The sequence below is a fragment of the Triticum urartu genome, chromosome 3A (assembly GCF_056163025.1).
Source record: "Triticum urartu cultivar PI428250 chromosome 3A, HENAU_Tu73, whole genome shotgun sequence".
NCBI lineage: Eukaryota > Viridiplantae > Streptophyta > Magnoliopsida > Poales > Poaceae > Triticum > Triticum urartu.
The window spans coordinates 43,644,328-43,716,416 of NC_141875.1; the positions used below are offsets into that span (position 1 = coordinate 43,644,328).

General features: G+C 48.2%; 2 protein-coding genes across 3 annotated transcripts; both read right to left on the reverse strand.

Moving 5' to 3' along the window:
* Positions 1-6,881: 6,881 nt before the first annotated feature.
* On the reverse strand, positions 6,882-31,033 carry LOC147978357 (uncharacterized). Its single transcript, XM_087516583.1, has 6 exons — positions 30,689-31,033; positions 30,306-30,604; positions 29,963-30,227; positions 29,558-29,843; positions 29,285-29,440; positions 6,882-7,174 (listed from the first exon to the last, which is right to left on the reverse strand). Exons 1-6 carry the CDS (start codon positions 31,031-31,033, stop codon positions 6,882-6,884), a joined length of 1,644 nt encoding a protein of 547 aa, XP_087372709.1.
* Positions 31,034-38,723: 7,690 nt separating this feature from the next.
* LOC125542645 (uncharacterized) lies at positions 38,724-42,023 on the reverse strand. 2 transcript variants are annotated; one of them, XM_048705762.2, is made up of 3 exons: positions 41,290-42,023; positions 39,842-40,262; positions 38,724-39,742 (listed from the first exon to the last, which is right to left on the reverse strand). In XM_048705762.2, the coding sequence occupies exons 1-3, from the start codon at positions 41,536-41,538 to the stop codon at positions 39,039-39,041; spliced, it is 1,374 nt and encodes a 457-aa protein (XP_048561719.1). In that variant the 5' UTR covers positions 41,539-42,023; the 3' UTR covers positions 38,724-39,038. The 2 variants fall into 2 exon arrangements, with proteins under 2 accessions (XP_048561719.1, XP_048561718.1); XM_048705761.2 differs by having other exon boundaries at positions 38,724-40,262.
* Positions 42,024-72,089: the final 30,066 nt, after the last annotated feature.

Here is a 72,089-nt window from a genome sequence, read left to right on the forward strand (position 1 = left end):
TTTTTGTGAAAAATCCACCATTATATGCTTGTTCTTTCATATTATTAAAAAGCACAATTTCTATGTAAATTTTGTGCAAATTTTGCCATTATTATTTTTATTTTTTTACATTTTATTTCTTTCTTTCTTTCTTTCTAAAGGGCAATACCAATGCCTCTAATTCACTCTTTCTTGAAAACTTCATTACTATGATTTTGTTTTGTTTTAATTTATTTATTTTGTTTGTAAAGAATAATAATAACAAAACCATTAATTCATTTTTTTAATTACAAAAGCTTTATTATTTTGATTTTGATTTAATTTTTTATTAATTTTTCTGTTTTTTCTTTTGATGGTAATACCAATATCACTAATTCATTCATTCTTAGGAAACTTTTTTTTTCTAAAATTCTACAATTTTGTACTTGTTTTTTACATTATAACAACACACATTTTTGCGTAAATTGTGTGAAAATTGAGTTGCTTGCATGAGATGTAAGAATCCCTTGCATAAGGTTTTTCTGTCATCTTTACCTAGGTAAAGGAGGAAAAGTGTTACATATTTTTTTTGTTAATCTACTATATGTTAAAGTCAACTCCCTCCGTTTCAAAATAGATGACTCAACTTTGTACTAACTTTAGTACAATGTTTACTTAATTTCTTTGACGCACTTCACAAATATGTAAGGTTTGCCTGTCATCTTTACCTAGGTAAAGGAGGAAAAGTGTTACATGTTTTTTTTTGCGAACGTACTATATGTTAAAGTCTAGTAGTATCTAATATTGATCTATTCTGCCTCTAGAATTATGGATTCCATAAAATTATTTAATCCAACAGTGCAATTATGAAGTACAATCATTGTATTTAGTAGTATTTGTATTTATTTGAATTTATTCAACTTCTTCGATGTATGTTAATAAGACAATGTTGAAGGCCGGCATTGGAGATTTTGAGTTTGTGTAAATCTAAAAAATAGTTCACTTTTGTAAGTTATGTTATGTACTTCTAATAACATGTCTATGTCCGATTCTTTGTCCATACATGCTTATTTGCAAGTCTTCTTTCTATTTGTATAAAATAGAGGACATTTTTGCACATTACTTGATGGTTAAAACTTTAGCACATAATATAATTTGTTGCCCATGATAAACTTTGATGTCGAGACATTTCCATTATGGTGGTGTTCAGTTACAAGTATAGCTTTAGCATCCTAGGTCACATCTTTTTTTCGTATGACTAGAGTTTAGGTAAATTCTTTTATATAATTTACCATTATAAAACTAACCCGTATCACATTGCTAAAATTATGTTTCTCCATATATGTTTGATTCCACATGGACAAGCTTATGTCAATAAACATTCGAGCTATTGGTAAACAGAACACATTGGACCTTGCATTTGTCGTTGTGATGGATTGTAATACTCCTGTTTGTCTAATCCCTTCTTCTTATGTTTTTGTGTTTTTGACTCACGTGTTCATACTTTTATGTCTAATTTTCTACAACTAACTATGAAATATCCACACCACATCAAAGTTTATCAACCGCAAACAGAGCCTAATAGAAAACAACAGAGCTTCAAATTTATGTAGTAGTAACAATGAATACATTTTTCTTCATACATATTTTCCAATAAAAAATGTACGAGCTCGATCAAAGTATTTGATGAAATTTTACTATGAATAACTATGCATAATCCTTCCCGTGTAGGTGCACTGGTTGATGTGTAATTTTCTACAACTATATTGAGTGTTGCGGACTTAAGAATAAAAAAAGAAGGACAGACGTTTAAAGACATTGTTGCATATCACTGTCTGTGGACTGGTTCGGATCAGTTCACAAATAAATAGTGTGTCTGTTTTTAGGGTTGGGGGGAATTCGGATACACTAATGTAACGATCTTGGTTGCATTTGGCAAGTACTAAAAAATAAATTGTTGCAATGATAGGTAATTCCTCGTACCACTACATTTTTTTAGCGGTAAAAGCAGCAATGAGCAATTGGTCAATAGAAAATCGTGTTGATGCGCACTTGGTCAGCAGCATCTACTCCATGGATGGATGGATGGACTGCACGGCAATGTCTCTGTTTGTTTTGTTTTGTTTTGCACACACCACCGGGCACCGGGAAAGGCCAGGCTAGGATCGACGAGCACCGGCGAGGAGCAAGCAGCGGCAGACTGCGCCTGCCTCGCTGTTGATCCGCAAAGGAGCGGAATCATTGGCGAGGCGGATGGCATCGCTGCCTCGATGCCTTTGAGGTCCGCCAGCGTTATCTCTTGTGTGTGCTGGTAGCCTGGACCGGTTTGTATGTAGCCTGCTGCGTGGACGGCATGGCGACGCAGCGCACAGGACAGACACAGAGTAGCCACTCCAGCTAGCACATGACAGGCCATGAATGTCTCTGCCCGCCTGCCCCACGGCTCGTCGTCGTAGGCTGGCAGTGGCGGTGGCAGCTCCGGCTCGGCGTCCACTCTACGGAGCCAGGCTACACGCTACACACTACAGTCTACTGTATCTCAATCCTACCCGAGATCGATAATTTAGCAAGATAAAACTCGCCGAGTCCGGCCAGGATCATCGGCGCAGCAGCACAAGTCAGCAAGACCTGCAAGACAGCGGTGCACGGGCACGGCCGGACAGTCCGGCCGTGCGTGGCCGCTCGCCGTCGCTTCTTCCCTTCCTTTCTGCTGGCTCGGCTGGGCAAAGTCGGCCGCATGCATGCCACGCATGCCATGCGGCCGGAGTGACACGGTTTGCGTGCGGTGCTGGCGCTGCTCTGCGAGTGACACCGGTCGTGTCGGCTCAGGGAAGGGGAAGGGGAGGGGGAAAGGGAAAGGGCGCGTCCCGTCTGGCTCTGAGGTCTGCGCTGCCGTGCCGTGCCGTGCTGCCGGCCGGCGAAAACCACGGTTGTCCTGCACTCTCTCTCTCTCGCGCCGTGGCGTCAGAGCTGTTTGTTCCCCGGATCGACGGGACGCTTGCCGTGGTACCGGCTAGGGATATTGACAGTACTGGGCGTACGCTTTGCTTGGCCTCATCTTTCCCGTCGGCTTGAACCGCGATGCAACGGCCGACGGACGGACGGAAGAGGGGCCAGCGCCAGGCTTTTGGACAGGACCATGGTCCGGCCTTGTTTTGGACGGACAAACGGCCTAGCAAATCAAATTCCAGACCAATTAGTGAGAACCTTTTCTTACATTTGCATTAGTGACACTTTAAGTTTAAGCAGCTTGCTGCATTTCGTTGTTGAAATGTAACCCATCCTTCCTGCTCATTACCTCCCTATGTCATACTAACCCTTCAAACTCAAATCTTTGCTAGTGTAAAACTAGAATTTCTTCTATTACGAATGGAGTGTTCGCTTGCAGTGTTGCAGAAACATATTTGCAAGGATGAGTATCGCCGACAACAATCTTTCTGAATACTGGTGGTCTCGACAGCACATTCAGATTGTTATGAGAGTCAGGCAATCCATAGTATGAATGCCAAATTCATGGATCCTCCAGTGCAACTCCCTCTAGAATTGTTGTTGCATCTTTGTAGAGCCCTTTGTACTGATTTTTCCATCCCGCGTGATAATCATTTCGTGTTCGGTGCATCCAATCAATTGATCCAAGCATATCAGGTCATCCTCGTTTTTCACTCAAACCCAGAAGCCTCTGGATGTGTGTGTCTGCGCCCCATATATTGCAACCACAGCTCTATGTATATATCTTTGAACGGCCTTCAGGATTGAATCTCCCCCGATGCGGACATAGTCATCGTTTGAGTCGTCCAAACATTCATAGGCAAGCACTCGAACAACCAGGACACACTTCATCACAAGGCCATTTCGAAAGCACCATCATATTCTTCCTTCTCGTCCGACAAAGAGTTGTCGAAGATCATCTCCCTCAGCCTATTCATCTACAGTATGCAATATCATAGGTTGAATATGACTGCAAAAATAAGAAATATAATTAAATTAGCTAAAAAACACCTAAGCAATTCATCAAAACACTCTGCGGGCAGAGGAACTAAGAGCCCCGACTGGTGGCATTGAGCCAAAGCCAAATCTAGGGGTGGACAGCGGGTGGGGGGTAGACGACCGACAGTAGACAAGGGGGCGGTAGACAACCGATAGCACACGGCGGGCCTCAAACCAAACTCCCCAATTGACGACAAAGCTTGCTAGTCACCGAATAAGATCGCCGGTCTTGCTGCGATAACGACGCCACTCAAAGAACAAAGCTCCTCAGTGAGTGCTCTACGCCATCTCAGCCGTCCGCTAGCATTGTTTTTTAACAAACGAAGCTCCTCCGGTGGTTTTTTCGGCCACGGGATCGAGGCGGTGACGGGCCGAGATATGGGACGATTCTGGCGACAAGATCGAAGTGGGGCAGGAGAGCAACAGAGGTTGCGGTGGACGCCGGAGGCAACACCGACGTCGATGCGGTGCGAGCAGGGAGAGGGGCGTCGCTGGGGAGCAAAAATTATGACAAGCGGTGCCAGCTGAGCGGACCCTTGTAATTTTGAAGCGTTATAAGCTGAATAAGGGTTCGAATAGTTTCACTTTTACTCCTGAAAATAAAAAATATAAGGAGTTAAAGTTGAAATTTTAACAGATCGGCTCAAGATGCCCTAAGAGAACAGGGATCAGAACGAAATGTTATTTACCCGCTCAAGGCACAAATCGGGAGGGGAGGAGACTTCCATTTTCTTTCTGTCGGTTTGTATAAACCTGGGACCAATTCCAACGGTGTTTATTGTAAAATTCGAGTTTTAAAATATTTGGCTCCATTCGTTTGAATGAGACGGATGAAGAATGTGACTGAACGAAGATTGTCTATTCCTGGATTAACAGTGCCACCGGCCATTCGATGGGCTGCTCCAGCGCGGTCCGGTCGACGGTGCATACGGTACAACAAGCCGACGGGAAAGCACGCAAGCGAGCGCATCAATATCTCTCGTCGGTGGCGAAGGCAACCAGAGCTCCGTCGGCAGTGCGGGAGGGGAGAGAGCCGACACGACCGGCGTCCGCAAAAAAAAAAACTTGGCCAAGCCAAAAAGAAGCGACAGCAGGCGGGCATGCACAACGCCGTGCACCGCCGCCGTCGCTGACTTGTGCCGGTGATCCTGGCCGGACTCGGCAGTTTTTTATCTGCCGAAATCAAGCAGGCTAGCTGACTTGTGCTGATGATAGACTACGGGTCAGTTCTTTTAGACAATTCTCTCAGAATTAATCAGTGATCAATTCTGAGAGAATTGCTCAAAAAACTGGCCCGCTGCATGTAGCCTGGCTCCGTAGAGTGGACGCCGACGAGCCGGGGTGGTACATTCATGGCTGCATGGCGCGTGCTGCCCACTGCCGTTGCTAAACCTAGCTAGCTGGTGTGTCTGTCTTGGTCCTACGCCTGCGCGCGCTTCACTGCGTCGCCATGCAGCCTACAAACCGGTTCTAGATTTTTTTTCAAAACTATGTTATTTTTTGTAGCAATTTCGGAAACTATAGGACGTAATGCAAAAAAACCAAAACTAGTAGCCCGTCGGCCATTCTTTGGCCGAAGTACTACTTTTCGGCCACAGTTAGGCCGAAGTAGTACTTTTCGGCCACTTTTTGGTCAACTCTAGGCCGAAATAGACTTTTTGATCAAGTCTAGGCCGAAAAGTCACGTTTTGGTCAACCCTAGGCCGAAGTTGCATGGCTCATGCTGAAATGTATTTTGTCGCCACCCGTTTCCCGCCCACCCCTTCCCGCCACCCGTTTCCCGCCATATGTTTCCGCCACCCGTTTCTCGCCAACCCCTCCCCGCCAATCCCTTCCCGCCAATCCGTTCCCGCCTTATTTTCCCGCCAATCCCTTCCCGTCTTATTTGCCCGCCAATCCCTTCCTGCCAACCCTTTCCCGCCATACCGCAGTTATTCTTTCCTGCCATTTTCTCCTCTGTATCTATAAAAACCCCTTCAGGCGGAGGTGGATAAGCATTCCAGTGTAGTGTAGTCGAGATGTCCCATTATCCATTCGATCGTAGTTTTCACCCTGAGATGAGCAGCACTCTGCTGAGTCTAGCTACCGATTTCAGGATGGACAATAGGATAGTTCCATGGGACGAACTCACCGGTACTGACACCATAATGAATGAGTTGGCTCACCAACTACGTAGGTCTGGGTGGCCTGAAAGGACCTATGAGGAGGTACGTCAAGAACTTCTTAGGTTGCATGAAAGGTGGAAGAAGGTGGTGGAGCCGAAGAGTGAAACTTTCAGAAGGACTGCAGAAAAGCATCCATTTTTATGGACTGAGGAGAGCGAGGACGACGATGATATCTTCATGCCGCCGCTTCCGGGTTCTGCATCGTCGAAGGGCAAGAGTTCTGCATCGTCCAAAGGAAAGAGGTCTGCATCCGCGAAGGGCAAGAGTTCTGTATCGACCAAGAGCAAGAGTTCTGCATCGACGAAGGGCAAGAGGAGCGCATCGTCGAAGGGCAAGAGGGCTGCATCAACGGAGGATGACGATGATGACTTCATGTAGTATGTAAGATGTATTCCAGTTGTACCGTTTCATTCAGATGTATTTGCATTATTAGTTTGTATTGTATTATTGTAGAGCATTATGTTCTATCTGAATTTCATTTTGTAGTATGTAAGATGTATTGCACAAGTTCAGCCGCACCGTTTAATTCAGATGTACTTGTATCTTAATTATCGGTTGTAGTCTATTTGGAAATGTAACTGAAATAAGAATGCGAATTAATAGTAATATGTCTCTCGCATACATAAAACAATATATGTCTCCTGATCACATAGAAGCAAGTGCGATAGTAACACATACATGAAGCATGTCTCATACATAAATACTGACACACAGCTGCGAATAGTCTGAAACTAACATAGATAATGAGTCATACATAGATAGATAAGCATATCACTGCGGGGGACGACGACGAGTCTGGGTCTTCCTCGGGCGAGGACCCGAAGGCGATAAGTGCTGAGGCGGTGGACGAGGCTCGCGATAACCACGACCATAGTTAACCTCGTCTGTCACGGTCTGTGTCTCCTGCGTCGGTGGTGGTGGTGGAGTGTGAAACACTGTCTGCGAGAAGCCATAAATATTTGTAGCTTGGTCATCATCCTCGCGGTCGCCCTCAAAGTACGAAGCATCACCACTAAGGATCGGTGACTGCTCTGAATGCATGAACGGTTGCGACTGGTTGCCGCCTGCGGTAAAGTAAAATTGATACAAATGCATGAACGAAGCACCACCAGTAAGCATCAGTGACTGCTGTAACGACCGGATAATCACGCTACAGTGATCTTACGTTAATGGTGACACGTCACCTCTGTCACTGTAATTAATCTCGGGTTAATTCAAAACCGTTTCAAATTTAAATCCTAAATAAGTCAAACGACAAAAGTTTTCAAATATTAAAATAAAATGTTCGGGCTATGTCTAATATTACACAGGTAATTATGGGGCAGCAAATTCATTTTTTTATAAAATGTCTAAATAGTTTAAAAGGTTTAAAAGCAGAAATACAAATAGATAAAAACAAAACAAAAAAGGGCAAAGCAACCCCCCTCTCACTGGGCCAAGTGGCCCAGCTGGCCTCAGCCGCCCGAACGGGCCAGCCCACCCCACGGCCCAGCCGCCCCCCCGACACACACTCCCTTAACCCCCACACCCCAGAAACCCTAACTCACCCCCACCCCACTCGCACCACTCCTCCCTGGATCTGGATCGGGAACTCCCGATCCCCTCGCCCCCGCACGCCGACGCCGGCGCCCGGAGCCCCCCCCCCCCCGCCGGACTGCTTCACCCTCCCCCCGCCGGACTGCCCTCCCTACGCACGCTCGTCCCCGTCGCCTCCCCAACCTTCCCCGAGCCCGATGCTTTGACCCTACCAAGCCCGGTGAGGCCACAGCCTCCGCCCTCCTCCTTCCCCTGTCACTGCGCCCCTCATCTCTCTCCGTTCGCCGGCTGCGCAGCTCGGCTGCGCCCGCGTGCCGGAGCTCACGCTCCGGGCCGCTCGCCGCCCCGTGCCGTGGCCTCGTGCTCGCCGCGCACCGCAGCGCTGCTGCCGCTGCCCACCGCGACCTTGCCTCGCGCCGCCCCCGCTTCTGCTCTGCTGCCGCTGCCCACCGCTCGCCGGGCCGAGCCCCCTCCACCCCACGCACGCCCCGCGAGCCTCCTCCCTGCGCGCCCCGTGCCGCTATTCCCGCCGGCCATGGCCCGCGCGCCCACGCCCCCCCCCCACTGCTGCAGCTACCGTGGCCTCGCCCCTCACGCCAGCCCGTCCACGCGGCTCCACTCCGGCGGCGCCTCCTGCCGCCACCGCGGCCACGCCGACGCCGTCCCTTGCCCGCAGCCGCTGCTCCACTCGAAGCAGCGCCTCTACCGAGCCCACCCACCATTCCAGCCATCGCCGGAGATGGCCGCGCCGGCTTGCCCCCGCTCGGGTACCCAGTCGGGTCCCGGCGCCCACCCGCGCTCGTGTGCCCGCAAGGCCCTGGGCCACTTACATGCGGGCCCCAGCGCCCAGAACGTTTAAAAAAAAGATGGAAAAAAGATTAAAAAAATTAATTAATTAAAATTAAATGAAATTAAAAATATTAATTAATTAATTAACTTAATTAATCCTAATTAGATTAACCTAATTAACTAGTTTCACCTAATTAACCTTGATTAATTAACATAACTAATCTGATTAACTAAACTAATTAACCTGGTTAATTAGATAACAGACAATGACATGTGGGTCCCACTGGACCCACCTGTCTGTTTGACTGGTCAACGGACCAGTTAACCTGCTGACATCACTCTGATGTCATGCTTGCGTCATCATTCACTATTCTGGATAATGTTGGGTTTAAATAAATAATTAAAATCAGAAAATGATTTAAATCTTTAGAAAATCATATCTTTTAATCCGTAATTCGGATGAAAATACTTTATACATGAAAGTTGCTCAGAACGACGAGACGAATTTGAATACGCAACCCGTTTATCCGCCACGCATCCCTAGCATAGCGGACACATAACTTTACCCCCTCCGGCTCCTCTGCCCGAAAACGCGAAACACCGGGGATATTTTCCCGGATGTCATCCCCCTTCACCGGTGTCACCTACTACCGCGTTAGGGCACCTCTAACGCCGTTACTTGTCATGTCATGCATCACTATGCATATGCTTGCATTATATTTATTGTTTCTTCCCCCTCTTCTCTCGCTAGACACCGAGACCGACGCCGTTGCTACCCAGTACGACTACGGTGTTGACGACCCCTCTCTCTTGCCAGAGCAACCAGGCAAGCCCCCCCCCTTGATCACTAGATATCGCCTACTCTCCTCTATACTGCTTGCATTAGAGTAGTGTAGCATGTTACTGCTTTCCGTTATTCCTATCCTGATGCATAGCCTGTCCTTGTTACTACTGTTGTTACCATTACCTGCTATCCTACTGCTTAGTATAGAATGCTAGTGTTCCATCAGTGGCCCTACACTCTTGTCCGTCTACCATGCTATACTACTGGGCCGTGATCACTCGGGAGGTGATCACGGGTATATACTATATACTTTCTACAGGATACATGTGGTGACTAAAGACGGGTCGGCTTGTGGAGCACCCGCGAGTGATTCACGGATTGGGGGCTGAAAGGACCTTTGTGTTGGGGAACGTTGCAGAAAACAAAAAATTTCCTACTCGTTTCACCAAGATCCATCTAGGAGTTCATCTAGCAACGAGTCATCGGATGCATCTACATACCTTTGTAGATCGCGTGCGGAAGCGTTCAAAGAACGGTGATGATGTAGTCGAACACGACGTGATCCAAATCACCGATGACCAAGCGCCGAACGGACGGCACCTCCGCGTTCAACACACGTACGGGACGGGAGACGTCTCCTCCTTCTTGATCCAGCAAGGGGGAAGGAGAGGTTGATGAAGATCCAGCAGCACGACGGCGTGGTGGTGGATGCAGGGCGTCACAGTAGCAGGGCTTCGCCTATACTACGAGAGAGAGACGCAACGGGGAGAGAGGGAGGCGCCAGGGGCTGGTGTATGAAGTCCCTCCTCTCCCCCACTATATATAGGGGTGCTAGGGGGGGCGCCGGCCCTAGTAGATGGAATCTACTAGGGGGGAGCGGCGGCCAAGGGTGGGGGGCTTGCCCCCCAAGCAAGGGGGCGCCCCCTTTAGGGTTTCCCCTCAACCCTAGCCGCATGGGCCCTAGGGGAGTGGCGCCCCAGCCCACTTTGGGCTGGGTTCCCTCCCACTTCAGCCCATGGGGCCCCCCGGGATGGGTGGCCCCACCCGGTGGACCCTCGGGACCCTTCCGGTGGTCCCGGTACAATACCGGTGACCCCGAAACTTGTCCCGATGGCCGAAACAGCACTTCCTATATATAATTCTTTACCTCCGGACCATTCCGGAACTCCTCGTGACGTCCGGGATCTTATCCGGGACTCCGAACAACATTCGGGTTACTGCATATACATATCTTCATAACCCTAGCGTCACCGAACCTTAAGTGTGTAGACCCTACGGGTTCGGGAGACAAGCAGACATGACCGAGACGACTCTCCGGTCAATAACCAACAGCGGGATCTGGATACCCATGTTGGCTCCCACATGCTCCACGATGATCTCATCGGATGAACCACGATGTCGAGGATTCAATCAACCCCGTATGCAATTCCCTTTGTCAATCGATATGTTACTTGCCCGAGATTCGATCGTCGGTATCCCAATACCTCGTTCAATCTCGTTACCGGCAAGTCACTTTACTCGTACCGTAATGCATGATCCCGTGACCAGACACTTGGCCATTTTGAGCTCATTATGATGATGCATTACCGAGTGGGCCCAGTGATACCTCTCTGTCATACGGAGTGACAAATCCCAGTCTTGATCCATGTCAACCCAACAGACACTTTCGGAGATACCCGTAGTCTACCTTTATAGTCACCCAGTTACGTTGTGACGTTTGGTATACCCAAAGCACTCCTACGGTATCCGGGAGTTACACGATCTCATGGTCTAAGGAAAAGATACTTGACATTGGAAAAACTCTAGCAAACGAACTATACGATCTTGTGCTATGTTTAGGATTGGGTCTTGTCCATCACATCATTCTCCTAATGATGTGATCTCATTATCAATGACATCCAATGTCCATAGTCAGGAAACCATGACTACCTGTTGATCAACGAGCTAGTCAACTAGAGGCTTACTAGGGACATGTTGGTGTCTGTTATTCACACATGTATTACGATTTCCGGATAACACAATTATAGCATGAATAAAGACAATTATCATGAATAAGGAAATATAATAATAATGCTTTTATTATTGCCTCTAGGGCATATTTCCAACAGTCTCCCACTTGCACTAGAGTCAATAATCTAGTTACATTGTGATGAATCGAACACCCATGGAATTCTGGTGTTGATCATGTTTTGCTCTAGGGAGAGGTTTAGTCAACGGATCTGCTACATTCGGGTCCGTATGTACTTTACAAATATCTATGTCTCCATCTTGAACATTTTCACGAATGGAGTTGAAGCGACGCTTGATGTGCCTTGTCTTCCTGTGAAACCTGGGCTCCTTGGCAAGTGCAATAGCTCCAGTGTTGTCACAGAAAAGTTTGATTGGCCCCGACGCATTGGGTATGACTCCTAGGTCGGTGATGAACTCCTTCACCCATATTGCTTCACGTGCTGCCTCCGAGGCTGCCATGTACTCTGCTTCACATGTAGATCCCGCCACGACGCTTTGCTTGCAACTGCACCAGCTTACTGCCCCACCATTCAAAATATACACATATCCGGTTTGTGACTTAGAGTCATCCAGATCTGTGTCGAAGCTAGCGTCGACGTAACCCTTTACGACGAGCTCTTCGTCACCTCCATAAACGAGAAACATTTCCTTAGTCCTTTTCAGGTACTTCAGGATATTTTTGACCGCTGTCCAGTGTTCCTTGCCGGGATTACTTTGGTACCTTCCTACCAAACTTACGGCAAGGTTTACATCAGGTCTGGTACACAGCATGGCATACATAATAGAACCTATGGCTGATGCATAGGGGATGACGCTCATCTCTTCTATATCTTCTGCCATGGTCGGACATTGAGCTGAACTCAATTTCATACCTTGTAACACAGGCAAGAACCCCTTCTTAGATTGATCCATATTGAACTTCTTCAATATCTTATCAAGGTATGTGCTTTGTGAAAGACCTATGAGGCGTCTCGATCTATCTCTATAGATTTTGATGCCTAATATATAAGCAGCTTCTCCAAGGTCCTTCATTGAAAAACTCTTATTCAAGTAGGCCTTGATGCTGTCCAAGAGTTCTATATCATTTCCCATCAATAGTACGTCATCTACATATAATATGAGAAATGCTACAGAGCTCCCACTCACTTTCTTGTAAACGCAGGCTTCTCCATAAGTCTGCGTAAACCCAAACGCTTTGATCATCTCATCAAAGCGAATGTTCCAACTCCGAGATGCTTGCACCAGCCCATAAATCGAGCGTTGGAGCTTGCACACCTTGTCAGCATTCTTAGGATCGACAAAACCTTCCGGCTGCATCATATACAATTCTTCCTTAAGGAAACCATTAAGGAATGCCGTTTTGACGTCCATTTGCCATATCTCATAATCGTAGAATGCGGCAATTGCTAACATGATTCGGACGGACTTTAGCTTCGCTACCGGTGAGAAAGTCTCATCGTAGTCAACCCCTTGAACTTGTCGATAACCCTTAGCGACAAGTCGAGCTTTATAGATGGTCACACTACCATCCGCGTCTGTCTTCTTCTTAAAGATCCATTTATTTTCTATGGCTCGCCGTTCAACGGGCAAGTCAGTCAAAGTCCATACTTCATTTTCATACATGGATCCTATCTCGGATTTCATGGCTTCTAGCCATTTGTCGGAATCCGGGCCCGCCATCGCTTCTTCATAGTTCGAAGGTTCACCGTTGTCTAACAACATGATTTCCAAGACAGGGTTGCCGTACCACTCTGGTGCGGAACGTGTCCTTGTGGACCTTCGAATTTCAGTAGGAGCTTGATCAGAAGTATCTTGATCATTATCATTAACTTCCTCTCTAGTCGGTGCAGGCACCTCAGGAACATTTTCTTAAGTTGCGCCATTTTCCGGTTCAAGAGGTAATACTTCATCAAGCTCTACTTTCCTCCCACTTACTTCTTTCGAGAGAAACTCTTTCTCTAGAAAGGACCCATTCTTGGCAACAAAGATCTTGCCTTCGGATCTGAGGTAGAAGGTGTACCCAATAGTTTCTTTTGGGTATCCTATGAAGACGCATTTTTTCGACTTGGGTTCGAGCTTTTCAGGTTGAAGTTTCTTGACATAAGCATCGCATCCCCAAACTTTTAGAAACGACAGCTTAGGTTTCTTCCCAAACCATAATTCATACGGTGTCGTCTCAACAGATTTCGACGGAGCCCTATTTAAAGTGAATGCGGCAGTCTCTAAAGCATAGCCCCAAAAAGATAGCGGTAAATCGGTAAGAGACATCATAGATCGCACCATATCTAATAAAGTGCAATTACGACGTTCGGACACACCATTACGCTGAGGTGTTCCAGGCGGCGTGAGTTGTGAAACTATTCCACATTTTCTTAAGTGTGTGCCAAATTCGTGACTCAAGTATTCTCCTCCACGATCTGATCGTAGAAACTTGATCTTCCTGTCACGTTGATTCTCAACCTCACTCTGAAATTCCTTGAACTTTTCAAAGGTTTCAGACTTGTGTTTCATTAAGTAGATGTACCCATATCTACTTAAATCATCAGTGAGCGTGAGAACATAACGATAGCCACCGCGAGCCTCAACACTCATTGGACCGCACACATCAGTATGTATGATTTCCAATAAGTTGGTTGCTCGCTCCATTGTTCCTGAGAACGGAGTCTTGGTCATCTTACCTATGAGGCATGGTTCGCACGTGTCAAATGATTCATAATCAAGAGACTCTAAAAGTCCATCTGCATGGAGCTTCTTCATGCGTTTGACACCTATGTGACCAAGGCGGCAGTGCCACAAGTATGTGGGACTATCATTATCAACCTTACATCTTTTGGTACTCACATTATGAACATGTGTAGTATTACGTTCGAGATTCATAAAGAATAAACCATTCACCATAGGAGCATGACCATAAAACATATCTCTCATATAAATAGAACAACCATTATTCTCGGATTTAAATGAGTAGCCATCTCGAATTAAATGAGATCCCGATACAATGTTCATGCTCAAAGCTGGCACTAAATAACAATTATTAAGGTTTAAAACTAATCCCGAAGGTAGATATAGAGGTAGCGTGCCGACGGCGATCACATTGACCTTGGAACCATTTCCGACGCGCATTGTCACCTCGTCCTTTGCCAGTTTCCGCTTATTCCGCAGCCCCTGCTTTGAGTTACAAATGTGAGCAACTGCACCAGTATCAAATACCCAGGAGCTACTACGGACACAAGTAAGGTACACATCAATTACATGTATATCACATATACCTTTTGTTTTGTCGGCCTTCTTGTCTGCTAAGTATTTAGGGCAGTTCCGCTTCCAGTGACCGCTTCCCTTGCAATAAAAGCACTCAGTCTCGGGCTTGGGTCCATTCTTTGGCTTCTTCCCGGCAGCTTGCTTGCCGGGCGCGGCAACCTCCTTGCCGTCCTTCTTGAAGTTCTTTTTACCCTTGCCTTTCTTGAACTTAGTGGTTTTATTGACCATCAACACTTGATGTTCCTTCTTGACTTCTACCTTCGCTGATTTCAGCATTGAGAACAACTCAGGAATGGTCTTTTGCATCCCCTGCATGTTGAAGTTCATCACAAAGCTCTTGTGGCTTGGTGGAAGCGACTGGAGGATTCTGTCAATGACCGCATCATCCGGGAGATTAACTCCCAGTTGAGACAAGCGGTTATGTAACCCAGACATAGTGAGTATGTGCTCACTGACAGAACTATTTTCCTCCATCTTACAGCTGAAGAACTTATCGGAGACTTCATATCTCTCGATCCGGGCATGAGCTTGAAAAACCATTTTCAGCTCTTCGAACATCTCATATGCTCCATGTCTCTCAAAACGCTTTTGGAGCCCCGGCTCTAAGCTGTAAAGCATGCCGCACTGAACGAGGGAGTAGTCGTCAACACATGTCTGCCAAGCGTTCATAACGTCTTGGTTCTGTGGGACGGGAGCTTCACCTAGCGGTGCTTGTAGGACATAATCTTTCTTGGCAGCTATGAGGATGATCCTCAGGTTCCGGACCCAGTCCGTATAGTTGCTGCCATCGTCTTTCAGCTTGGTTTTCTCTAGGAATGTGTTGAAGTTGAGGACTACGTGGGCCATTTGATCTACAAGACATATTGTAAAATATTTTAGACTAAGTTCATGATAATTAAGTTCATCTAATCAAATTATTAATGAACTCCCACTTATATTAGACATCCCTCTAGTCATCTAAGTATTACATGATCCGAGTTAACTAGGCCGTGTCCGATCATCACGTGAGACGGACTAGTCAACATCGGTGAACATCTTCATGTTGATCGTATCTTCTATACGACTCATGCTCGACCTTTCGGTCTTCTGTGTTCCGAGGCCATGTCTGTATATGCTAGGCTCGTCAAGTCAACCTAAGTGTTTGCATGTGTAAATCTGTCTTACACCCGTTGTATGTGAACGTCTGAATAAAACACCCGATCATCACGTGGTGTCTTGAAACAGCGAACTGTCGCAACGGTGCACAGTTAGGGGGAACACTTCTTGAAATTATTATGAGGGATCATCTTATTTACTACCGTCGTTCTAAGTAAACAAGATGCAAAACATGATAAACATCACATGCAATCAAATAATAAACGTGACATGATATGGCCAATATCACATAGCTCCTTTGATCTCCATCTTGGGGCTCCATGATCATCTTGTCACCGGCTTGACACCATGATCTCCATCATCATGATCTCCATCATCGTGTCTCCATGAAGTTGCTCGCCAACTATTACTTCTACTACTATGGCTAACGCGTTTAGCAATAAAGTAAAGTAACTTACATGGCGTTTCTCAATGACACGCAGGTCATATAAAAGAATAAAGACAACTCCTATGGCTCCTGCCGGTTGTCATACTCATCGACATGCAAGTCGTGATTTCTATTACAATAGCATGAACATCTCATACATCACATATAGATCATTCATCATTCATCACAACTTTGGCCATATCATATCACAAACCACTTGCTGCAAAAACAAGTTAGACGTCCTCTAATTGTTGTTGCAAGTTTTACGTGGCTGAATTAGGGTTCTAGCAAGAACGTCTTCTTACCTACGTTAAAGCCACAACGTGATTTGTCAACTTCTATTTACCCTTCATAAGGACCCTGTTCATCGAATCCGCTCCAACTAAAGTGGGAGAGGCAGACACCCGCCAGCCACCTTATGCAACTAGTGCATGTTAGTCGGTGCAACCGGTCTCACGTAAGCGTACGTGTAAGGTTGGTCCGGGCCGCTTCATCCCACAATGCCGCTGAAGCAAGAAAAGACTAGTAGCGGCAAGAAAGTTGACAAATCTACGCCCACAACAAATTGTGTTCTACTCGCGCAAGAAGAACTACGCATAGACCTAGCTCATGATGCCACTGTTCGGGAACGTTGCAGAAAACAAAAAATTTCCTACTCGTTTCACCAAGATCCATCTAGGAGTTCATCTAGCAACGAGTCATCGGATGCATCTACATACCTTTGTAGATCGCGTGCGGAAGCGTTCAAAGAACGGTGATGATGTAGTCGAACACGACGTGATCCAAATCACCGATGACCAAGCGCCGAACGGACGGCACCTCCGCGTTCAACACACGTACGGGACGGGAGACGTCTCCTCCTTCTTGATCCAGCAAGGGGGAAGGAGAGGTTGATGAAGATCCAGCAGCACGACGGCGTGGTGGTGGATGCAGGGCGTCACAGTAGCAGAGCTTCGCCTATACTACGAGAGAGAGACGCAACGGGGAGAGAGGGAGGCGCCAGGGGCTGGTGTATGAAGTCCCTCCTCTCCCCCACTATATATAGGGGTGCTAGGGGGGGCGCCGGCCCTAGTAGATGGAATCTACTAGGGGGGAGCGGCGGCCAAGGGTGGGGAGCTTGCCCCCCAAGCAAGGGGGCGCCCCCTTTAGGGTTTCCCCTCAACCCTAGCCGCATGGGCCCTAGGGGAGTGGCGCCCCAGCCCACTTTGGGCTGGGTTCCCTCCCACTTCAGCCCATGGGGCCCCCCGGGATGGGTGGCCCCACCCGGTGGACCCCCGGGACCCTTCCGGTGGTCCCGGTACAATACCGGTGACCCCGAAACTTGTCCCGATGGCCGAAACAGCACTTCCTATATATAATTCTTTACCTCCGGACCATTCCGGAACTCCTCGTGACGTCCGGGATCTTATCCGGGACTCCGAACAACATTCGGGTTACTGCATATACATATCTTCATAACCCTAGCGTCACCGAACCTTAAGTGTGTAGACCCTACGGGTTCGGGAGACAAGCAGACATGACCGAGACGACTCTCCGGTCAATAACCAACAGCGGGATCTGGATACCCATGTTGGCTCCCACATGCTCCACGATGATCTCATCGGATGAACCACGATGTCGAGGATTCAATCAACCCCGTATGCAATTCCCTTTGTCAATCGATATGTTACTTGCCCGAGATTCGATCGTCGGTATCCCAATACCTCGTTCAATCTCGTTACCGGCAAGTCACTTTACTCGTACCGTAATGCATGATCCCGTGACCAGACACTTGGTCATTTTGAGCTCATTATGATGATGCATTACCGAGTGGGCCCAGTGATACCTCTCCGTCATACGGAGTGACAAATCCCAGTCTTGATCCATGTCAACCCAACAGACACTTTCGGAGATACCCGTAGTCTACCTTTATAGTCACCCAGTTATGTTGTGACGTTTGGTATACCCAAAGCACTCCTACGGTATCCGGGAGTTACACGATCTCATGGTCTAAGGAAAAGATAATTGACATTGGAAAAACTCTAGCAAACGAACTATACGATCTTGTGCTATGTTTAGGATTGGGTCTTGTCCATCACATCATTCTCCTAATGATGTGATCTCGTTATCAATGACATCCAATGTCCATAGTCAGGAAACCATGACTATCTGTTGATCAACGAGCTAGTCAACTAGAGGCTTACTAGGGACATGTTGGTGTCTGTTATTCACACATGTATTACGATTTCCAGATAACACAATTATAGCATGAATAAAGACAATTATCATGAATAAGGAAATATAATAATAATGCTTTTATTATTGCCTCTAGGGCATATTTACAACACTTTGTCCCAACGGCCCTCTGTGTGGATCTTTGTGGCGAAGCGACAGGGCAGGTTGAGACCACCTAGGAGAGAGGTGGGCCTGGCCCTGGACGGCGTTCGCGGTTATTTCAAAATAACACGCTTAACGAGATCTTGGTATTTTATCTGAGTCTGGCTACTGGCCTATACGCACTAACCATCTACGCGGGGACAGTTATGGGCACTGGACGTCGTGGTGTCAGCCGAAGCCTTCGTGACGTCAGCAACGGAGCGGCGCGCGCTGGATTGGACTGGAACGCCTACTAGGCTAGGTCTGCTTCCGGCCGCGCACGCAACGTGCAGGTGTGCTAAGGGCGATGGGCCCAGACCCCTGGGCGCTTAGGTTTAGACCGGCGTGCTGACCTCTCTGTTGGTCTAGGTGGGGCTGCGACGTGTTGATCTTCCGAGGCCGGGCATGACCCAGGAAAGTGTGTCCGGCCAAATGGGATCGAGCGTGTTGGGTTATGTGGTGCACCCCTGCAGGGAAGTTAATCTATTCGAATAGCCGTGATCTTCGGTAACAGGACGACTTGGAGTTGTACCTTGACCTTATGACAACTAGAACCAGATACTTAATAAAACACACCCTTCCAAGTACTAGATACAACCGGTGATCGCTTTCTCACAGGGCGACGAGGGGAGGATCATCGGTTAGGATTATGCTATACGATGCTACTTGGAGGTCTTCAGTCTACTCTCTTCTACATGTTGCAAGACGGAGGCTGCCAGAAGCGTAGTCTTCGAAAGGATTAGTTATCCCCCTCTTATTCTGGCATTCTGCAGTTCAGTCCACATATGATACCCTTACTCCATTTGATACCCATGCATATGTAGTGTAGCTCCTTGCTTGCGAGTACTTTGGATGAGTACTCACGGTTGCTTTCTCCCTCTTTCCCCCTATCCCTTCTACCTGGTTGTCGCAACCAGATGTTGGAGCCCAGGAGCCAGACGCCACCTTCGACGATGACTCCTACTACACCGGAGGTGCCTACTACTACGTGATGGCCGCTGACGACGACCAGGAGTAGTTAGGAGGATCCCAGGCAGGAGGCCTGTGCCTCTTTCGATCTGTATCCCAGTTTGTGCTAGCCTTCTTAAGGCAAACTTGTTTATCTTATGTCTGTACTCAGATATTGTTGCTTCCGCTGACTCGTCTATGATCGAGCTCTTGTATTCGAGCCTTCGAGGCCCCTGGCTTGTAATATGATGCTTGTATGACTTATTTTATTTGTAGAGTTGTGTTGTGATATCTTCCCGTGAGTCCCTGATCTTGATCGTACATGTTTGCGTGTATGATTAGTGTACGATTAAATCGGGGGCGTCACAAGTTGGTATCAGAGCCGACTGCCTGTAGGAATCCCCCTTCCACACTCCTTGGCCCAAGTTGAGTCTAGTCATTACAAAACTTTTACTAACATGGCTGTGTGCCTTATGGGCCCACGTCGCCATTGGGTGGTATTAGGATCTTTTACTCCTCGATCCTTACCCTGGGACTCTGAACTCTCTCCTACTCGGGTTAAACGATTTTACTAACACGTTCACCCCAAAGTTGGGTAAGCCCTAGTTATTCTTTAGAGTAGTACTTGAACATTATCCACATTGTCATTTGACTCCTGTGAAAACATCTTTGTTTTCAGATGGAACCCACGAGGCAGGTCGTGCGCCACATGACGGCCATTGGTGCCTTAGGATCACCTGCTGTGTTCGTTGAGATGATGACCTATCTGGGTTATCGCTGGCACCCTGAGTACACCGTCTATGAGGAGTATCAGGACTTCAACCAGGAGCAGTACCGTGCCATCGTCCACCTCTACTCTCGGGAGTATGACTCCACTACCGTGCTGCACACTGCTCATGGTGTTGGAGTGACTATCGATATGGCGGTCCACGATGCTGCTTATGCTGCTCTGACACGTCTCCGTTGAGAGTATCAGGAGTTGGATACCTCCCCCTTCAGGCACATTGCTATCGCATCCGATGTTGGTGCGGAGGGATACTACACTGCTGCCTACTCCACTGTCACCCGAGAGCCCTTCTACCATCAGAACCTGGTTCTGCATGCTGATGGGCTGGATAGAGCTAACCGAGCTCTTCGCCACGAGTTGTACACCACCCGTCAGCACCTGTACCGTGCTCTGACGCTGTTGCACCCCTCTGTCCGATCTGGTGATCTGTCGCGTTCTGTGGTCTACCCTGCCAGGACCGTGATGCCCCAGGGCGTCGGCTGGCCAGATGTGGGGGGCTACTCTCCTGCACTTGGTCCTCTCCTGCCACCTGTGCATCGGGTTCCGCACCATAGTATCCGCGGACCCCAGGCTACTCGCGTGGAGGTCTTCCCTTCGCGTCACTACCAGCTGTCGGGCTACACCTACCTCCGCAGTACCGCATGGGACTGACGTAGACTTGCTTATTAGGGTTAGATGCATTCGCCGCGAGCCTGTGTGCCGCCTATGATGTCTTAGCCTATGTACTGAACACTGTGTAACGAACTCTATGCATGATCTCTTTTGTAAGATATGCCGACTACTATGTAGTATCTATCGTGCTGCTATCGTTGTGCATGTTTCATCATGAATGACTCTTGTTTTTTTGCAAATTTCTCAATGCTGAACTACCCCTGTTAAATATTAGCAGGATGGTTAGACCAGGTGGTCGTGGTCGTGGTGGCAACGCCCCACCACCGCCTGAGTACATGGCTGGTATGATCCAACAGCTTGAGATGAATCGCCAGTTCATGGAGAATATGATGGCTCAGTTTCCTCGCCCCAATATGAACCAGCAGCCAACCCCAGTAACTCTGCAGGATTTCATGCACCTGAACCCAACTGTGTACCGCAGCTCAACTCAGCCTCTGGATGCTGATGACTGGCTCCGTGACATCACTATGAGATGGAGTCTGCTGATGTAGCCCCTGCAGCTATGTCACCTTTGCTTCCTTCTTCCTGAAGGGACCCGCAGCTCAATGGTGGGACAACCACAGGCGTACACTGCCAGCTGGAACAATCATCACCTGGCCAGACTTCCAAGCTGCCTTCCGTGCTCGCTTCATTCCTCAGGGAGTCATGGACCGGAAGAAGCGTGAGTTCCGCAACCTCACCCAAGGCAACAAAACTGTGGAAGCTTACCATCGGGAGTTTCTTGACTTGTCCCGCTATGCTGAAGAAGACATTGCAACTGATGCACGCAGACAGGAGAAGTTCCGTGATGGCCTTCAAGCTGACATCAAGCTCGCACTTCTAGTGCATGACTTTGTTGATTTCGCCACTCTGGTGAACAAAGCCATCAATGTCGAAACTGGTCTGCAGGAATACCAGAGCTCTCACAGGCGCAACCGTGACACGGGCTCATCTTCGGGCCCGTCCTCGCAGAAACGCAAGATATGGATTCCCAATAGCTTGTACCAGCCGGATGCACGTACCCCAAGGCAGACCTATGCTGCACCTCGTCTGCCTGCTCCTCCGACTAGGCAGCCAAGACTCCCAGCTCCACCACCACAAGCTCCTGTTCCCACTCCCAATAATGGATTGTGCTTCAGGTGTGGACAACTAGGGCATCGCGCTAGGGAATGCAACCAGAACCAGAATCAACTGGCCCTTCCAGCAACTGGCCGTGGAAGCAACCAACCCCGCAGCAACAATGCCAAGTCTTATTGTCGTGTTCATGCCAACCACATTGATCTGAGAGAAGCTCAAGACCATCCTGCTACTGTGATGGGTACCCTCCTCGTAAATTCAGTACCAGCATCCGTTTTATTTGATACAGGTGCATCGCATTCATTCATGTCAGAAGGTTTTGCATGCTTGCACGACATTAAATGTGAGGACATGAATGCTTCACTATTAGTACACACCCCTGCGGGCCAATGTCGAACCTCCATGATTTGCAACGACGTCCCTGTAGAAATCGAAGGACTGGAATTCCTTGTCTCTCCCATCGTACTGAAGTCATGTAGCATTGATCTCATTCTGGGAATGAATTGGTTAAAAGCGCATACTGCTTCTATATTTTGCGCCACTAAGGTCGTCCATCTGCTACACCCTTCTGATGAAATAATAGCTTACCAAGCTCATCTAGTTCAGAACGCCGAGGCACGACTTTATGCCTTGAATGCATTGAACGCTGCACCACTTGAGGGCATTGAAAACATTCCCGTCGTTCGTGAATTCCAAGATGTCTTCCCAGAAGAACTTCCAGGGATTCCCCCTGCTAGAGCTGTCGAATTCATCATCGACTTGAAACCCGGCACTACCCCTATAGCTAAACGACCCTACAAGATGCCGCCGCATGAACTCATTGAGCTTAAGGAGGAAATCGACAAATCTCTTGTCTAAGGTTTCATTCGCCCAAGTTGCTCTCCTTGGGGAGCACCTTCTCTCTTTGTTAAGAAGAAGGATGGGACAAACCGATTAGTCCAAGACTACCGTCCTATAAACCAAGCTACCATTCAGAATAAATATCCTCTTCCCCGGATCAATGATCTTTATGATCAACTGGCTGGCTCATCAGTGTTCTCCAAACTCGACTTGAGGTTGGGTTACCACCAGATCCGTGTTCGTGAAGAGGACATCCCAAAAACCGCCTTCGTGACTCGGTATGGATCATACGAGTACACCGTCATGTCATTCGGCTTAACAAATGCTCCAGCCACCTTCTCTCGTCTGATGAATTATATATTCATGGATTACCTCGACAAGTTCGTCGTGGTTTATTTGGACGATATCCTTGTATTTTCCAAGAACAAGGAGGAACATGCTGAACATCTTCATCTTGTGCTGGAAAAGCTTTGGGAGCATCAGCTGTATGCTAAGTATTCCAAGTGTGAATTCTGGCTCCCCGAAGTAACCTATCTTGGGCATGTCATCTCCAAAGATGGTATTGCCGTCAACCCTGAACGAGTTCAGGCTATTCTCGATTGGACTCCTCCGAAGAATGTGAAGCAAGTCCGAAGTTTTCTTGGTCTCGCCAGCTATTGCCGTCGATTCGTCGAGAACTTCTCCAAGATTGCCAGGCCTCTGACTAATTTGTTGCATAAGGGTGTCAAGTTTGACTGGACAGACAAGTGTCAGGAAAGTTTCCAGGCGCTCAAAGACAAGTTGACTTCTGCCCCCGTGCTTGCACCACCTGATACTAAGAAGGACTTCGTCATTTACTGCGACGCTTCCCGCCAAGGATTAGGCTGTGTCCTAATGCAAGAGCGCAGAGTGATTGCTTATGCCTCTCGTCAACTGCGCCCTCATGAAGAAAACTACCCAGTTCACGACCTCGAGATGGCTGCTGTCATTCATGCACTGAAGCAGTGGCGACTTACCTTCTCGGTAATCGTTGTGAGATCTTCACTGACCATCAAAGTCTGAAGTATCTGTTTACTCAGCCAGATCTGAACCTCCGTCAGCAGAGATGGATGGAGACTGTTGTAGACTTTGACGTGGGTATATCCTATACGCCCGGCAAGGCTAATGTAATGGCTGATGCCTTGAGCCGCAAGTCTTACTGCAACCACCTCCAGGTTCATAAAGTTCAGCCCTTGCTTGTCGAAGAATTTAGAAAGCTGAACCTCCATATTGTTCCTCCTGGAGCACTCGCTCCCCCTCCCCCGGAATTCCGCAAGATGAATCTTCTTGTTATTACTAAGGGTTCTCTAAATACCCTGACTGTCGTACCAGATCTCGTAGCTGGTATAAAGACTATACAAGGTTATGACTCTGAAGTCCATAAGATTAAACGCCATCTAGCAGAAGGGAAGCCCTCATTCTTCACTATCGCCGATGATGGCGCCTTGTATTTCAAAGGCCGCCTAGTGGTACCATGTTCGAAGAAAAACCTGGATAAGACTAAAAGGGTTATGCAAGAAGCTCATGATACGCCTCTGTCCATCCATCCTGGTAGTACAAAGATGTACCAGGATATTCGTCAAAGATTCTGGTGGTCTAATATGAAGCAGGACATTGCTCGTTATGTTGCTGAGTGTGACGTATGTCGCCGTATCAAAGCAGAGCATCAGAGGCCTGCTGGAACTCTGCAACCTATCTCTATTCCTGAATGGAAATGGGACCATGTTGAAATGGACTTCGTCACTGGATTTCCCAAATCGCAGAAAGGTAATGATGCTATTCTTGTCGTCATTGACCGGCTTTCTAAAGTTGCACATTTTCTGGCGGTCAAAGAGACAATCACTGCTAGTCAGCTTGCTACTCTCTACATGGCCAGAATTGTTTCACTTCACGGTATTCCACTGGTTATCAGTTCAGACCGTGGCAGCTTATTCACTTCAAGATTCTGGGCAAGTTTCCAAGAAGCTATGGGGACTCACTTATCTTTCAGTACTGCGTTTCATCCGCAATCACAAGGGCAAGTTGAACGTGTCAACCAAGTTCTCGAAGACATGCTTCGAGCTTGTGTAATCTCATTCAGCAAGAAATGGGAGGAATCTCTTCCATATGCCGAGTTCTCTTATAATAATAGCTATCAAGCTAGTCTGAAGATGTCCCCCTTCGAAGTGCTATATGGACGAAAGTGTCGAACCCCTCTGAACTGGTTAGAAACTGGGGAACGTCCACTCTTTGGTCCGGATATTATCCAACAGGCCGAAGGACAAGTTCGCATTATTCGCGAGAATCTCAAGACTGCTCAGTCACGTCAGAAAAGTCAGTATGACCGTCATCACCAAGACATGGTCTGTCAACCTAGCGAAAAGGCTTATCTTCGAGTTACACCAATGAAGGGTGCACACCGCTTCGGGATCAAAGGGAAGCTAGCTCCCCGCTATATTGGTCCTTTCACTATTCTCGAAAGGCGTGGAAAGGTGGCATATCAACTGGAGCTTCCGCCGAACCTTTCTCAGGTTCACAATGTGTTCCACGTGTCACAACTCCGACGCTGCTTCAAGGACCCAATCCGAGCAGTGGATCATGAAGTGCTTGAGTTGCAACAAGACCTCTCCTATAAAGAGCATCCGGTCCGCATTCTCGACCAAGCTGAACGCCGCACCCGTCAGAAGGCGATCAAGTTCCTCAAGGTCCAGTGGTCGAATCACTCTGAAGACGAAGCCACCTGGGAATGCGAGGATCGTCTTCGCGATGAATACCCTGCACTGTTTCCTTCTACCTCCTAAATCTCGGGACGAGATTTCTTGTAGTGGAGGAGATTTGTAACGCCCGGATAATCATGCTACAGTGATCTTACGTTAATGGTGACACGTCACCTCTGTCACTGTAATTAATCTCGGGTTAATTCAAAACCGTTTCAAATTTAAATCCTAAATAAGTCAAACGACAAAAGTTTTCAAATATTAAAATAAAATGTTCGGGCTATGTCTAATATTACACAGGTAATTATGGGGCAGCAAACCCATTTTTTTTATAAAATGTCTAAATAGTTTAAAAGGTTTAAAAGCAGAAATGCAAATAGATAAAAACAAAACAAAAAAAAGGGCAAAGCAACCCCCCTCTCACTGGGCCAAGTGGCCCAGCTGGCCTCAGCCGCCCGAACGGGCCAGCCCACCCCACGGCCCAGCCGCCCCCCCCACAGTCCCTTAACCCCCACACCCCAGAAACCCTAACTCACCCCCACCCCACTCGCACCACTCCCCCTGGATCTGGATCGGGAACTCCCGATCCCCTCGCCCCCGCACGCCGACGCCGGCGCCCGGAGCCCCCCGGACTGCTTCACCCTCCCCCCGCCGGACTGCCCTCCCTACGCACGCTCGTCCCCGTCGCCTCCCCAACCTTCCCCGAGCCCGCTGCTTTGACCCTACCAAGCCCGGTGAGGCCACGGCCTCCGCCCTCCTCCTTCCCCTGTCGCTGCGCCCCTCCTCTCTCTCCGTTCGCCGGCCGCGCAGCTCGGCTGCGCCCGCGTGCCGGAGCTCACGCTCCAGGCCGCTCGCCGCCCCGTGCCGTGGCCTCGTGCTCGCCGCGCACCGCAGCGCTGCTGCCGCTGCCCACCGCGACCTTGCCTCGCGTCGCCCCCGCTTCTGCTCTGCTGCCGCTGCCTACCCCTCGCCGGGCCGAGCCCCCTCCACCCCACGCACGCCCCGCGAGCCTCCTCCCTGCGCGCCCCGTGCCGCTATTCCCGTTGGCCATGGCCCGCGCGGCCACGCCCCCCCACTGCTGCAGCTACCGTGGCCTCGCCCCTCACGCCAGCCCGTTCGCGTGGCTCCACTCCGGCGGCGCCTCCTGCTGCCACCGCGGCCACGCCGGCGCCGTCCCTTGCCCGCAGCCGCTGCTCCACTCGAAGCAGCGCCTCTGCCGAGCCCACCCACCATTCCAGCCATCGCCGGAGATGGCCGCGCCGGCTTGCCCCCGCTCGGGTACCCAGTTGGGTCCCGGCGCCCACCCGCGCCCGTGTGCCCGCAAGGCCCTGGGCCACTTACACGCGGGCCCCAGCGCCCAGAACGTTTAAAAAAAGATGGAAAAAAAAGATTAAAAAAATAATTAAAAAAATTAATTAATTAAAATTAAATGAAATTAAAAATATTAATTAATTAATTAATTAACTTAATTAATCCTAATTAGATTAACCTAATTAACTAGTTTCACCTAATTAACCTTGATTAATTAACATAACTAATCTGATTAACTAAACTAATTAACCTGGTTAATTAGATAACAGACAATGACATGTGGGTCCCACTGGACCCACCTGTCTGTTTGACTGGTCAACCGACCAGTTGACCTGCTGACATCACTCTGATGTCATGCTTGCGTCATCATTCACTGTTCTGGATAATGTTGGGTTTAAATAAATAATTAAAATCAGAAAATGATTTAAATCTTTAGAAAATCATATCTTTTAATCCGTAATTCGGATGAAAATACTTTATACATGAAAGTTGCTCAGAACGACGAGACGAATTTGAATACGCAGCCCGTTTATCCGCCACGCATCCCTAGCATAGCGGACACGTAACTTTCCCCCCTCCGGCTCCTCTGCCCGAAAACGCGAAACACCGGGGATATTTTCCCGGATGTCATCCCCCTTCACCGGTATCACCTACTACCGCGTTAGGGCACCTCTAACGCCATTACTTGTCATGTCATGCATCACTATGCATATGCTTGCATTATATTTATTGTTTCTTCCCCCTCTTCTCTCGCTAGACACCGAGACCGACGCCGCTGCTACCCAGTACGACTACGGTGTTGACGACCCCTCTCTCTTGCCAAAGCAACCAGGCAAGCCCCCCCCCCTTGATCACCAGATATCGCCTACTCTCCTCTATACTGCTTGCATTAGAGTAGTGTAGCATGTTACTGCTTTCCGTTATTCCTATCCTGATGCATAGCCTGTCCTTGTTACTACTGTTGTTACCATTACCTGCTATCCTACTGCTTAGTATAGAATGCTAGTGTTCCATCAGTGGCCCTACACTCTTGTCCGTCTTCCATGCTATACTACTGGGCCGTGATCACTCGGGAGGTGATCACGGGTATATACTATATACTTTCTACAGGATACATGTGGTGACTAAAGACGGGTCGGCTTGTGGAGCACCCGCGAGTGATTCACGGATTGGGGGCTGAAAGGACCTTTGTCCCAACGGCCCTCTGTGTGGATCTTTGTGGCGAAGCGACAGGGCAGGTTGAGACCACCTAGGAGAGAGGTGGGCCTGGCCCTGGACGGCGTTCGCGGTTATTTCAAAATAACACGCTTAACGAGATCTTGGTATTTTATCTGAGTCTGGCTACTGGCCTATACGCACTAACCATCTACGCGGGGACAGTTATGGGCACTCGACGTCGTGGTATCAGCCGAAGCCTTCGTGACGTCAGCAACGGAGCGGCGCGCGCTGGATTGGACTGGAATGCCTACTAGGCTAGGTCTGCTTCCGGCCGCCCACGCAACGTGCAGGTGTGCTAAGGGCGATGGGCCCAGACCCCTGGGCGCTTAGGTTTAGACCGGCGTGCTGACCTCTCTGTTGGTCTAGGTCGGGCTGCGACGTGTTGATCTTCCGAGGCCGGGCATGACCCAGGAAAGTGTGTCCGGCCAAATGGGATCGAGCATGTTGGGTTATGTGGTGCACCCCTGCAGGGAAGTTAATCTATTCGAATAGCCGTGATCTTCGGTAACAGGACGACTTGGAGTTGTACCTTGACCTTATGATAACTAGAACCAGATACTTAATAAAACACACCCTTCCAAGTACCAGATACAACCGGTGATCGCTTTCTCACAGGGCAACGAGGGGAGGATCATCGGTTAGGATTATGCTATACGATGCTACTTGGAGGTCTTCAGTCTACTCTCTTCTACATGTTGCAAGACGGAGGCTGCCAGAAGCGTAGTCTTCGAAAGGATTAGTTATCCCCCTCTTATTCTGGCATTCTGCAGTTCAGTCCACATATGATACCCTTACTCCATTTGATACCCATGCATATGTAGTGTAGCTCCTTGCTTGCGAGTACTTTGGATGAGTACTCACGGTTGCTTTCTCCCTCTTTCCCCCTATCCCTTCTACCTGGTTGTCGCAACCAGATGTTGGAGCCCAGGAGCCAGACGCCACCTTCGACGATGACTCCTACTACACCGGAGGTGCCTACTACTACGTGATGGCCGCTGACGACGACCAGGAGTAGTTAGGAGGATCCCAGGCAGGAGGCCTGCGCCTCTTTCGATCTGTATCCCAGTTTGTGCTAGCCTTCTTAAGGCAAACTTGTTTATCTTATGTCTGTACTCAGATATTGTTGCTTCCGCTGACTCGTCTATGATCGAGCTCTTGTATTCGAGCCTTCGAGGCCCCTGGCTTGTAATATGATGCTTGTATGACTTATTTTATTTGTAGAGTTGTGTTGTGATATCTTCCCGTGAGTCCCTGGTCTTGATCGTACATGTTTGCGTGTATGATTAGTGTACGATTAAATCGGGGGCGTCACAACTGCTGAGAATGCAAGAACGATTACTACACTGTTCAAAAGAATGTAGTGAGTAGTGTTACCTAGATTCATCTGCTGATGCCAGTAAGCGCTCCCTAGCTGTGAAGGAGGTGGCTCATGCCAGGAAGAGCTCCCTGGCTGTGAAGGAGGTGGCTCATGCCAGGAAGAGCTCCCTGGCTGTGAAGGAGGTGGCTCATGCCAGGAAGAGCTCCCTGGCTATGAAGGAGGTGGCTCATGCCAGGAAGATCTCCCTGGCTGTGAAGGAGGTGGCTCATGCCAGGAAGATCTCCCTGGCTGTGAAGGAGGTGGCTCATGCCAGGAAGATCTCCCTGGCTGTGAAGGATGAGGTTCTGCACGGTGCACAGAGGGTCGTGGTTCTGAACGGTGAACAGAGGGTCGTGGTTCTGAATGTTGTACAGAGGGACGTGGCGGACGATGTGCTGGAGGAGGAAGTGCAACATCCGAAGTCCGTCTACACGTAACAGCTGCGTAAATCCCGCGTAGCTTGTCATCAAGACGCCTCAACCATGAGACGCCCTCTCGCGGTGGGATAGTTTCTCCCCTCTGAAAGCGCCGCATTAAAGCGGAAACCTCCTCTCGCGCCTGTAGTGTCAAGTCACCCTGTACACAAAGAATGAACCAATTATATGCTCGTTGTATGATAGACACCACGAATAGACAACCAAGCGAATATGTCCAGATTAACAAAAGACTTAACATATGAGAACGAAGGCATTTACCGCGTGGTGTCTGGTTCCCACAACAGAGGCAGTTGGGTACATATCGCTGGTGAGAGGGGCTTCGATCTGATCAGGAGCAGCTGATGGAACCAAGTAGATCCTCGTTGTATGCCGGTAACGCTGCAGATACAACCCGAACATTTCCCAGTTAAAGGGCCGAACCTCACCCCAGATATTTGTCGCAGCGGTAGTCCATTCGTCAACGTAAGGGGTAATGCTCTCAAGCCAATAAGACATGGACCTGTTTCCTCCTAGGCGACTGTCCCTGAGATTGACATGCGCGATACATGATTAGGTATATTATGAATGCAGAGCTGCCAACTAAAATAGTATTAGTACTTACTTGTGCACGTGGTCTGGCAAGTGTGGAATAACTGGAATCTCAGGCTGTTGATATAGACCGAACTGTCTCATCACCCTATGAAGAGACATCTCCTCAACCGTCACGTCGAACACCAACTTGGCCTTGGTCATCCAAAAGTACCGATCTCTAGTGCACAATCCAGAAATCCCAACCGGGTACCTCGATGATATAGCCTGAGGCGAGTATGGCTCCCAAATAACTTGATCCTCGTGCAAACTATCAAACTGCGCCATGAAGGACGGGTAGCATCCCCTAACCTGAGTATGCGCAAACTGTCTCTGTGCATGACAACAAATAAGCATTAGTAATACTATTGAATGGCAAGAAATAATTGAATTAATTGTTACTTAATATAAAAGTACCTCTCGCCGTGTCCAAACAGATCCCATAGTAGGTAAGTCGCCGATAGCAGGCACATAAGTCCCAGCTAAGTCCTCCAAATCAAAAGGTTTATCAATGTAGACATAGGGTCGTCCAATAGGGAACCTCTCGTATGACCAAAGCTGCAACAATAATGGACATCCAACAAGACTAGATTTTCTAGACTTCAACAAGCAAGCTTTGCACAGGCCTCTATACGTAGCCGCTAACACAGCAGAACCAAAACTCCTCTGTAGAATATCCGCAGGGCAACGTGCGTCAGCTATCTCTCGTGCAATACCGATGAGTCGTGCATCGACAGTGGTCACGTGGTTCTCCGTAAACATTGTCTTACCGAATAGCCAAAGAATATATGCCTCTAGGGACCGGTTAATCTGAGCCTCCGACAACTGAACGTCGGGATGTCCTAACGAGACAATCTACATAGAAACGTAATAATTGTATGAACATCGGACAACTAAAAAACAACATTTGTTTAAGTGGCCGTGATGGTTACCTGAAACTGGCTCAACCATCTAAAAAGAGGTCCATGAGGATCGTTGTCTATAGCCCTAGCAGTCGGGACTGCATCCAAAAAACGGGTCTGCATCGCTGCTTGCCACCCAGATTCTGCCTCTAAGGGACCTATGGCAGCACCGGCCAGAGGTAATCCCAACAAGTAAGACACATCCTGTAAAGTAGGCGCCATCTCTCCCCAAGGAAAGTGAAACGTATGTGTTTCTGGTCTCCATCTATCTACTAAGCAGGTAAGGAGTGACTTGTCGTAAGAGAAACGTCTCACTTGCCTCTTGTGTAACGGCAATGGTTCACCTGCCTCATCTAAGTCCGGACCATCAATCCACTCATCCAATGTACCCTCAACCAGCCGTGCCAAGGGTAGAAGTCCAGCCCAACTTAACCTACAAAATAAAGAGATTGTTAACGGTTATGAAAAGTATGTCAAACATAGTAAGTCATTATATGGTCTCCATTATATGCACACATACCTATCAACCCATGAATCGTGTATCAGCCAGTTAGTCTTTGGGGTACGAGTGACCAACACGTCTAAGTTGTTGCCCGCTTCCGTAAGGGCGCCCCGGTGCTTTCTATCGATGTTACCATTAAGCAACGGATACGAAGACATATCTGCAATTCAAACAACAAATCTCAGATGCAAATAAAACATAGTATGACATATTACAAATTGTAACATAGTCCTGACATATTACGAATTAAAACATAGTCCTGACATATTACATATTAAAAAATAGTCCTGACATATTACAAATTAAAACATAGTCCTCACATATTACAAATTAAAACAAAGTCCTGACATATTACATATTAAAACCCACTACGGCATATTATATAGCTTGTGAGTTATTTCTTCCTCGTCCGCCCCTTCGGCCTCGACTGCCTCGACCACGTCCGCCTCTTGCTCCTGTTGTCGCAGCCGTCGATGTGGAAGCACTCGTCGATGCGGAAGCACCATCTTTGTTCAGGTCGGGACAATATTTCATCCTATGCCCATAAGCCGCGCATAACAAACATTGTCTGGTTGCTCCACCAGCTTCAGACCGGTCCATATCGTTCCGGATGCGACGGGCCTTTCGTCTGCCCCTACTTGTTCGCCGAAGGTCTGGATGCGGGATGTATACTCTCTCACCGTCGTTTACCTTGTTGAAATTGCCGACGACTCTAAACCCTGTCATCTCGCCTGTCCAGGTGTTGAGCACTGCCTCTTTTAAATAGTATGGGGACACGAAGGATATAGCATCCAACTGAATCTGGCCACAGGCAGCCAACACATGAGAGCAAGGTAGGTGCAGCAACTTCGGTTTGTTGCATGTACACTCACACGTTGGATAAAATTCCGTTCCAATTTTTACCTCATGTGTCTTCACCTCATTTCCAGAACCAAAACCATCGGTAGGAAGCTGAACCTCATACCTCCTTTCTTGATTCCCTATGAGTCTGACACTGTGCTTCTTTGCTTTCTCTATCTTCTTTGCCATGTATTCCATGACACGGCTACAATAAGGTGTGTTCTGATTATCTTCAATATGCTTCTTTGCTAACTCGTGCCTTTCTCTGAAATATCTCAAAGTGCCATGGAATACAGCCTCCACAATAACTGTGAGTGGCAATGCTCTATTCCCTCTCAGCACAAAGTTATACACCTCTGCAAGATTGGTTGTCATGTGGCCATACCTAGCTCCATGTGTGTCATGCAGCAAAGACCAATTCATTGGAGGCTCTTTCTCTATCCACTCAGAAAAATTCTTTATTGCCCTTCCCTTCTTTCTCTTAGTATTAGGAGGGTCAATTGCTGGCAAGTCACAAAGACCAACTGGCTCCTCTAGCTCCGCGACGAGTGCTGCTAATTTAACCTGATCTTCTTCCATTTTCTTCCTTGCACGGACCTGCTTCTTAGTAAACTCATCTAGTTTTGACAAAATAAATTCGTATTTCCGCTGCTGGCTCTGCTTGCATAATTTTTTGAACAAGTTCATCAACCGCTTGTTCTTGAACTGTGAGAAAAAATTAGCCCCAAGATGGCGCATGCACCACCGGCTCTGCAAGTCCCTCCAAGGTGTTGGTTCGTCATCTGCTGGATTACGAAGTGTCTTCACAGCCTTCAATATACCAGCATGTCTGTCATGAATGACACACACGTTTGGTCGGTCCTTCACGATGGCAATTTTCACTTGGCGGAAGAACCATACCCAGCTGAGAAAGTTCTCACCCTCCACAAATGCCATGGCAAGTGGGATGATTTGATTGTTCCCGTCCACACTAATAGCAGTCAGGATTTGCCCTCTATACTGACCGGTCAGGAATGTACCATCCACAAATATAACAGGAGGACAATGCCGGAAAGCTTCGATGCACATAGCAAAAGAGAAGAACACTCGTTTCAACACCTTGAAATCTGGTATACTCAGCAACCTCATGTGTTGTACGTTCACATAAGTGCCGGGATTCCTCTCCTTCAGTATGCCCAGGAGACGGACAACATTATCATATGAGTCGAAGAACGTCCCAAACCTTTCCTCCATAGCCTTCTGCTTAGCCCTCCAAGCCTTCCCATAAGGAATGACATAATTCCATCTGACCTTCACTGCTGTCTGGATGTGTTTTGCTTCCATATCTTTCTTCTCTACTACCTCAGTATACATGAGTTGCGCAATGAGACTTGAAGTCAGGTTCGGATGCTTCACCAGCAGGTTCTTCCTCACACAATTATGTGGGACGACAATGGTGACAACCCAGTGGATGTCATACTTCGGCACGTGCCCGTGCACCTTCCCAGGACAACTTGTTTCAACACATTTCACGGTATAGTTTGTTGGACTTGATATGTGTGTCCGGAAAACCCTCTGCGTAGACATAGCCCACTTTATCACCGCATACTTCAATTTTTTCTTTGTATCAAACATAGCCCCTATCTGTACTTGGTTCAGATTATACTGCCATGGAGTCTCATGGCCATCGTTCACCGTAAGGCCAGTGGATATGTCCTGCTCCCATGCAGAAGGAATCGGTACCTCCACTTCATCCTCAGAATTTTCAGAATCCAGTTCCTCCACCAATCCATCCTCGTCCTCTTCCTCCATCACCCTCTGCATTTCATCCCCTTCCTCATCCCCATCAGCAAAACCGGAACCAGCTAATATTATCGACTGGCTACTCTGCCCAGTATCAGGACCACAAACATTGTGTGGCACGTAGTCTGACTCTTTCTCGGGTTGGCTAGCATCCACATCTTGTGGCTGTGACCCGGATAAAACAATCTCGTTAGCCACTTCACTGCCTTGGCCGGGTTCATACCCCCTGTGGAGTTGTACGGCATTCTCCTCCTTCGGTACAGGTTGCACAAGTGCATATGGGTGGATTCTTCGGTCTCGGCAGCGTCTTAACAGGGAGAACCAATGTTGGCTCCTATCTACTGGCATCAACTCCCACTTGACATTTTTACAAGATTTGGTCCACAATGCGTGAATACTGACGGAACATACTTCAGGATCCAGCCCGAAACTAGTTGTCAACCAGTACTTCAATTGTCTAATGTCCAGTCTGTCCGGGTCTGCTAGTGTCATGACGCCATTTTTAAACTTGCTAAGATCAACTCCCAACTCATTATATCGAACGTTACCAGCGCCGTAGTAAACATTCAAATTTACTGATTCAGACATTTTCACCTGTCAGACATTGTCATCTTCTCATTAATCACAACGAACACTAATATTACCCGCTACACTAACTACGCGCTAAAATGCCACCACAAACATATTAACTCTAACTAATAAACTATACAATTTAGAGAAAATTTGTTACGCCATGGTTATACCTTCGAAGCGTGCGTCTCTTCCGGTCACCGGCACCGGCCACCGGACAACGGCAGCGCCGCCCACTCGACGGCCGGAGGTTTAACTCCGGTCACCCCACAAGCTGCTGCTCCTCCTCACCACCTCCTCCTCCACAGCTGCTGCTCCTCCTCACCACCACCTCCTTCCCAACCGGACCTCCTCCACCCCACCATGGCTCCTCCCCCAAGCGCACAAAAAACTAACCCATAACGAAAAAAAACCATAGGCCGGTGGAGAATGCTATGATCTATCTATTCTGTGCCTTGGTTGTGTAAATGAGTGCAAATTGGAGGAGATCAGGGAGGAGACGCGAGATCTACAGAGAAGAACGAGAGGAACGAGAAAGAACAGAGGCGAGCAAGAGGAGGAAGGCGACGACGGGATCGGCCTTATCCAGACCTTTTCGGTCTAGGCCTGGCCGAAAAGGTTTTCGGCTGCGGGCTGGCCGAAAACGGCCCATTTTGGTCTAGGCCTGGCCGAAGCTACTATTTTCGGCCCACCCCACCCCGACGACACCTCTTCGGCCCAACTGAGGCTCATTTCGGCCTAATGCTGGACGAAAAGTCCTTTTCGGCCTAGTTCCGGCCGAAAACTACCACTTCGGCCACCACAAGGCCGACAGGGTCATATTTTTGATATTTTGGCAGTGGGTACTATAGTTTCAGAATTAGCTATAAAAAAGGTCATAGTTTTGAAAAAAAATCCTGGATCTACGCACAAGAGACAACGCTGACGAAGCACTGCGCGGTAGTACTAAGGCCAACTCCACCGCGCGACCCCATTCTGCCTGGCCCTGTCCGTATGAGGTAAAACGGACAAACAAGGCGGCCCAGCGCGCGAAGGCCCGAACGCATCTGGTCCATTTTATGTCCGGGCCGACCCATTTCAAACGCATCTTTGCGTCGGGTTTGGATCGCCGCGGACATCGAACGGACGCGCTGCTCGTCCGCGTCTGGCCGCGTGGCGGGGCGGCCACCTACCTCCCGCCCGCCAACATCAATGCGCACGGGTGGCAGACCCCACTTGTCATCGGCCCAGTGGAAGGTCGCCGTCCTTCTTAAATGAGGAATTCGTGGACCGGTCGTCGTCCACACTGTCCCACTCCATCCAGCGGCCTCCTCGAAACCCGACCGCGCTAAACCCTAGCCCCTTCCTTGTCGAGCTCGCCGGCCGGCCACCCTCGACGCCATGGGCTTCTGAAACCGTAAGGGGAAGCACGACAGCAGGGCCGGCTCCTCGTCGGGGCGCCGCGCCGGCTCCAGGAAGCACGACCGCGAGGCCGGGCGTCGCGCCGGCTCCGCATCACCACCACGCCGGGCCCCCGCGCCGACGGATTTCTCCATCGCCCCCACGTCCGCCGGCGAGCGTGGCCGGTACTACGTCCGCGCGTCGGTGTGCCGCCGTTATTGGGAGACGAGGACGCCGCTTCCCTGGAGCGACGTCCACCTCCCCAACAACTGGCACCTGTCCGTCGATCGTGTGCCGATCCCGCCGGTCCCGGGGAGCGGCCGTGCAGGCCGTGAAGAGATCGCGCGCCGCCGCCTCCTCCTCCCCGACGACCTGTACTACGACCACAGGTATGCCCCCGACTCCCCGCTGTGGGACACTTGGCTCCAGGACGAGCACGACGTGCAGCGCGCGTCCTACTTCGCCGGCACCGTGTCGGGGCCGTGGAGGCCACGTGCAGAGGCGCGCGGGCGTACGCGGGTGCGCGGCTTGACGCCCACGCCATCGCCTTCCCCGTCTCCGTCACCACCTCCCCCTCCTCGCATGACAGCGGAGGAGGAGGCCCGTCTCCTACAGCGTGTCATGGACGACTCCATGAACACGCACGACGAGCGGCAGTGGGACGGCCTGGAGGAGGCCATGGCGCTCTCTGCCGCCGGGGACGTCGCCTTCCCGGAGGAGGCGATGGAGGAGGACCCGCCGGCCGCGTTCCAGCAGCTGCTGGGCCAGGGGTGGGGCTGGTCCTGCACTGCTCTGGAGATGGCCGCCGGCGTGGGCGTGAACTGGTACCCCACTCCGCCGCGCTCACCGGAGCGGGCAGCGTCGCCACGGGAGGAGGTGGTGCAGGCACCTCCGGCCGTCCAGCCCGCCCCCGTCCACCACGCACCTCCGGCCCACGTGCGGACGCCGCCGGCATACGTCGACCTCGTCAGCGACGACGACGACGACAGCGGCGGCCAGTGAAGATGGCGACGGCCACGGCACCGATGGACGCGGCAGGAGCGCGCGGGAGGAGTTTTTTTATTTTGTTTTTATATGTTAATTATGAAACTGGGCCTTTTAAGTGGCCGTGGAAACTGGGCTGTTTTGTGGCCGACCCCTATATATGTTTTATGTTTTTTAAATGCGTTTACTTACTTTTTTAGTTATTTCATTCCATTTTTTATATTTTTTTTATTCATGTCCACTCCGGACACGATTTGAGGTGCGGCCGCGCGATTCACGCATGCACGACCTATCTAACAAAGCCGGACACAGGCGAACCCATCAGCGCCTCAAACGGACAAGATCCAGCCAATCCGGACGTCCGTTTGGGATCGTGCAGTGGAGTTGGCTTAAGCATTCTCGGCCCGGATCAGAATGATCGGTCGGTGCGCAACGCCCTGACATCCATGCGGTAGACGCTGGCCGGGGGGGCTTGATCGGGATTTTGCAGATCGAGTGATCATTGCTGTTTTTACTGCCAAACTCTCCGTCTTATAATATACTATAAAATAATTTTGTAACCCATGTAGAGCACCAACAGTCGGACGTCTCAAACCAGTTTCAAACATCCGAACGGGCGGACCGGTCACTGACGGGGGAGACGAACGCCCGCCCGCCAGCTCCGTCAGAAAAAATGCGAAGGAGCTCCGGTTTGGGCTAGAGCAATCTGTGCACGAGGCGGCGCAGACAGTGGCTATGCTGAAGAGAAAGCAGGACCCCACTGTCCGAAGGATGAAGGGCTTCATCGATTCCTCCTCCCCCTCCTACGACATCACCTACGGTGACGGGCTCCGACCACCCACTGCATGGTACCGCCGACTACACGGACGCCTACAACAGTGTCGCCGCCCGGAAAGGGCAAAGAGATGAGGAAGTGGTGAAGCTTCGCTGTTTCTTCATCTTTCTTTTTAATTATTATTAGTAATCTAGTTTAGAACTTTGTCCGTCGGTTTATGTGGACTTACTGTGATGATCTTTTGGTGGTCGAAATGTTGCTTATAAGCGTTTCTATGTTCGTTCGACGGTCTGCATAGTTTTTATTCACGTTGCATGCTCGTCTGCACGCGCCCGCGGACTTATAGAATGCCGGTTTTGGCAACCGCGGCTGTAAATGCTCTTAGCTTGCAAAACGTCTGGGAGGGAGTAGTTCACAGACCTTGCTCTGTTTCTTAACTCTGTATTCGTGTGCGGATTACATATGTGCCTCATTTTTGCTATGTGCTGCGCGTTTTCCAGGATGAAGGCGAGAGTCGGAACTCAAAACTATTGTCCTGTCGTAGAACACTAATGCAACGCAGATGCTACTCCATTTGAGTACTCTTAAGTGCAAGAAAAGAACATCACTTGTGTAAGATACATAGGGCTGGATTTATAATTTCGGATTAGTTAATCATGCATAAGTGACTAATTGGAACCAGCCAAAATATTCCACACAGGCACTAAAAGTCATCACTAGATAAAGATTTCACTTTCAGAAATTTCACCATTATAGATAAAGATGAGGGCTGTCAACCTTTGCATATATCCACATCCTGTAACTTGGACAGCAGAAACAGGCCTAATTACACCCAAAAGAACAATCTACCCGTCTGTCACTACACGCTCCTTTCTTAACCTACTGTGATTACTCCAGACCAAGAACAGCGCGAGCAGCCAAAATGCCAAAAGAATTACCAGAGCACCATGGAAACCAGCCGATCGAGCTAACTACAAGCTTCCTCCATGTCTTTGTTCCCTCGCCTATCAGTGAACCCGAACTTGCTGCTGCCTACAACGCCAGCACCATCCCCTGAATCAGCACCGACCACCAGAGCACGGCGACCATGGCAGACCACGAGGAGGACGCCGGGAGGCTCGAGCTCGCCTCGGGCTTCCTCCCGCCCCCATCCATCCCGTCCCTCACGCCGACGCGGGGCGGGTCCTGCGCGTCCTTGCACACGGCCACGCCGGTCGGCGCGCCGCCGGCCGTCTCCGCCGTGCACAGGCCGGGGTTGTCCCAGGACGCGAACCTGCTGCCCATCCTCTGGTAGAACCGGGCCGAGAACTCCAGCGTGCCCGTCAGGTTGTTGCCGTTGAGGTACATCGCGCCGATGCTCGGCAGCAAGGCGAGCTTGGCCGGCACGGCGCCGGAGAGCCGGTTGTGGTCCAGCGCCAGGAACCGCAGCCTGGGCATCGCCGCCATGGACTCCGGGATGGCGCCGGCGAGGCCGACGTTGGACAGGTCCAGCGTCGCCAGGCTCGCCATCTTCTCCCAGCCGTGCTGCATCAGGGTGCCTCCCAGCAGCGGGTTGCTCGAGAGCAGCAGGTCCTGCAGGGCCGGCATGCCCAGCACGAACTCGGGGAGCCCGCCGGTGAGGCTGTTGTTCCGGAGGTCGAGCAGCGTGAGGCTCTCGAGGCCGGCGAGCTCCGGCGGGATGCGCCCCTCGAGGCGGTTGTTGCTGAGGTCCATCTTGAGCAGTCCCTTGAGCCCACCTAGCGACGGAGGCAGAGACCCGGTTAGAGAGTTCTTGCTCATGTCCACGATCAGCAGCTGCTCGTTGTCGAGGCGGCGTAGTTGGGGGTTGTTGTTACCGAGCGTCGCCGGCACGGGGCCCGACAGCCCGTTCCCGGACAGAACGAGCCGCCGCAGCTTCGCCAGCCCGCCGAGCTCCGGCGGCACGGCGCCGGTGAGGTTGTTGTCGACGAGGACCAGGGACTGCAGGCTGGCCAGGCGGCCGAGGGACGCCGGGATGGCGCCCGCCAGGCCCGTGTTCGAGCGGAACTCGAGCGTCTCGAGGGTGCCGGCGAGTTTGTCCCAGTTTGTCGCCGGGATCGTCGTGGGGTTGGACGCCGGGAAGCAGGCGTAGAAGGTGAGGCTCTTGAGGCGCCGGAGGTCGAACAGCTGGGGGCTGAACCTGGCGTCCGGCGCGCACTGCAGCGAGTTGTCGAGCACTGGACCGACGCTGACCACCGTTGGGTACCACACGCCATTGAAGAGGTCACATGACACCCCCTGCAGAAAACAACAGAATGGGGGTCCAAGAACCAATTATTGCACTGAATTTGAATATCGAATTCAGTAAAATTGAATGCCAAATCATCACTCAGTAAAATTGCAGGCAAATTGAGAAGTATTACTAACAAATTTGGATCCAATAACCAAATGTTTCACTCAAAATGTGATTCTGGTAGTACGACTGGGACTGTAAATAATTCCCAGCAGATGTAAACGAGGTTAAACTAAGTAACTGCGTATGAAGGTAACAAGTGTTAAATCGGTGAAAGTAAAAAAAAGTAGTACAGTACTTGGTACCAATAATTCTCCGGGCAAAGCAAAAGAGCAAGAGGACAGAGGCATGGGAAAAGAAGGACGAAATGGGATGCGTTTAAGAATACATTGACATTTCAAATCACAGATTCTTATCATGTGCGGGGAAAGAAAGTTGTTGCGCACAGGAGAAAGAAAATAAGCTCCCAAATTAGGCAACAATCGCGAGGCCGTAGGTCGAGGAACAGAGGTTTTCGTCTCAATCGTCCAAACAGTGGAGTACTGGTAGTAAATCTTGCATTTTCCGAGGAGAAACAGTTGAGGAACAATGGAGCAAACAGTGAGAGAGCTGCTGCAGGTGAAAATGGGATGAAACAGAGGGTGCACACAAGAACAGGGGAGCTTGGAGCGATGATACAGTGCTGAGAATTTGACGGGATCTTGGCGATAAAAAGCATGTTTGAGGAACGCTTGCTCGGAGCAATTCACTGTGCGTTCCCAAGATATAAGACGACTAATTGGATATACTGTGCAAACAATCGGGATCCTTTTCTGCAGCGATTTGTGGTGAATCTCAAGAGAATGTAATGCAGAACAGGAAAGATTTGACTGGGCATAAATCCATGAAAAAAGGGGGCAAATTTTGGTGTTTTACAATCCTCAGTTTGCTCAGAGTTGTTGAAGCTATCATTTCCCATGAATCAATCAAGAACCGAAGACGCTGAGTAAAGAAAAGGAGCTAGCTGTGGGGGAGACGAACAAGAAGACGAACCTGGATGGGAGTCTGGCCGCAGGGGTCAGGGAAGAGGCCGGAGCCGTTCCACGCCTTGCCGACGAAGCCCCCGATGGCGGCGTACAGGGCCGCCTTCTCCTTGTCCTCCATCGGCGCCTCCGGCTCCTCCGCCGCCACCGGCGAGCCCACCTCGTCCTCCCCTTCCGCCGCGCAGCCGGAGACGAGGAGCAGCGCCACGAACAGCGCGGCGAGGACAGGGAGCAGCCTTCCGCCGCGAGCACGCCTCATCGCAGCAGCAGTCCAGAAGGAAACTAACAAGAAGCTCTGCTCCTCCTCCGGTCTGCCTGCCCTGCTCGCTATATAGCCGCCATTGTTTGGCGCTGTCGCGAGCGACCTCCTCTGCGTTTCTCGATGCGGCTGGCCAGGAATTGAAGCTGGGGTGGGGAGGTGTGCCCCTTTTAGGTGGCAAATAAATGTGGGTTTGGCTGCGCAGAGACGGAGGCCGCGGCAGGCCGGGACATTCCTACGCAAGCCAAGGCCAGCTCAGTTCTTCTGCGCTGCGCTGCGCCGGGGATCCCGAGGCGGCGAGCAACGGAAAGGAGAGAGGAGGAGGAGCAGGGGACACGAGAGTGTGCTGCGTGTTGCGTGTTGCGGGTGGCTTTTGTGCTTGTGCTGGCGGTTTGTAGGAAAAGAGAGGCCAGAGGGAGAGAGAGAAGAGGGGACGGCGGTTTCTGAATTCTGATGATGGAAAGATGGCAACGGTGGTACTACAAAGAGAGGCAGAGAAAAGCTCTGCCCAATGGATTTATGGCTTGTGCAGTGTGTGTACGTGATCCTACTCTGCTCGGTTCAGATGGATGGGTACCTTAGCTTGGCTTTAGTGCACCAAAAAACAAATCTGGTTGAAATTTCAAAGAGAAAAATATGAGGGGTGATTAGGGAATCTCTAGCCAATCCCTTCAAGTTTAGGCCCTCTTATGACTCCTCAAACTTTAACTTGGATTTGAGGAGTTAACCAAAATGTGGTTCATAGCCGAAAGCTTAAATTTAAGTCCCTAAAACTTATTTTTAACACAGATTTAAATATAGACCGCACAATTCGATTCAAACTAGTATATTTTATGACACGGATTAGAGCATTTTCAGCCACGTATATCTAATTCGACCACTCAAACATCCGCGGACTGAGGTACAATTGCATTTGGGCGACGTCGGAGTGGATGCAGCCGAGCGGGAGAGAGCGGTGGATGCGAGAGAGGGGGAAATTATCATGATAATGAGTCGCAGCCGAGTAAATATAAATGGCGGTCGTGCGAGGAGTAAAATTACCCGAAGAGAAAGTCCAACCGACCAACCGAAACGAACGAGGAATTCATTCGCCTGTTGTCCATTTGAGTCAGCAGTAGAGAGCGACGTCCGGCCCTTGTACGTGCATTTCTGGGCAGTGCGCCCAACCGGTCGACCCATTTAGTTCGTATAAAACGTTTTTTGTCAGATTTTCTCATTTGGCACATTCTAATGATTTTACATCAATAAAAAACATTACATATGATTAAACAAATAAGTCAGACAATTTATAATACAATAAATAAAAACATGTAGTCTACAACCAAATGAATTTAAAATTGTAGCAAATACATTGAAGTAAAAGAGATGATAAATCTATTGATTTCCTATGGGAGTCCTTGTATTCTCAACCAAATCATCTTGAAGGTTAATGTGAGTTGCCTAATCATGCATTTCTCAACAAAATTTGTGCTTCCAAGCATCCCAGAAAGCCTCTCAAAGCATTGATCGATAACAGCTGGCAGTCCGGGTTGTATCCTCATCACTTGATTCTCTATAGTACTCCGGGCCAAATATTTTTACCACAGCTTTGCAGAAGTTGTACAATAACTCAAGGTTGCGACTGGGTTAGGCTAGGTTTTTTCTTTCCTTTTTAGTGAATGGCATAGGGAACCTACTTGTAAGATGTACTAATATGCGGGTAGGCGGATCCACAAATATGGGTATTGCCTTCTCATCCCGAGCTTATCCGATGGGTGCATTTTTTCTCATTTACAAACTCGTATTTAAATTTTCCAAACCCTTACCTCAATAGGGTTTTTACCCGCCGGGTTCGCGGGAGCAGGTACCCATTGCCATGTTGAACCGGGAACTTCATACGCAAGCATCCGAAAGTTGCAGAGTTGCAGTGCATTTTTCTAATAAGAGTTGAAGCCAACCCATCTAATAGCATCAGACTACAAAGAAAGTAATCATCATAACCCATCACTCCCTGTAGAATACGATTAAACAATGGCCTCCCCATTCGGAAGCGTCGCCGAAAAAACTTGGCCGGGACTAGTGGTTTTGTACAACGGAAATAATCGTTCAAGAGTAGGACATGGCCAGTTTCTCTGTTATGATTGCAATGTGGTCATTCACTAGAAGTGTAGCAAGCACATTATCGGAAGAAACGTTCGATGATGAAGATATGAAGTTATTGTAAAAAACCTTGTTTGAGCTATCCACCATGATCCTTCAGAGTGATGCGAATCCGTACCTGACTGGACAATGGCGAGCGTGGACGAGTCTCGGCTGGGCAAACGGCCGGACACCTTGTGGGCACGCATGGATGAGCCTCGTCCGATGACCGCCCCATCCTTGGCGCGTTTAGGCAGTAGGGCTGGTGACTCCACGTCCTCCGACGGTCACCGTGGAGGTGGAGGCGGTGTGCCAAAGTGCGGCGACGATGCTGGGTAGGGTGCGGGCCGCGAGCTACACCATCGGTGGCAAGAAGCGGAACTAACGTTGGCAGGGGGCGCGTCGGTGGATGCGGCGGACTTGGATGCAGAGGCGGCGGATGGGTGGGGGGCCGAAGGTGGCGAAGAGGCCGGAAGCTAAGTGTCGGCGACGAGGGTGACGATGATGGGGAGGCCTGACTCGTTTTGGGAGGCGGTGGAATGGCTAGTGTGCCACCGGCAGGCGGGTCTGAGGAGGACGTCGCGGGTGTCCGAGGCGTGTCCCTGCGGACCCAAAACCAGACCAAATTTAGGCTGGTAATGGGTCGAAGCGGTCATGAAAATGGGCATCCGTCTGTTTGCGTTGGCATGTTGGGTCGTGTTTCTAAGTGCAAGGACACAAACTGATGCAGGCCGACCAAATGGTCTGGCTCGTTGGAATTGCCCTTACAGCGTATAAGGGCTTGGCTAGATCCAGTTTAAGTCCTAAACAAAAAAAAGTTAGGTGGTTAATCGTTTTTGAGAGATCGACTAGTGATGCTCTAAATGACAAGGCAAAAAAAAGTTGCATTGGGATGCAGACTATGCTGGTGAGCTCCATGATGAACAATGAAATTGAAAAGGTATTTTAAAAATAAAATAAAACTAAAAGTACTGGCAACAAACATTGACCATTTTTGTACATATGTATAAATTTTCGTGAAGAAAAAACAAACCTAAATGGTCTTGCTGAACAAATTCAATGTCCCAAAGAAAACTAATTTGGAAAGGATTGTGGATCATTGGTTTTGTGTTTTTTGTCCGAGCATTGGGAATGCTTCTTCTTCACGAAAATTTGCATGGTTTGAAAACATTCAACAATGTCACTGCCAAAAAATATATCAGAGTTTTTTTTATTTTTCTTTTACTATTTTATTTGATTTTACTATTGATGACATGTGCATTCGACATGGGGAGAAGAAGGGTATTTTCGGAACTGGCATTTTGTCTTATCTGAGAGTCAGGTTTTTTTTTTTGCGGGTATGGGGTTCAGATAATTTGGTGAAATTGAATTTGAGCCGCGCATCACAGACTACGGCTCACGCAGGAGCGTTCGTGCCTTGAGTTTGAGCAAAACGAGCAAGAGATCGGGGATCGAAAAGGCTGCAGGCAGAATGGAGTTGTAAAGGTAAAGAGGACGATGCAGAAAAGAAAAGCAAGAGGGAGGGAGGGAGGAACAGGGAAAATATTGTTGCACGCCGCGCTGGCTGGGTTGGCTCTACAAGAGTAGGCTGCGCTGGACCGGTACAGTACGGGGAGCACGCAGCAGCAGCAGCAGCAGGAGTCTGACGAGCGGCATGCACAGTACAGCACGGTCTGCGGCCGATGGCGACGGCGCCGGCCCGGCCGGACCCCGGGTCTACTCCGCGTGTGCCGGCACCCTACGGCATCCTACCGCTGCTGCCTAGCCCACGGCGCGCGCGTCCGTCCGGCCGGCCGGCCCGTGCATGCAAGCAGCGCGTCCGCCGTCCGCGTGAGGCAAAATGCACGCGGATCCGGGGTGCCGGCCGGCTGTGGCTGGCCGTGCCGCCGCCCGCGTTGACGGTCTGTAGTTGTACCCCCGGCCGCGGACGGCTCGAGTTTGTTGTGAAGTTGGTACTGCTCCTGCTGGTACAGTGGATCAGATTCCACGGCCGGCCGATCGAGCGCACTGCACTGCACACCTCTTGGAGCACCACTCATGGAGTTCCACTCGAGCTCCGGACGCGCCGGCCGGCAACTGCGCTGTCCATCGACCCAACAGCCGCTGCCTGACAAGTTCGCACGGCAACTGTTCCTTCCATCCTGCTCCCGAGTGTGATGATCAGCGGCGAACAGTGAGCAGAGAGTGAGGAATGCGGCGGCAGGGAGAGGCCGGGGTGATTTGAATTTACTCTACTACTAGTAGTACTGATAATGTTGATTGGGATCTGATTGATGATGACACGTCCCGCCCCACTGCGCGGGGTGTGAGCTGTCCGAGCGGCGAGTGGGGCTCCAGCGTCTCGTACGTGGATCTTTGCTGCTTTTTGTTGCCGCGGCGAGAGTGAGAGGAACACGGAGGACGGTGGAAAGATTGTGGGACTGGGAGGAGGAGAGCTCTGTTTTGTTGCCATAGCATCTTCAAGAGAATTATTCTCCTTACCAAAAGAAAAAACAGTGCATAGAGAGTTGGACCAAAACGTGTTGCAATAAATTCCATTTTCTTCAAAAATTGCTGGAACGTGCCAATGAATCCCTCCGTCTCTCCTAATATGTCGGAAAATTTGGCCTCTCGCAATAAGCAGCGGCAAGCAACAATCCAACTTCGGACTCAAGTTGATATTCCCCCCCATCTCCTCACCTCCGTCCCGCCGTGCCGACCGCCTCCACCTCCTCCACCCCTGGGCGTTGGTGCCGCCCCGTCCTAGGCGTGCTCCCCGTCAACACTGGTGCCGTGCGGGAAGAGGGAGGCGTCGCTACTCGCTGGACTGCCTCGCCGGCAAATAAGGTGCAAACGACGAATAAGGCCGGTGTCCATTCCGAGGACGTGGATCTTTGCTGCTTTTGTTTGCGGCGGCGAAAGTGAGAGAAACACGGAGGACGGTGGAAAGATTGCTGGACTGCGAGGGAGTGAGCTCTGTTTTGTAATGCAAGTGAGGAGCAATGCTCTGTGTTTGATCTTTGTGTATGTTTAATTTGAATAATTTGGATCATATGTTACGTTTACTTCGAATCATGTGGGATTTGATATGATTGAATTCAAATTTTAATGTGATTTCAAATTTCATATATTGTTACGTTTACGTTTACGTTTACGTTTATAATGGCTCCACTTCGATGTCGCACTCGTCCTCTTCCTCTAGCCCATAGTCGTCCGGAAACTCGTGGTCGAGGGGGAAGCCGTCCAGGTCGATGCCGACCTGATCACGCATGAAGGCCGCCTGATAGGGATCATAGCCAGCGGCCGGCGTGAACGCCCCGCGGCCGTCCTGGCTTTGCGTCTCCTCAGGATCGTAGCCAGCGCCCGTCGCACCACCCTCGAAGATGAGGTGTTGCATGTAGTCCTCGTCGACGGCGGACGGCATTTCCTCGAACAGGTTGCGGGCGTCCGGGAGACCGCCGGCCGGCGTCTGTCGCGCACGTTTCCTCGCGCCGCCGGACGACGAGCCACCGACCACCGGGGCGGCGTTGAGGTCGACGGGCGCGGGCGCGGGTGTGGAAGGCGCGACCACGCTCATGTCGGGTGAGCACTTCCCGGAGAGGCGGGAGGCCTGCGGGTAGACGTGGAAGCCGGGGACTGGGTTGCAAACCGATGCGCGGGGTGAGTCGGGCATCACCATCCGAGGAAATGCCGACGAGCCGGTGCTGGCCGAGGCGACGGCGGCTTGGACGAGGTGGTGCTGGCTAGGGTTTACCCCAAGCATGTAAAGCGCCTCCCTCGTTACAGCGGCGACGCGGGCATTGGTGAACTCCTGCTACGAGGCAGCGGCGGCGGCCTGTGCAGCGGCCTCATCCCTCGCGTCCGCGGCGTGCCTCCGGCCCTTCCTCTTGGCCGACTCCCTTGCCCGCTGTTCGGGCGTCAGCGCCTTCTTCGGCCTGGTCGCCGCGGCGGTCTTGCGCGGGGCACGAGGCTTGCCTTTCCCGAAGGGGGCGACTGCGCCGGACGAGGCGAGGCCGGCGGCGGCGTCGAGGTCGAGGTCGATAGCGTTCTCCATCGCTGGTTTGGGGGCGGGGGGCGCGCGCTGGCGGGAGCGTTTTTTGGAAAATGGAAGAAAATGGTTGTGGCTGGCACCGACAGGCGGGCCCGGGGAGAGGAGTAGGTGCGCGCGTGCGTCCGTCTCGTGTCCGCGCCAATGCAAATCCGGCTCAAAAATCGGCCTGAAATAGATCGCCCGCGGACGAAAAACAGACGCGCGTCCATTTGGGTCGGCGCGTTGGGCCGCCACTTTTGTCCGCGCCGATCCAAACAGACGTGGGCGATCGCCCCATTTAAATTGCTCTTACCTAGTTGAAAAGTCGGCACAGTGAACAATGATTCCACGATTGATGTTTGCACGTACCAACAAGAACAATGGCGCGCGGGCATCACTGTTCCTCACTGACGAAAACCTTGCTGCTGCTCGCTAGTGATGATGATTAGATTCATATCAGTTATGGTTCACTAAAATTGGGGTGCAGTTCAATAATCCTTGACGCTCGTGCTGTACCCGGAAGGGACGATCGACGCGTACGCGTGTCTGTAGACGAGTTGAGTTGAGTTGGTTGGAAAGTTGAAAGTCGGGACAGTGCTGCATCAGATTCCACATGCACGGTCCAGCCCAGACCCACTGTGATCGTCTCGCTCGCTTTCCCGGGGCAGTCAGTCAGTCAGTTATACTATAGGCAGCGCGTACGGCCGATCGAGCAGTGATGTTCATAAACCAAACCAACCAAGATCCATCCATGACATCCACCTCCAGCTCTGAGAAGAACACTGGTGGGTTGACACTGTTCCTCCCTGACTGAAAAGCTTGGCTGCTCTATCGCTAGTGATGAATGAGATGATTATCGCACAGTGCAGTCCTGCGCCCGAAGCTAATGCGGCGGCAGCATAATTCGCAACCTGACACGACGTCTTACGGAACCCTACGATTCCCAGCACGTATGCACGGGTACTTGTTTGAGGATGTGGTGATGATTTGATGACTCCGTCGTCTCAGCCGGCCACCCCGTCCGTCCTTGCAAGTTGCAACATCTCTTTGCTGCGGTGAAGTTAGTTACGGGAAAAGATCGAGGGAGTGAGTCAGTGAAAGGATAGTGGGAGAGGCAGAGAGTGGCCAGTCATGTCTTTTGCTTCTTGCACTAACCGCAAACCTGACATGGGTGCCACCAAGGTCCAGACACTACTTCTGTTGTACTGTTTGACATTTTCTGATGAACCTAGTGCATGCATGCATGCATCAAGGCAATTTGGAAGGAGACGTCGATCGAGCACAAGCTTTGGGCGTGGATCAACAGCGGGCCGGCGTTATTAGCAGCGATAGGAGGAGGAAGGGTAGATCGTTGCCATGCAAGGGGGCGGGAGGAAATGCGATGCGAAGCAACGGGTGGCCGGCAATGTGCGTGGATCAGACGATCAGACCAGATCTCCCTCGCTCGGTGCCTTTGTGGAGCGGGCAGCGCAGGGGACCGTTCAAGCCGGTGCAGTGCAACATGGGATGGAGGCATACTGGCTAGTACATGGGATGGATGGAGGCCATGCATGTGGGTTGTGCGGGGGGCCATGCCATTCCAGCAACACAGCAAGCAATCATGGCTAGGGGACCTCGATCGCCTCCACATCCACGATGATCCACAACTTATCCTCGATCCAACCTGGATCATCTCATTTCTCACCTTCAATTCGACACAGGCCTGCATGTTACTCTAGGTTAGTCAGAACATCTCTAGCAGACCCGTATCTTGCCGACTCGCAAAACGCGTTTGTAATTCACGGAAAAACGGTTTTGCAGGCCGGCGCGGACGACCGCAGAGGCAGACCCCGTAAAATGGATCCGTATAAAAGGATATTCGCGGAATATGCTCTTTTACGGGTCGGCTTTGCGGGGTCTGGTCTGACGCCGCTCCCCCCGGCCCGCAAAACCTAAATTTGCACCCTAATTTGACACAACATAATGCATTTCTTTTCTTTGCTTTTTCAATAATATTGGATACATAGGACATCACCAAATCTTTGCTACAATAGCAAGACCAAATAAAACAAGAACCACAAATATGCATTTAAGAAGATTTCCAACTTTCATAACTGCTCCCACTAGTTGGACCAATATCTTTTCAATGCATTCATTGTTGATATGTGCATTCTTGATTTTGCATTCTTCATTATTCATCTTCTGTTCAAAAGAAGTAGACCTTGCTTCCCCTCTAGTTGCACATGCAGCCAGATCATTGCCTTCGATTCTACTAAGGTGTGCACGAACGCCTATTAAGTTTCTTTCTATTAATAAATAAATGTATTCGCCTTCCCAAAACCAAAATGAGCATCCACCTTCCTACACACACGATGATGTTCGAAATGAGCTATCGCAATTGAACCGAAGAATGGACTATCGAAATGAGCCGAATGAAAACAACACGTACCATGTCGTTTCCGCATTTGAAGAACACCCATCCGGGGTGCTTCGGCGTGCCGGAAGTTAGCTGCAGCACTGTCCACGTGCAGTCATCGCACTGAATGAGCGGCATCGGCGAGCCACAGAGCCTCTGCGCGAGCGCCGAGCCCGGCGGACGGTCGACCGAATCCATGCCCGCAAATCGTCAGCGGCGGCGACAGGACGAACCCATAGCTGCATGCGACGATGCGGCTTTGCTGGAGCTGCACGAGATGCTCCCCGACCATTCCATCATTGGCGCAGCCACCGGCGGCCGGAAAAGCCAAATCCAGCCGTCCGCGACGAAGGGCTGCAGATCCGCAACTTTCCGGCCCGCCGACGTAGCAGGAGGGGCAACCTCGTGGATGTGGCGGCCTTTCGGCGTGCTCCCTCCGGCTACTTCCGCCAGAATCTTGGGCGGCGGCCCAACGGCGGGGCGAGGGGAGAGGGGAGGTGGTTGGTGGGGAAAAGCGCGGCTGAAATGTCCTCCCCACCAACCGCTCCCGCTATATGCAGGGCACTGACGAGCCCGGGGGGGGGGGGAGGGGTGGGGGGAAGGAACCCGCGTGTTCACGGGTTGGTGTCAAGATTTTGCCGCGGCCCTAAAAAATTTTGCGGGCCGGCCGCATTTGCAGTTTCTCTTCGGGTGGGATTTTCCGTGCCGACCCGCATTTTGACGGTTATTTTACGGGTCGGGACTTTTTGCGGGGTCTGATAGAAATGCTCTCAGTCAGTTAAGTTACTACTCCACCTGCATCGAGAATGATCAAGTCGAAATGTGTTACTACTCCACTACTATAGCAAAGAAACAATAAAGATGAGCCTGGGCAAAATAAAAAATCACAAACAATAGAAAAAAATTCAAAAAATTTTGATATTTTTTTTTGCAAGCAAGATGCTTGTGTGCATGATGTTCGTGCAAAATTTGGTGAAGTTTTGATATTCGAAGAGTGCACGACAAAAAATAAAATTCAGCTATGTGAATAAGGTTACTGTTCACGCACCGTTTTGGCCGGTTTTCTCTTTTTTCCCAAGAGCTCCACAGATGTTCAAATGAGATAAAAAAAATTCACGCACATCCTGCACTCAAACATCTTGCAAAAAAATTGATTTTTTTATTTCTTTTCTATTTTTTTACAGTGTTACTGTTCACCGGGTTCATATGGATCCAGGCACCGAATTGGATAGTCGAGAAACAAATGATATTTTGTTGTGCATGCATATACTATATGCCTGCATCGAGTGCTTTCAGAACGTTCCATTCGTCTGCCCCTGCTACTCTTTCCACGCTGCTCTGCTCCTGGATCCCATGAGTGCCCAAATAACTTTTTCCGTTCCTAACGAGAAGAAATTCACGTGTAATTAACAAGAGGGTGGCCTACCAGAATAAGGCATCTACTAAGGGGCCAGCATAAATGCATCTCTAGCGGATCCGGTGAAATTATTTTTGCCCCCCCCCCCCCTCCCCTCCCCCGCTAAAATGATTTTGCCGGAAGTTCCAGCAAAACAAATCCGGTAAAACTCGTGCTGTAAATTTAAATCCAGTTCGCGCCACAATTCATCACACCATCATAGTTCGTACATAGCAAATACAAAATTCATACTACAAACTTAGTCTAGATCGACCGGCTCACTCATCGAGCCAAGGTAAAGCTTCTCTGCGGACTTGAGGCACGCGTTGGCGAGGCGTGCTCGTCCTTTGCGGCGGCGAGATGGTTGGCGGCACCTTCTTCTCTGGCCACCACTTCGCATCTGTCTCCCGGCACCTCCGGATGTGCAAGAAAAGGGCGTCGTGGAGCTGCCGGCCTCCGCGTCGTGACGTCCAAACTTCTGTGGCGGCGACCCGTCACTCCCGCAAGCAGCACCGGCCATGGAGGAGAAGAAAATAATACGGAGAAGAGGCGGGATTTGATGCCGGACCTGGGGCGTAGTAGCGGTAACGCGCGCGCGGGCGGGAGGAGGGGGGTTGCGCCAGAGGGGATATGGTTTGTGTCCGATAAAGTAGAGCTGAACCCGTAGATATAGCGCCGGAGCGGTCGCTTTGCGGGCCGCCTATAAAAGTTTAACGGCCCGGGCAAATTTTAGCGGACCCGTTCAAGCCGAAAAAGGCACTATTCGGTAAACGGTCAGAATTTTATAGGCCAATGAGGTTTTTCAAAATCTACTAGAGATGCTCTAAGGTAACCACCCCACGTATAATAGAAGTGCCGGTAACTCAAAACACCGTCGGCTTGCCAGGAACTTCTTATTTAACATAATACAGATGTAGATGTTCATACATATGTACATACACTTACCCTTATAAACTGTAACGTCCTCGATGTGACTATATCTCCCACGTGTCGAGGCTCGACTTAGAGGCATAATCGCATTGAAGGTATATGTCGCAAATGAGGTAATCTTCACACACCTATGTAATATAATAAGGGAAACAGATACATAGTTGGCTTACAATCGCCACTTCACACAATTACATGAATAAAACATTTCATCATCCAAATACACTCATGGTCCGACTACGGAACCAAAATAAAAGAAGAACCCCAAAAGCGACAAAGGTCCCCGATCGACCCCAACTGGGCTCCACTACTGATCAACTAGAACGGAACAACACAAAGGACAATATCTTCATCGAGCTCCTCCTGAGCTGGGTTGCGTCATCGGCATGGACTCACCAGCACCTGCAAACTGATTTTGGAAGTATCTGTGAACCACGGGGACTCAGCAATCTCGCACCCTCGCGATCAAGACTATTTAAGCTTATGGGTAAGGTAAAGGTATGAGGTGGAGCTGCAGCAAGCGACTAGCATATATGGTGGCTAACATACGCAAATGAGAGCGAGAAAAGAAGGCAAAGCACGGTCGATAAAAGTATGATCAAGAAGTGATCCTAGACAACCTACGTCAAGCATAACTCCAACACCGTGTTCACTTCCCGGACTCCGCCGGAAAGCGACCATCACGGTTACACACGCGGTTGATTCATTTTAATTAAGGTCAACTTCAGGTTTTCTACAACCGGACGTTAACAAATTCCCATCTGCCTATAACCGCGGGCACGGCTTTCGAAAGTTCAATCCCTGCAGGGTGTCCCAACTTAGCCCATGACAAGCTCTCACGGTCAACGAAGGAATAGACCTCCACCCGAGACATTCCGATCAGACTCGGTATCCCGGTACAACAAGACATTTCGACAGGGTAAAACTAAACCAGCAACACCGCCCGAATGTGCCGACAAATCCCGATAGGAGCTGCACATATCTCTTTCTCAGGGCACACTCAGATTGTCTTAGGTACGGGTAGGCCAGCCCAGAGTTGCCCCTGGTGGCCACCGACAGCTGACAGGTTGGACCAACACTCAGAGGAGCACTGGCCCGGGGGGGGGGTAAAATAATGATGACCCTTGAGTCCGCGAAACCCAAGGGAAAAAGAGGCTAGGTGGCGAATGGTAAAACCAATGTTGGGCATTGCTGGAAGAGCTTTACTTAAGGCGAAATGTCAAGGGGTTCCCATTATAGCCCAACCGCGTAAGGAACGCAAAATCCGGAAACATAACAGCGATATGACGGAAACTAGGGCGGCAAGAGTGGAACAAAACACCAGGCATAAGGCCGAGCCTTCCACCCTTTACCAAGTATATAGATGCATTAAGATAACATAGCAATATAATGATATCCCAACAAGTAAACATGTTCCAACAAGGAACAACATCTCCATGCTCCAACAAGGAACAAACTTCAATCTTCACCTGCAACTAACAACGCTATAAGAGGGGCTGAGCAAAGCGGTAACATAGTCAATCAACGGTTTGCTAGTACATGGTGGGTTAGAGGTTTGACATGGCAATTTGGGAGGCTGGCAAGCAAGTGGTAGGCATCGTAGCAATGGCATAGCAAAAGAACGAGCAAACTAGCATAGCAAAGATAGTAGTGATTTCGAGGGTATGATCATCTTGCCTGAAATCCCGCAAGGAAGAAGAACGAGTCCATGAAAAAGACAAACGGACGTAGTCGAACGGATCCTCACAACACGACGTTATCGGAACCAACCCGAAGAAGCAACATCGGAAAGAAGCAAACGACATAGCAAACAACCACCACAAAGACATGGCATGATGCACAAACAAGTATGATGCATGTCCCGTTTAATAAGGCATGGCATGGCAAAATGCAACAACCAAGACTACAAATTAAGTGGAGCTCAATATGCAACGAGTTGCATATTGACGGAGCACCACATCAATTATTTAGTTCGATCTCGTTTATGTACCCAACAATATTAAATGTTGTTAAGCATGGCAAGAGGTGAAGCATGACAAAACTATACCATCTAGTCAAGTTTAAATGAGGCCGGAAACAACGAGCAACAATTCCGTTAAATCCCCATGTGCATATATTAGGTTTGGTCATGTTCTGCCCTAAACCATATTTTATAGTTATTAAACAAGCAAGATGATGCCACCATGTTAAACTAGGCAAAATTCTACCCCATTTACATATAAAGATTATTTAAATCGGAGCTACGGTTATTTAGTTATGAATTAAATCATTTTAACATGGCATAGGACCAAAATTAAACAAACATCATTTTAGACATTTCAAACATAGATGAAAGTTGGATATTATTAATCTACACAAAATTCTGAGCAAGTTTCATATATAAAACATTTTAATCCGATGCACGGTTAGTGAGTTATTAAATGCATGAACTAGGGGGACTATTCTGCAAAACAGCAGTCTCAAGAAGTATAGACAAATCGTCCAGATCTGGAAAAAAAAACGATGCGGGCCGAATCTGAGGCAAGCCCAACAGCAGGAAAAAAACAGAGGCGGGGCGCTGGGGGTGCGGCTCACCCATGGGCTTGGCCCGGAGAGGAGGAAGTGGCAGGCCCAGGCGGGGCGGCACGCTGGGCCGGACTCGGGCGCTGCGCTGGCCGGTGAAGCCGGGCCGGCCCACGAAGGAGGATGAGGCAGGCCAAACGAGGCCGGCTGGAGCTGGGCCGAAGGCGGGGAGGAGGTGGCCCACGCGGAATGTCCACGCGGGCGCGGAGCGGCCCGGTCGTCTCTCCCGATCCGATCGGGATCGAGGCAGGGCGGTGGTGGCGTTGGGAGAGTCCGGCGACGGGGATGGCCGGAGCCGCGACGGGCGACGCCGGATCTGGAAGCAGGCGGTGGTGGCGCTCCTCCTCGGGCTCGGATCGAGGCCGGAGTACTCCGGGACGGCGGCGGGGAGGCGTTCAGGCGACGGGGCGCGCTGCGGCGAGCGAAGGCGGCTGCCGGCGATGGCGGACGCGGCGACCGGCGATGGAGGCAGCGAGGCGGTGAGAGGAGGCGGGCGGTGGCGCTGGGCGGCGATCGATCTGAGTGGCGGCGGGAAGCCTCGGGCCCGGGAGGGCCTGCGGCGGGCCTCACGGGCCGCGGCGAAGTGGGGCGGCGCGGGCGCCGACATGGCGCGCTGAGATTGGCTCGGGCGACAGTGGAGCTGACGTGGCGCTCCCTGATTGGATGGAGTGAGGTGGCGGCAGTGAGCGGACATGTCCGGCGCGGCGCGGACACATCCGGATGCGCGGGGAGGAGTGGATCTAGGGTTCATCCGCGAAATTATCCGAAATTTCGGGGAGGGTGCTCTTTTATAGGTAGAGGGAGCTAGGAGAGTCCAAATGAGGTGCGGTTTTCGGCCACGCGATCGTGATCGAACGCTCTAGATGATGGAGCAGAGTTAGGTGGGTTTTGAGCCAAATTGAAAGGGTGTTGGGCTGCAACACACACGAGGCCTTCTCGGTCCCTCGGTTAACCGTTGGAGTATCAAACGAAGTCCAAATGGTACGAAACTTGACATGCGGTCTACCGGTAGTAAACCAAGGCCGCTTGGCAAGACTCGGTCCAATCCGGAAATGTTTAACCCCCACACAAGAAAGAAAGGTAGAAATGACCACCGGAGGAGAACGAAGCGCCAGAATGCGAAACGGACAACGGGGAAAATGCTCGGATGCATGAGACGAACACGTATGCGAATGAAATGCACATGATGACATGATATGCAATGCATGACACGCAAGCAAAGACAAGGCAACAACAGCGAATAACTGGACGACACCTGGCACATCGGTCTCGGGGCGTTACAACACTCCACCACTACGAGAGGATCTCGTCCCGAGATCTAGAATGGCACCGGAGGGAAAACGAAGGAGAAAGAGAAGAGGTAAACTAAGTTGCTTCTTTGACAACCGAGTGAAACCAAGAACCTTGCGAGGTTGAACAAATTCGAGAAAAGAATACGATGAAGGAGAACAAAGTCGAAAACACTCCGTTAGAAAAGAGGGACAAAGAACATTGCGAAAAACCTTGAGGTTGAAAGGCAAGATATATATTGAAACCACTCCGGTTAAAACAAGATAGAGAAGGATTAAGAATGATATAATTTGGACAGCACTTCGACTGAAAATGGAAGGAATTAACAAAAACTTGACAAGAAGAGAGGATACTTGATGAAATCAACAACACACTACCTCCGGAATTATTGAAAGAATGGCACAAAGGGTAAGAAAGATCTCAGACAGCACTCCGGTTGAGAAGGTTGTCAAGATTTGTTAAGATGAGAGAGCTCGAATGAAAACACGACACTCCGATTGGATGGATAAGCAAAAGAAAGAACATGAACTTCACAATACGAGAAGATGAGTGAAGAGAACATCATGACAATGCCTCCGGAAGAAATGTAAGAATGGAAAACAAAAGAACAGAGAAGAAGACAACAAATTCTGCCTGAAATGAATTTGGGAGAGCATCCATAAAAAGAAGGATTGAACGGAGTTGTAGGAAAACCAACAATGAAAAGATAAGCTTGATATGGTCTTATGAAATACAGCTCAAAATATGAGGTGACAACCTGCCAAACAAGATTGGATTGATATGAACAAGAAGACGAGAAACTATTTCACCGGGAGGATAAATGAAGAACTTGGATCATTTATAAGCACCATAAATAGCGACAAACCTTAGGGAAGGCTTTAGGTGAAATATAACCCAAGATAACTCCAATGAAGAGATTGGTGTATTTAAATACCTCACTCTTGAAAACATGTGAATCATGAAACATGAACTCAAATTATCAAAAATGACATAATACCACTTCCGATGATACGATAGAAAGAATTGAACTCCGGATTACAAGAAGAAGAATGCTTGAGCTCCTCTGAAAGAATCTCAAAGAACACTTCAAGAAGGAATTAAATCCTTGATGAACCATCATGTAGAACTTCCATGAAGAACTCCGGTAACAAAAGATGATCAAAACGAAATGAAGGAGAAGTTGAAAACACAAGTTGAACCCTTGCAATGGTTAGATAGATCTTTGGAATGATAATTAGAGCTTGGAACTCCGGGAAAGAAAAGATGAGCAACTCGAACTGAGAATGTGATATGATGAACCACTCTGGAAAAGAAATTGAATAAACTTGATGAAACAAGAATAAGAATTATGTTATGCTTATCCTTCACCAATTTAAATTGATGACAATCAACGGATTTGGCATATTACTTATTCCCGTTGAAAGGATTAAGAGATATAGCGCAAACTTGAGAAGGTCTTCAACGAACCACCGGTAGGATCGAAACAACGAATGAATTGGTATGATAAAGAAGGAAGATAAATCTTAAACGAACCACCGTAAGGATTGAAAAAGAACGAATAAAAGATAACGAATCACCGGGAAGAATTATGAAATGAACGAAGATACTTGAGAAAATTTAGATACAAGAGGACGAATAGTTCACGAACTGTTTAGAGAATACTTGACTGATGCACCGGTAAGATTGAAGAATGATAACTGAAAGCTGAGAATTAATAAATCTTCTGAAATGATGTGCTCCGGATGAACAAACTGAAAAGGCTCCTGAATTGCTCCAGATGGATAAAAAGAATTCTCACAATCAAACAATTATGAGAGGATGGCCTCGAATTAGAACCACGAATCTCAGTGAGAACGGAACAAGATTGAGAGAGAAACTCTTCTTTGTCTTCAAAAGATGAGAATGGCAACGAGAAACACCACCATGAATTATTTAGACACCCCGGAATGAAGAATGGAAAGGTTGAGCCAACGATGAAAAGAAATGAAAGATCTTGGAGAAAGACATTTGACTGATGATAACTCATTCTTACGTCAAGCTTCGAAAGGAAAATTTTAGGATAGCTCCGAGAAAATAGGAAGAGTCAGGTAAGATCCTGGGAAAAGACCTGTGGGTTAGGGCCCACTCAAAGAAACACCGTTGAACGATTTGAAGGAGAGATTGCACCGGTTGAATTAAATGGCTTGAATGGGATAACAACCTCGAAATAGGTTGAACAGATCTTGAATGACAAGACGAGCCTTTTGAGATATCTTGAGCACGCCGGAACAAATGAATAGCGAGAAATTAATTATTAGGAGGTGCACCGGTAAGAGACGGTACTTGAAACGAGGAAAAAAGGATATGATCAACACCAAAAACTTGAATTAAAACCACCGGAGAAAAGAAAAGAACGAAGGATGATGAACTAGAGGCTCCGTTAGAATCTTCATGAAAATCACCGGGTAAGAACATTGCTAGAAAAGAATGGAGAGACCTCACACGAATAAAAAGATACTTGATTAAGAAATCTGAATCCTTGAAGAAAACAGAGGGAGGGAGGGCGGGAAAAACAAAGACCACTTGGAACGGATGAAGCAAACACCGTTGATAAGAAGTGATAATTGATCTTGCGAAAGTTGAAATGGTCGGATCCACTAGAAGAGAAACACACCGGTGAAAAAGGATTGATATGACAAACTCGATGAGCGAGAAGGATTAGTATTCACACCGAAGTATGAGAACACCATTTAGGAAAGGTATGGAATCAACATTTCACATTGAAGCAACTCGAATACCACAACTCAAAACAAAACAAAGGATTGGCTTGCAAAATAAGCCGGAACAAACATATGATAGAGATTTCATCCGAAGTTTTCATGGTGGGGCCTACACGGGCTCGATCGTACAGCACCGTCATGTACAAGGCAGTGCACATGACATACGAAGTGTCCCCGAGTCGGCATAGCCAAGGACTCTTTAAGACACAATGAGACCACTGTAAAACCGACCGTGAATAGGCGGACCACTAGACGTCGAACCCCAATTTCATATCATACATCTGTTGGAAAGATATCCTAAGAGCTACTTGAATTCCCACCTATGAAACTCCCGAAATTTTCCGGTTATGCAATCAGGTGTTGGGGATACAGGGGAAGCATAATATCTCACCCAAATCTAGCAAATCCTACATCCAGCCGTATCCATCCTTCAACACATAACCAAGAAACCTTCGGAAATCATCTACCTCAACCTTCGAAAAGCATCCGTTATACAAGTTATGGCGATACTCCCGAACTCCCGCCCCAGTACTGGGTGGCGTCGAGGTTATCTCACCAACGAACTGCATAAAAGAGATTTTTGATGTCGGCGAACATATCTCAAGTATTCCAGAATTGCAACGATAAAATTATGATGACAACACCTCAGAGCTCAACTCCCCAGGACACTTCCACTAAACCCCTGACAGGAGGCACCAAGACAATGTTCTCATCATAAAGCCATCAGAACGATTCCAAGATACCCGCGTGATCCTAAATTTTTTTTAGTGCAATTTGAGAAGAGAAGAGTCAAAACTCTACGTCAGGATGCCTTACCAGAGCAATGAGGAGACTGGGAAGTAAAAAGAATTCCTAAACTCTCCGATATATAATTCCTAATGACCCAAAACATTTTTCTAGACACAACTCGGCCGCTAATAACGATCAAGCAATGGGCTCTTAAGGTCGAGGAAGGCTCTGATACCAACTTGCAACGCCCTTGATGCGACTATATCTCCCACGTGTCGAGGCTCGACTTAGAGGCATAATCGCATTGAAGGTATATGTTGCAAATGAGGTAATCTTCACACAACCCATGTAATATAATAAGGGAAAGAGATACATAGTTGGCTTACAATTGCCACTTCACACAATTACATGAATAAAACATTTCATCATCCAAATACACTCATGGTCCGACTACGGAACCAAAATAAAAGAAGAACCCCAAAAGCGACAAAGGTCCCCGATCGACCCCAACTGGGCTCCACTACTGCTCAACTAGAACGGAACAACACAAAGGACAATATCTTCATCGAGCTCCTCCTGAGCTGGGTTGCCTCATCGGCATGGACTCACCAGCACCTGCAAATTGGTTTTGGAAGTATCTGTGAGCCACGGGGACTCAGCAATCTCGCACCCTCGCGATCAAGACTATTTAAGCTTATGGGTAAGGTAAAGGTATGAGGTGGAGCTGCAGCAAGCGACTAGCATATATGGTGGCTAATATACGCAAATGAGAGCGAGAAGAGAAGGCAAAGCACGGTCGATAAAAGTATGATCAAGAAGTGATCCTAGACAACCTACGTCAAGCATAACTCCAACACCGTGTTCACTTCCCGGACTCCGCCGGAAAGCGACCATCACGGTTACACACGCGGTTGATTCATTTTAATTAAGGTCAACTTCAGGTTTTCTACAACCGGACGTTAACAAATTCCCATTTGCCTATAACCGCGGGCATGGCTTTCGAAAGTTCAATCCCTGCAGGGTGTCCCAACTTAGCCCATGACAAGCTCTCACGGTCAACGAAGGAATAGACCTCCACCCGAGACATTCCGATCAGACTCGGTATCCCGGTACAACAAGACATTTCGACAGGGTAAAACTAAACCAGCAACACCGCCCGAATGTGCCGACAAATCCCGATAGGAGCTGCACATATCTCTTTCTCAGGGCACACTCAGATTGTCTTAGGTACGGGTAGGCCAGCCCAGAGTTGCCCCTGGTGGCCACCGACAGCTGACAGGTTGGACCAACACTCAGAGGAGCACTGGCCCGGGGGGGGGGGTAAAATAATGATGACCCTTGAGTCCGCGAAACCCAAGGGAAAAAGAGGCTAGGTGGCGAATGGTAAAACCAATGTTGGGCATTGCTGGAAGAGCTTTACTTAAGGCGAAATGTCAAGGGGTTCCCATTATAGCCCAACCGCGTAAGGAACGCAAAATCCGGAAACATAACACCGATATAACGGAAACTAGGGCGGCAAGAGTGGAACAAAACACCAGGCATAAGGCCGAGCCTTCCACCCTTTACCAAGTATATAGATGCATTAAGATAACATAGCAATATAATGATATCCCAACAAGTAAACATGTTCCAACAAGGAACAACATCTCCATGCTCCAACAAGGAACAAACTTCAATCTTCACCTGCAACTAACAACGCTATAAGAGGGGCTGAGCAAAGCGGTAACATAGTCAATCAACGGTTTGCTAGTACATGGTGGGTTAGAGGTTTGACATGGCAATTTGGGAGGCTGGCAAGCAAGTGGTAGGCATCGTAGCAATGGCATAGCAAAAGAACGAGCAAACTAGCATAGCAAAGATAGTAGTGATTTCGAGGGTATGATCATCTTGCCTGAAATCCCGCAAGGAATAAGAACGAGTCCATGAAGAAGACAAACGGACGTAGTCGAACGGATCCTCACAACACGACGTTATCGGAACCAACCCGAAGAAGCAACACCGGAAAGAAGCAAACGACATAGCAAACAACCACCACAAAGACATGGCATGATGCACAAACAAGTATGATGCATGTCCCGTTTAATAAGGCATGGCATGGCAAAATGCAACAACCAAGACTACAAATTAAGTGGAGCTCAATATGCAACGAGTTGCATATTGACGGAGCACCACATCAATTATTTAGTTCGATCTCGTTTATGCACCCAACAATATTAAATGTTGTTCAGCATGGCAAGAGGTGAAGCATGACAAAACTATACCATCTAGTCAAGTTTAAATGAGGCCGGAAACAACGAGCAACAATTCCGTTAAATCCCCATGTGCATATATTAGGTTTGGTCATGTTCTGCCCTAAACCATATTTTATAGTTATTAAACAAGCAAGATGATGCCACCATGTTAAACTAGGCAAAATTCTACCCCATTTACATATAAAGATTATTTAAATCGGAGCTACGGTTATTTAGTTATGAATTAAATCATTTTAACATGGCATAGGACCAAAATTAAACAAACATCATTTTAGACATTTCAAACATAGATGAAAGTTGGATATTATTAATCTACACAAAATTCTGAGCAAGTTTCATATATAAAACATTTTAATCCGATGCACGGTTAGTGAGTTATTAAATGCATGAACTAGGGGGACTATTCTGCAAAACAACAGTCTCAGGAAGTATAGACAAATCGTCCAGATCTGGAAAAAAACGATGCGGGCCGAATCTGAGGCAAGCCCAACAGCAGGAAAAAAACAGAGGCGGGGCGCTGGGGGTGCGGCTCACCCATGGGCTTGGCCCGGAGAGGAGGAAGTGGCAGGCCGAGGCGGGGCGGCGCACTGGGCCGGACTCGGGCGCTGCGCTGGCCGGTGAAGCCGGGCCGGCCCACGAAGGAGGATGAGGCAGCCCGAACGAGGCCGGCTGGAGCTGGGCCGAAGGCGGGGAGGAGGTGGCCCACGCGGAATGTCCACGCGGGTGCGGACGGCCCGGTCGTCTCTCCCGATCCGATCGGGATCGAGGCAGGGCGGCGGTGGCGTTGGGAGACTCCGGCGACAGGGATGGCCGGAGCCGCGGCGGGCGACGCCGGATCTGGAAGCAGGCGGCAGTGGCGCTCCTCCTCGGGCTCGGATCGAGGCCGGAGTACTCCGGGACGGCGGTGGGGAGGCGTTCGGGCGACGGGGCGCGCTGCGGCGAGCGAAGGCGGCTGCCGGCGATGGCGGACGCGGCGACCGGCGATGGAGGCAGCGAGGCGGCGAGAGGAGGCGGGCGGTGGCGCTGGGCGGCGATGGATCTGAGTGGCGGCGGGAAGCCTCGGGCCCGGGAGGGCCTGCGGCGGGCCTCGCGGGCCGCGGCGAAGTGGGGCGGCGCGGGCGCCGACATGGCGCGCTGAGATTGGCTCGGGCGACAGTGGAGCTGACGTGGCGCTCCCTGAATGGATGGAGTGAGGTGGCGGCGGTGAGCGGACATGTCCGGCGCGGCGCGGACGCGTTCGGATGCGCGGGGAGGAGTGGATCTAGGGTTCATCCGCGAAATTATCCGAAATTTCGGGGAGGGTGCTCTTTTCTAGGTAGAGGGAGCTAGGAGAGTTCAAATGAGGTGCGGTTTTCGGACACGCGATCGTGATCGAACGCTCTAGATGATGGAGCAGAGTTGGGTGGGTTTTTGGGCCAAATTGAAAGGGTGTTGGGCTGCAACACACACGAGGCCTTCTCGGTCCCTCGGTTAACCGTTGGAGTATCAAACGAAGTCCAAATGGTACGAAACTTGACAGGCGGTCTACCGGTAGTAAACCAAGACCGCTTGGCAAGACTCGGTCCAATCCGGAAATGTTTAACCCCCACACAAGAAAGAAAGGTAGAAATGACCACCGGAGGAGAACGAAGCGCCGGAATGCGAAACGGACAACGGGGAAAATGCTCGGATGCATGAGACGAACACGTATGCGAATGAAATGCACATGATGACATGATATGCAATGCATGACACGCAAGCAAAGACAAGGCAACAACAGCGAATAACTGGACGACACCTGACACATCGGTCTCGGGGCGTTACATAAACGCACACACATCCTATCCCTATGAGCACTTCCGAGATATTGGGCCGGCACATCATATTGAGATTAATGAAGTCTTCACAGACGCATTCATAGTCGATGGGAACGTCTCCTCCCATTGAACACACATTACTGAAAAGGCCTGAAATATATCCAGGAAAACGCGAACACCAATGTCAAGTCTAGAACTTGAACCCTGATGAGATGGGAGTAGGACTGTCGTCATAACCATCTAGCCACATGTTTGTTCACGACTTGCCAGATACTTTATTGCCTTGTAACATACTAACTCGCATGTCCATACCTTATTTTTTTGCTCTTCCTTGTCATGGCTGGGTGGCGAGGGCACTTATCCCCTTCGAGCTTTATCGGCAAGCCCATGCATCCACCTTCCCTCTACATGCCACTTAGACCGTAGGTGGAGGAAAGGGGGATCCTAGTGCCTCTACTTAAGCTAGTACTTTAGGTCAGAGGTTTTTTTCCTCAGGGCCCGTGTTCGGTTGGGTGGCGGCGCATCATCTTTGAGTTGGTCTTCCGAGCTCCTGTCTATCGAGGTGGAGTTGACGAAGCTTCATTGTAGATTCATGCCGTCTCCTTGGCGTGATGACGTTAGGGTTTCTTGCCATGCGTGCGCGACGACGAGATTTGGTGTTAAATAGTTCAAGCTGATTTGGGGGTTAAATGGTCACAACTACGGCTCTAGCGTGCTGATCCTTAGGGATACATGCATTATAAATTCCCGGCTGTTATCGATAAGGTCAAACCAGATAAGATAGGGAAGTGGTGATCGCAACGCGTCGGCAACTCGTTCTTGCGGCGATGGCGGTCGTTCAGTGGTGCAAGGTCCTTGATATAATTTTTATTATGTTTCGGGTGCTTTTGTGTTTCATATATGAACCTTTACAAAAGATCTAAATTCTTTTGTAATTTTATTATTTTTAAATGTTAATCACTATTGCCTTGGTTCTCTTTCAAAAAAAAAAACTCATGTATGGGCATCTCCAACGATGCGGTCCTCGAAGTGCCGCTGAAGGTCTGGACACTTTTCGTAATCCAACGCGGTCACCTAAACGTCCACATGTCTGTATTTCCCTAAACCGGAATCAAACTTGTAGGAGCTTTGCGGAGGAACTCCTATTCTGTGCAGTGCTTGCCACAAAGATGCGAAATGCCCACCCCCGTGCCCAGTTTTGAGTCGGCCTATGTGTGGGGTGGGACGCCCCCCCCCCCCCCCCCCCCCCCCCCGGTTTTCCCATTGTGTTTTTTATTTCGGTTTTTATTCTTTAAAATAATTCCGGATTTGAAAAAAGTTCTAAATTTTTGAAAAATGAATTTTTTAGAAACTGTTTAAGGAATTATAAATTTTAGTGAATGCAAAAAAAGTTCAGAAAATCATAAATGTTCAAGATTCAAAAATATTTTTTATTTTGAAAAAAATAACTTATTATTTTTTTCAAAATTTTAAGAAATATTAATGAATTTGTATTAAAATCATGAATTAAAAAAGTGTTCATAGTTTTTCAAGAAAATTTTCATGAATTCAAAAAATGTCCATGATTTCAATTTTTTTTGCAAATAAGACGAAAATAAAAAAAATCAAAAATAAGAAATAAAAACAAATATGTAAAAAGGCAGAAAACCCCGAATAAGTGTACGTAGCGTGGGTGGGTGTGTGGCGGTATGAAGTCCGAACATCATGACAGAATTCCCTTGGCCCAGTATTAGTTGGACTACAAGTTCTGTTGGCCCATGTGTTTTTGTCCCACTATTAGTTGGACTACAAGTTCTGATCGCCCATGTGTTTTTGTCCTCTAGGTCTACCTAGCTGCCCCTGCTGTCCGCATTTTGGGGATTGTTTGCTTCGCTTACAGAAAAACCAGCCTGAGTCAAGTACAAATCTCACGCGTCTGATTCTGGAGGCATGTGGTTGAGATTTGTGCCTGCCTAAAGAGTCGCCTGCCTGGCCTCCATCCGACAACCTCTTGATGCTCTACTTGAGACATGGTTGGATGACGGGCTCGCGTATTGTGTTCATGATATGCGTATTGTGTTCATGATATGTGTCTGTTTAGAGGTCCGTTTTGAAGGTGCCATAGCATTCTTACGCTGTTGTTTTCTATATCAGTCTAGACTTTTGCCCACGCCAGCTCCGAGCGTAATTGGCATGATCATTCGCTGGTCATGACCCATGCATGGTCAACATTACGGCTGGTCAAGATGGGTTGGTTTTAATGCTGTAACAATTGGACCTTGAGTAAAGTGGTAGTATATATCCTCTCCGTCCGAAAATATTTGTCGGAGAAATGCATAAAAATGGATGTTTCTAAAACTAAAATACGTCTAGATACATCCATTCCTTTAACAAGTATTTTCAGACGAAGGAAGTACTTGTTACAGAAGTAGATAAAAATGAATGTATTTAAAACTAGAATATGTCTAGAGATATCTATTTTTCCGATAAGTATTTTCGGATAGAGAAAATATAAGTGAGCATCTGCAACTAATTGGGCTGACCGCTGACTAGAATAGATGGATGAATGGTTTGGCAAGTTAGTTACGAAGTAACCTGCAAAAAAAATAACAAAGAAGTTACTTCCTTCGTCCCATAATGTAAGACGTTTTCTAGTATATAAAAACATCTTACATTATAGGACGGAGGGAGTAGTTACGAAGTGAGTGTGGGTGTGGCATCATACATCTTCGATGATGAGCCGTAGGTACGCCCATTCATCGCGTGATAAGGTATGGCGAGGCAGGCATGGCTAGAGAATGCATGATACAAACCGTACGTGGCCTTGCATGGGGCCAAGATGGGTCACGCATGCATGCATGATGGACTCTTTATTTTTTTTTGAGGGATGCATGCGTGCGTGATGGGCGGCCCTGTCACGCATCGAGTTGGAGCCTCCAGGGCGGCCCTGACAGGCGTGTAACTACCGCCAAGCCCGGCCTGAAATATTGAGCAACTGGCTGGTTTCCTTATTCAGTAACCCTGCTATTTATCGTCTATCTCACGCCCGTACTGATTCCTGTTAGAAAATCGCTTCCTAGAGTGCTCATTCGTTTTCTTTGTTGTCTCAACGGTTTCTTTTTTTCTCCTTCTTTATACTTTGTTTTTCAGTAGTTTTCTTTGGATTTTTATTTCTTGGTTATACTTTTGTTTTATTTTCCTTTCTTTGTTTTCACTGTATGGTCAATTGAATTTTTTAGACACCCATGAACATTTCTTTAAAATGCCTTGTACCTTTTACAAATGGATATAAACAGTTTTTTTACCTGTGAGACATTTATTTACATTGTATAAATATTGTTTTAAATGCACGAAAAATTCTATAAATCCCATGATTTTCAAAAATGGCACGTACATTTTTAATGCGATTGAACTTTTTTTGATATTATGCACGTAATTTTTTGCATGGTGTGCAATATTTTAAATATAACAAGCATATTTATGAAACTCGTGAACAAATTTTTAAATTAAATGTACATTTTTTTTGAATGTATGAAACATTTTTATTGAATTACGTGAACATTCTTTTAAATGTCACCTACATTTTTTTAAACATATAGCACTTTCTAGATGTTCCAAATGCATGATTAACATATTTCTTATAATTCTTATAAATGTTTAGCATATTTCAAATGTATGATTAACATTTTTAGCATTTTTATACACATGATTACTAATTTCTTATAAACATTAAGCATTTTCCTCATTCGCTAGGTGCTAAGTAGGCTGAAGATCTATTGTCTCTACCCCACCCTTTTTTGGGAAATTCCTAGAAGGCGCCCTTCAGTTTTCTGGGCTTGATTTCTCTGGTTTTTGTTTTGCACCATTTTATCTTTTTTGGTTTAATTTGTTTTTCTTTTTCACAATTAAATTTTATTTTTTTTCAGTTCCGTTTTGTTTATATTTTACAATTTTCATTTTTTTTATTTCTTTTAATTTCAAGTTTTTTTTTTCAATTTGTGAACTCTTTTAAAAAATCATGACAAATTTCTAAATTCGCTAGCTTTCTCGAATTCTGATGAACATCTTCAAGTTCATGAAAAAGAAAATTAAACTCGCAAATTTTTTATTTTAAATTTGTGATTTCTTTTCCTAAAATTCATGAAAGTTTTGGAATTTGCAAACTTATGTTAAGTTCATGTCTTTTTTTTTCCAAATATGTCATATTTTTTAAATTCGAGAAGTTTAAACAAAATCCACACACATTTCAAAAATTCAAGGACATTTTAAAACTGCACTTACATGTTTTCCAAATTCGTGATAATTTTTGCTATCTTTTTCTTACCGATTTTCTTGTTTTCGGTTGGTTTTTATATTCTGTTTTTACAAAAATATGAATATTTGTTAATCCAGCACTGTGAATATTAGAAAATTGCAAAATATTTTCTGAAAAAATAAGAACATTGTTTTAGAAAATTTGGAAATTTTATTATGAAAATATGAATAATTTTTATAAATTACTTTTTTCAAACACGAACATTCTATAAAACTATTATGAACATTTATTGAAATTATGAACAGTTTTAGTTTTGTATTTGTTTCGTGAAACCTGAATATTTACTATTTTTTGGAACATTTACAAAATCCATGAACATGTTCTTATATAAAAGAAAAACAATAAGTAAAAAAAATCAAATCGAAATAAAGAAAGAAAAAGTTATATAAACAGAAACTTGTGAAACTTGTACCGAATATAGCACGAAAAACAGAAACTAAAAGCAAACGAAGGACCTTCGTAGAACCGAAAACCATACCCAAAACTTTCCGAAAACCGCGAAATAAGTTAACGCTCTTTGGGCCAGGCCGGTTAAGCTTGGTCGAGTCGTTCCAATGCAATAGCCCGGCATCTTGTCAGAATGAGCGAGGAATAGGGAAGCCGGGCGCCGCAGTGTATATATCTCGCGTTAAGCGAGACGAGAGGGAACTCCAGCGTTGAGCTTACAGTATCAAGCCAGCCCACTGTGACCCATATTTTTGAGAAAAAAACTGAGTTAAACTGGTGCAAGCGGAGGTATGCTCAGTCGAGTCGTTCCAATGCTATAGCCCGACATGTAGGGAAAGCCGGGCGCCCCAACGTGTATATCTCGCATTAAGTGAGACAAGAGGGAACTCCCGCGTCGAGCGCTATAGTATCGAGCTGGCCCACTCTGAACGCATATTTTCGGGGAAAAACTGAGTTAAAATAGTAAGCGGGGGATTGACCCTAGGATATACTACTTGCTTTCCGAGAGATGCTAACCACTGCACCAGACTCGACTTGTTCTACACTATGTAGAGCACAAACCTGTTTACTTTTTTCTTCTTCCTCATTTTTACTCGGTTTTCTCCGGGGTTTTTCTTTTTCCTTTTTTTATTTTGTTTTCATATTCTTCTCCAACTCTGTTGTTACTCTTTATTTATTTTATTTGTTTTTATTCTCTTATTCATTTTCCTTTTTTTATTCTAATGTCTGTTTGTTTCTTTCTTGGTTTTCAATTTTCTCCATCTGTTCATTCTTTCTGATTTGTTATTTTGGCTTTAGTTTTTCATTTTCATTTTTCTTTGGTTTATTTTGATTTTTTTTCCAGTTTTCATTGTTTTGGTTTTCTTGTTCTTTTGGCTTTTATTCTACATTTTTCATATGTCAATTTTTTCTAATAATTGTCTAACATTTTTTCCAATACATATTTACCATTTTCTAATACATAATCAAATTTTTTCTATACACATTAAAAAAAATTGAGATGCTTGATTAACATTTTTCAAATACAAGATAAACATTTTTTGAATATATGGTCAACTTTTGCCACTAAAGACTTTTAAAATTATTCATATGCTTAATTAACACTTTAAAATACAAGATTAACATTCCACATTTCCAAATCCTTGATTACGATTTAATCAAGCATTTTCAAATACAATATTTTAAAATTTAATCAAGCATTTAGAAAAAATTAAACAAGTATTTGAAAATGTTATTCATGAGTTTGAAAAATGTTGAATGTGTATATAAAAAATGTTGACAATGTATTTAAAATTGACGAAATATTTCAATCATGTATGTGAAAATGTTAATCAATTATTTTTAAAGAAGGTTGAACAAGTATTTTCAAATGTTAATTAAGCATTCGGAAAATATAAAATATCTATAGAAAAATGCCGATCATGCATTTGCGAAAATGTTAATCTTGCATTTAAAATATGTCGATAAAACATTTTTAAATGTTAACATGTGTATAGATAAAATATCAACCACATATTAGAAAAATGCTAATCTTGTATTTTCAAATGTTAATCAAACATTTGAAAATTTAAAGTGTGCATATTAAAAATATTGACCATGTATTGGAAAAATATTAATCTTGTATTTGGAAAATGTCAACCAAGCATTTAAAAAATGGTCAATTCATATGGAAAAAATGTTGACCATGTATTAAAACAAAATTGATCATGTATTCAAAAAAGTGTTAGAAACATGTATTTGAACTATATTCAATGTGTATCAAAACAACATTTTATGCGTACACTAAAAATATATACTTTATACTAAGAAGACCTACGTGAAAGAAAAGAAAAATGAGGAAAACAAGTAAAAGAAATAGAGAAACCCAAGTAAAATGAAAAAACGAAGAAAACCGCTCAAAAAAAGAAAACCGATGACAATACAAAGAAAATCCTAGTATATCAAAGAATAAACAAACAAAACCGACGAAGAAAAGATAATCCAAGAAAAACCAGATGAAAACGAAAAAAGGAAAACAAAACTGAAGAGAAGAGCCACCAAAGAAAACGAAAGTAAAAAACCAAAAAAAATAACCAACAAAGAAAACTAATAGAAGAAACATAAAAAACGTGAAGAAACAAAGAAAAAAGAGAGGAAAAACTGGAGCGAGCCGAGCGAACGAGCAAACTCACTAGATCGAACGAATGGGTTTCCTGTCACCTAACGAGGATAGGGGTTTTTCCCCCTAGGGCGACGGCCTAGGGTTTCGACGTACTCCAGCGCTGGTCGCCGGTTTTATTCCTCTCTCCGGAAGGTTTCTCTTGCCGGGGACTGCAGGGGTTCGGGCTGATCGAGCGGGGGAACTTCTCGACCCCAACTTGATCGGGCTTTGTCAAGGGCCAACGGCGAACAGTTTGGATCTCTGATGGCGGCGGGATCAAGCTCGCAGGGAAGGCAAGGGAAGGAGACGACGGAGGAACTCCTCGCAAGATTGAATCTGCAAGAAGAAGAGGATGACGTGTTTGTTTGGGAAGATGAATTGCCGGACCTGGGGGAGCCGGCGAAGTGGCTGGCGATAGCCAGAGTTCATACCACGAGAACTTTTAGTCCTAATGCTCTGTATGGGGACATGCGAGCTGCGTGGAACCCTGCGAAAACGGTGGTCTGGAGGAAGATCAAGGAAAAATTGTTTACTGCCCAATTTGGCTGTTTGGGAGATTGGAACAAGGCTATGATGGAAGGGCCGTGGCTATTTAGAGATCAAGCTGTTATCATGGTTGAGTACGATGGCTTCAAGAACCCGGATAGCATCAAGCTGGACAAGTTGGCAGTGTGGGCACAGATCCATCGTTTACCTGACAACTTTCTGATAGAACCAACGGTCAGAGGGATGGCTTCGCGTATTGGTGAGGTAGAAGAAGTACAGTTGAAGCTGCCGGCGGGATTTTTTGGCGAGTTTGTCAGAGTTAGGGTGAAGCTGGACATCAATGCAAAGATCAGGAGATTTGTAACTGGAAAGAAGGGAGAGGAGGTGGTAAGGTACCAAGTCAAGTATGAAAAATTACCGATCTTCTGCTATAATTGTGGGGAATGTGGACACTGGCACGAGGAGTGCGGTGATGGAGTTCATGATGAAACAAAGTTTGAGTGGGGTGATTTTGTTTTGGCAGAAGGTACCCGATTCAGGCAAGCTGGGAGAGGTGGTTATGGTTTTCAGAGAGGACGAGGTGGTCCGAGACCTGCGGGAGGAAGAGGCCGGGGGAGAGAGCAATATGATCCAACCCAGAGTTGGCGTTTCAATGCGCATCAGAATGTGGCCCGTCGATATGATGATGGGGCAGGTGCTGAACATACTCAAGACGAGACTGTAACGGGCGAACCAAGAGTGATCATTGAAGCCCCAAGCACAATTGTGCCAGGGGGACAGGTGGGGAACAATAAGAGGCAATCTACTGAAAATAATCTGCTCCCAGTTCAACTCACCAATGACAGGGTGGAAGGAGTAGTGAATGATACATCCTTGGCCCTTGTGGTGACAAAACATCCCACCGGTGTACCTCCGCTACCACCAGTCTATGTTTCTCCAAGGAAAGTAGTG

Bases quoted from the DNA above. Each gene is read 5' to 3' on its own strand.
- LOC147978357 (XM_087516583.1), bottom strand. From the start codon at position 31,033: ATGTTTACGGAGAACCACGTGACCACTGTCGATGCACGACTCATCGGT. The intron at 30,228-30,305 runs GTAAGTACTAAT...TGTCAATCTCAG, and splicing joins TTGCCAGACCACGTGCACAA to GGACAGTCGCCTAGGAGGAA. The intron at 7,175-29,284 runs GTAACACTACTC...ACTTTACCGCAG, and splicing joins GCATCAGCAGATGAATCTAG to GCGGCAACCAGTCGCAACCG.
- LOC125542645 (XM_048705761.2), bottom strand. From the start codon at position 41,538: ATGAGGCGTGCTCGCGGCGGAAGGCTGCTCCCTGTCCTCGCCGCGCTG. The intron at 40,263-41,289 runs GTTCGTCTTCTT...TGTTTTCTGCAG, and splicing joins GCGGCCAGACTCCCATCCAG to GGGGTGTCATGTGACCTCTT.